The sequence below is a fragment of the Pituophis catenifer genome, unplaced genomic scaffold, assembly GCF_029215685.1.
Source record: "Pituophis catenifer annectens isolate HBS135680 unplaced genomic scaffold, rPitCat1.0.hap2 SCAF_2, whole genome shotgun sequence".
Lineage (NCBI taxonomy): Eukaryota > Metazoa > Chordata > Lepidosauria > Squamata > Colubridae > Pituophis > Pituophis catenifer.
In genome coordinates, this window is record NW_027256882.1 from 231,944,478 (window position 1) to 232,016,566 (window position 72,089).

A 72,089-nucleotide genomic window follows, 5' to 3' on the forward strand; every position below is an offset into this window, starting at 1 on the left:
AATTTAAACAGTTTGTTTCCCTCTAGCCATCAGCTGGGACTCCGGAGGCAGCAATAGATTAGGGGTGGGCGGGGTAAGCAAACGGCGAACGGTGATTCGACAGAGGCAGAGGGTGAGGGTGAGTGAAGGCGTGGGGGGGGTGAGAGAGGGCTTTGGCAACCCCTGTGAAATGGCCGTTCGACCCCCAAAGGGATCGTGACCCCCAGGTTGAGAACCGCTGCCGTACATGAAAGGAATATTTACAGTAAAAGAAAAAATAACCAGGAATATGACTCAATCCATTGTCAGAGGACATTTTGGTTCATACCACTGTTGCCCAGAAGCCTAACTGAATATTAAGCACTGATACAATTAAAAATATCAACAAATGTTGAAGAATTCTTGAGCTGCCAACTGATCCTAAATCCGAAGGTATTGCTAGAGGATGCATAAAAGTCTTGCAATTAAATCAAATCTTTTGAAGGCACTTGCCTTTTATTAGTCTAGCACTTAAGCTTTTCTTTCAGGAATTAATCCCCTTTTTTCCTCCCACCAACTCCCCTCAGTTGCAGAGGAGCCAAATTAATTATTTTACTGCTTATCTTCAATCTACACCTCAAGGTCAATGTGTGTCTGTCAGCGTTCAGCTGGGTAAATGATCCTTTATTCACTAGACGGCAACCCTGCTAAAGTCTTTTCTTAGGATGTCTAGTCTATTAATCCAGTTGCTAATTGACTCTTTAATGATGCAGTGAGAAAACAAAGAAAATTGGAAGTTTTGAAAGAGCACTGAGAAAATCCATGGCAGCTAAGCCAGCCCCCTTTGCACAATGATGAAATGGATTTCTATAAGCAGGAAATCAAAAGGAAAAAGAAAAAAAAGGAAAAAGAAGACATAGAAAGGGAGAAGAAAGTGCCCAAATGGTATTTATCCCTGGCAGGAGAGTTTCCGCATTAAGGTTTTGGAAACAGCTACTGTGGTGACAGGGTTAAGTGCAATATGCTCAAGGGAACCAGGCATTTTGAAATCCAAAATTCCAACCTAGCCTCTGAGTTAACTGAGTGATTTGCAGCTGCACATTATCAGTTCGTTTAAAATACAGATACAGCAATTTATGCAAAGTCAAGAATAGCATCTGTCCGCAAAGCATTCCATGTGATCTAACCCACATCCCACATCTTGGGCACAGAAGCAACAGCTAATAAGATTGCCATTTTTATTTTTTAAAAAAATACTGGAAACCCACATATTTCAATATGAAACCCATAAACACAGTATATGGAAGGCCCTCACAATCCACAGTTCTATTATCTGTGGCTTCTTGTATCCAAGGTTGTTTAAAAAAGACAAAACCCAGTCATTTTGAAACTTTTCTAGCTAAGCTTATCATGTTTGTAAATCCCCTTTTTACTTATTTTCTGCTCTTGTTGTTGTCTTCTTTATTTTCCCTTTGATTGCACTTTTAAAATTAATATAGTACATGGCCAAAAAAGAAAAGACATCAAATTTTTGTGTGCCTTGGTAAAATTTTAGTCTGCTTACAGTTTAAATTTCGTGTTTTGTTATTTTGTGCATCTGCAAAATTGTTGATGTGCTTTTCTTCATGTATAGGTATTTTAAGGCCTCGTGGGTTACAGTTTTGTTAACAGCAATTGTGAGGCACAAATACAGTCTGTGCAGGTAATACAGACCACTGTAAAAGTCATTTTTAAAAAATGCCATTAATATAAATCAATATTAGTGACAATCAAGAAAAAAATGCTGAATTTAAATTATATAGTTACAATCTAATATTTTAAACATGAAAGAGATTTCATATTTTAAAATCTAAAAAAAAAAAACTAGTTTGAATTTGAATACCCAGAAGCAAGGAACTTTAACAATCGCAGTGGTACTGATAGTGAAGATGATAATGCAATGTGAGAATTAGAATATGAAGCATTTTTTTTTAAAAAAATCTTATGTTAATTTTTTTTTCCATGACTGCAACCACAGGTCACACACTCTAGATGCAATGGCAATCTCAAATATTCTATCTGCATTTTAAAAAAAAAAAAAAAAAAAAAAAGCCCTTTCAATGTGACTTACTTAAATCTGGGTGTTACTTCTTATCTGACAAAGACTTTCTTTGTATAGACAACCATTCATTTCCTAAAAGCTACGACACACTATTGGGACTGTGTTCAACACGATGCAGAAGAATCTATGGAAGGATTTTGAAAAAGTTCCTTCCATACCACCCACAGTTTCCACCAGTCATTGTTGCCTAGAAGAAAGAGAAAGAAAACCAACAGAAGCCAATTATGTGCTTCAGGCAGATCAAACTAGCACTTCTTTTGAAATGGTCTCTCTAGCTTCTGCTGCCCACTCGTAGATGCTAGGTCTGGCTCTGTTAAGCGCCAGTCTGTTAAACTCTGGCCACACTTCCCCCGCCTACACCCTCATTGATTGACAATTGCTTCCGTTTTAAAAGCCACACAGTTGCTTCCCTCCTTTTCGCCAGACACAACGAGGCACTTACACGGTTAAACCACTCACAAACACACCACAAATATTTGGCTCTTGGAAAGTAAAATGTGGAGAGAAGGAGCACAGCAGAACTACATTGTGACTCATTAATGGGAGAACTGAAAGTGCCGTGGTTAGAGTCTGGCAAAGACCCCGAATAGTACAAGTGTTTGGGAAGTCATCAGCCGGGCCTTTTTAAGATCAAAAACACATGATATAACCACACATAGCACTTTATGACATTTGAAACTGTAGGATGAAGAGAGGCCTAATTTAATCCATGTGGTTCTGGACGTTTGATGTTAATAGACCTATTCTTGCTGTGCAGGGATGCAATACGGTCTTTAATAAAACATGGCACGGCTTGTAAAATCATTTGCCCTTGGAAATTAATTTTGTTCATATTTATGCTCAATAATGCACATGTGTGGGTAAGAGGTTTTGTGTGTGTGCCCTATATATCCTTTGTGAAGGGATAATGAATTTCAGTCTTCAAACACTTCTCCGCCTTTGAGTAAAATGACAAAGTTGAGTGCACATGTTGTGGGCAGAGGGTAGAAAAGTATTAGGCATGAAAGTATAAAGCCCATAAAGCCACTTTATGTTTCCATCCACATCAACAAGCTTTGTTTCTTTGGTCAGCTAAACTGCCTTGAATAAAGTGTTTCCAAACTACTTTTATTTGAATGAATTATAATCTTTGTTTTTCTCAATGCTTGAAAATTGTATTGTCTATGAGAAATTGGTTACCAGCTTAGTATTTCAGCTTTTTGGAAGATTCCCTTAAATCTTAATTGGAACTATGGAGATTCTCAGTTATTCAGGTCATGGTTGTCCCAAAGGTGCTTTTTCAGGAGGCAACTGAACTTTCTTGTTTTTTTCTTTGAAGATGTTTCACTTCTCATCCAAGAAGCTTCTTCAGTCCTGACTGGATGGTGGGGAATGGACGGATTTATATTCCTTGCAGTCATTTGCGTTCTTTTTAGAGAGTCATTGAAGCCATTTGGAGGTTTAGCTGTGTCCTCAGGGTCACCTGAGTAGTGCAAATGGCTGTGGAGCCTTTTGGAACTGCTAAAAGGACTGTGATAGATGATGGACTGGCGATAGATGATGTTGTATCCCTCCCCCTCTGTTGAGCGAGGGCTGTTCAATTTTGACATAGATGGCCTCTTTAAAACCAGTGGTCTCTCTGTCCAAAATGTGGACTTTGCTGTCTTCAGAAGAGTGGAACTTGACTTTTAAATGCAGATGGACTGCTGAATCTTGTCCTGATGGGTTTGTTCTCCTATGTTCTCCTGTGCCATGTGTTTATGAAGTGGTGGTTTTCATGACTGAAAATCTCCGTAGACATAGTTATACAGTGTAAATAGGCAACTATATAAGGTGCCATGGCCTGAATCTGAAAAGGATGCTCTCACATCTGTAGCCAGGACCAATCAGAGGGAGAAAGGAATGTGGACCCTTCTTGTCTGCAGGATGTTTTCTGTCCCTTCACTGTTGATTTTCTGTCCCCCTTCCTCACACAGGCAAACGTAATACCAAGCACACCTGCCAATATTTTATTAGGTAAACAGATTAGAATTCCTGGCAGACCAAGGTTTTGGCAGCAAACTGCTGAATGCCTGCCAAGACCGTTTTCACTCCCATAAAGCAGAAGAGGACTTATCTTCAGTCCGTTCCAGGAGCAACAAATTATCCATGAGACAAGAGTTTAGTCAATGTTCAGTCCAAAATATATCCAAGCCGAATTTCAGAGATCACGATGTGAGTTTCAGGGTTTAACTTTGTCCGTCACAAAGCCTGAAGAGCAATCCCATCCACTTTTATTCATGGTGGGGCATGGCTCCATGACTCAGCTCAATCTCTGGCCCTCCCACGCCTCTTCCGTTGCTGCACACACTTCTCCCTCCGACGCTGCCTGGGATCAAGCCAGGATTCATCATCCTCACTCCCTATCAATTGGTGCTCTGATATGCCTTCCTTCTGGCACATCCCAGGCTGTTCTTCCTGACCTTCGGATGGAACCTGAGGCATTGCCAGAAAGGAGGGTCCTGGAGAGAGAGGCCTTGTCAGTTCCTCCCCATCACCTTCTGAGTCCTCCTCCTCTGTTAGGACAGGCTCGGGAGTCGGAGTCACAACAGTTGGGGATGAGTCTGTCTTGTCTGCATCTCAAATTGAAGTGCAAATGGTTCCTGAAGTCTGCAATTTTTCTGGAAATCCGTTCATACTCCCACACCATTCAAAGGGTGTTCATCCCAAAATGCATAGATAAAGGTCTATGGAGATTCTCAGTCATCCAGGTCATGGTTGTCCCAAAGATACTTTTTCAGGAGGAAACTGGACTTTCCCGTTTTTTCTTTTTCTTTGTTAATCGGAATCTTTTTAACGGTCCAGTTTAGATAGTTAACTTCTGCACGGTTTCTCTCCTCTGACTTGAATTATACTTTTCTTAAAATAAACCTGGCTTAGAACCCCATATGATTCATCAAGGCAAACTTTGAAGTTTCAACCTTGTATGCTAAGAAGAGATAAGAATGAATCTGTCATAGAATGTTTCTCTCAGCTTTTCTTTTTTTCCAGATACAACTCCTGTAGAAAAGGAAAGAAAACATGCATAAACATACAAAAATCTCTGCAAAATGTATACTTAATTATTGTGGCATGTTTTTCAAGTATATCCATTATGATATGTGTTTTGCTTAATATCTACATTTTTGCATTTTTCTGTAATATAAAGTGTTATTGTGCAGTATGTGACTGTAATTTCCTTGTTGCACGTACTTCCCTAATATACAGATATGTTGTGTGTGAAAACGGCATGCCCAAAATCAAAGAAATACAACTACTGAAAGATAATTATACAGGTACTCCTCGACTTACAACCACAATTGAGCCCAAGATTGTTGTTGCTAAGTGAGACAATTGTTAAGTGAATTTTGCCCCATTTTATGACCTTTCTTGCCATCGTTGTTAAGTGAATCACTGCAGTTGTTAAATTACTAACACGGTTGTTAAGTAAATCTGGCTTTCCCATTGACTTTGCTTGTCAGAAGGTCACAAAAGAGAATCACATGATCCCGGGACACAACAATCGTCATAAATATGAATCAGTTCTCAAACATCTGAATTTTGATCATGTGACTATGGGGATGCTGCAATGGTCATAATTGTGAAAAATGAAGCCACTTTTTTCAGTGATGTAACTTTGAATGAACTGTTGTAAGTCAAGGATTACCTGTATTACTGCCACCATAGTATGAATTTGTTAAGGTTTGTCCCAAATCCCTTAATATTGGGCTGCTGATTATCTCTTATTTTTCTGACGATGATAGCTACACAGTGTTGTCAAAAGAAATAAGAGAAATTTTTTAAAACTGAACAGCAAAATAGAACTTAACAGAACTAATCAACTAACCTCAAAGTGCCGAAATAAATGTTTTTGGCATCCTCTTTCTGGCTTGCATGGCTTCAGCACTGGCGAAGTTTAAATATCTGTTTAATAAAGAGATGTACACCTTTTATATATACCTCATTCGGATTATATGACACACTTTTTTCCCTCCTAAAAGAGGCTGTAAATTTGGGTGCATCTTATACTCCGAATGTAGCTTTTTTGAAGCTTTTTTTCAGCCCTAACGAGGTGCTAGCGAGTGACGCAATCTGCGCTTCCTTGCTTTGCCTGCTCCCTCTGACTCTCAGCTGTGCTTTAGAAGCTTTTTTTCAGCCCTAACGAGGCGCTAGTGAGTGAAGCGATCTCTGCTTCCCTGCTTTGCCTGCTCCCTCCGACTCTCAGCTGTGAAGCTTTTTTTCAGCCCTAACAAGGCACTAGCAAGTGAAGCCATCTCCGCTTCCCTGCTTTGCCTGCTCCCTCCAACCCTCAGTTGTGCTTTAGAAGCTTTTTTTCAGCCCTAACGAGGCGCTAGCGAGTGAAGCCATCTCTGTGGTTTGCCTGCTTTTCTCATTGCTTCTCTCTCCAAAGATCAGTTGTGCTTTACAAGCTGTTTTTTATCCCCAAGCAAGGGATAAAAACCAGCAAACTAATGTGCTGAAGCTGACCAGACTAAGGTTGCTAGCCAGATGAATACCTGGTAGGCAGATTTTTTCCCCCTATTTTCCTCCCCAAAAACTAAGATGCGTCTTATACTCTGGTGCATCTTATACTCCGAAAAATACAGTGCTGGATATGACAGGTTGATGTCTTGGTAAGGATGGAATAAAAGTTTATACTCAAATATATGCTCATATACACTGTAAATAGAAATACATATCTCTTTGCTAATTATTAATGAACCACCATTTATTTTAGGTTACTATATACTTTGGACCAACTGTAAGATATATGGAAATGATTCCATAAGAAATCATTTATGATTAGCAAATCAATCAGTTGTGGGGTGTGACAACTCTGGTTTTAGAATGTTCTAAAACTTTTGCTCTGCCATCTGCAGATCAGGTGGTTGGAAAGGATGAAGAAAAGTTTGGATTCTTCCATTCTTTTTTGGATTCCTTTCCCCCACGTTTGGCAAATTACAAAGACCTGAAATGTCTAAGATCCTTTTTCAAGCTTTCTAAATTTGGGATTTCCTCATTGTGAATCTGCCAACAGTCCTGAAGAATGATGGGGAAACTAGGAGATATGATGTTGAATCATCTCTTCCCAAAGTCAGAGATTTAAATCTGACCTTAAGGATAACAGAGTAGGAGGGAACCTTGGAAGTCTTATCTCTCTCTTATCTGACTTAATTATTGTTTATCTAAAATTTACTTCATTCATCTCTCTTTTGCCCAACATGAGATAATTACCAGTAATGTTAATTTGGTCAATGACCTGCAAAATTTAAAAATGTACAGGAAACTCAAATAGGTGAGGAAAAAATACAACATAATATACGTAATGGAACCTTGCATGTAGAGCTTCAGAAATGGCTGGAATCGTCCAAGGCCTGTGTGTATTTCTATTCCAAAAAAGTGATTCAGCCCTGCCTTTGATGGCTGTTGCACAACCCGAAGAAGAAAAAATACCTTTAAAAAGTTTTGTTCTCATTCTCACATACCTATTGAGAGTGAAGCACTTTAAAAATATATATATTCCAAAATACAGCATTTCCCTAGTATTTTGTATAAAAGACATTTTTTTTAAAAAAAGTACAGCTGCCACAATATCATGTTTTGCAGTCCTGGTGAAATAGATTGCGCTGGATTGGACCCCAGAATCAAAATAGTGTAGATTCCCAGTATCCATTTTGCTGGAGAGTACTGTATTTTTCAGTGTATAAGATGCACTCACCCCCCCCCCAAACATGGGTGGAAATATCTGTGCGTCTTATAGAGCGAATGTTGCCAAAGCCCCGCCCACACACAGGCCGTCACCCGCCGGCCTCTGACTCCCAGAAATTTGCCTCCTTGCAGCAAGCAGCAAACAGCTTGATCAGTTTCAGCACAGACTGATTTAGCATGAGCAGCTGATTGGCGGTTGGATCTTCCTCCCGGAATACCCCCTATCACCTTCCAGGCTGCGGGGATCGCCGCCACCCATTGCCGCCATCACCGTACCACCCATTTTCGGCTTCTGTATATCCCATTTTTGGCATCCACGCACCCCATTTTCGGCCTGTTCCAGGCGGTGGGGGTGATCCCTGTCGCCTGGAACAGGGTGAAAACGGGACACATGGAGGCCGAAAATGGGGCAAGTGGAAGCTGAAAATGGGATGTGCAGAGGCTGAAAATTGGATGCACGGAGGCGGCAATAGGTGGTGGTGTTGATGAGCAGCAACAGCAGCAATGGGCGGTGGTGATTGCCGTAGCCTGGAACAGCTGATAGATGGTATTCTGGGAGACAGAACCAACCCACCAATCAGCAGCTTGTGCTAAATCAGGCTGTGCTGAAGCTGACCAGGTTGTTTGCTGTTTTCTGCAAGGAGGCAAATTGCTGGGAGGCAGGGGCAGATTTTTTTTCTTGTTTTACACCCCAAACCTAGGTCTAGAGTCTAGAAGGTCTTATAGTCCAAAAAATACGGTAATTAAAATCTCTTTAATTAACCACCTTCTTCTACCTCCGGCTATGTGATTTGGCTGAATTCAATACACAAACTTAGCTGGGAGATAAACAATTAATTGTTTATTTCTTCTTTCCAGCAAGCTTTCAAAAAATTCTTGGTGCATTTCAGTGGTTGAAAGGACCTAATTAGTAAGTCTTTGGACTTCTTCAGCAGTCCTCCTAAAATTGAAATCCAATGAACCAGCTGCAGCTGTATTTTTTTCCTTCCTTCCTCCTCCTCCTCCTCCTCCTCCTCCTCCTCCTCTCCGCTCCATCCCCTTCAGTCCCAATTTTAGCTATTTTATCTAACAAAGAGTTAGCAGAATATCCTGAAATATATTTGGCTATTTTGCAAATCTTCACATGCCTATTGCCTTAATAGGGATTTTAGTTTAGTTTTGTTTTTTCCCTTATGAATAACTCAGTTTTTATTTGTGGAGAATGACTTTAGATCAAATTAAAGCTCCTTCAAATCTTCTTTTCTGCATTCCTCTCCAAAATTGCCTATAGGATTTCCATTTGTTAATAGAAATTTATTATAAAGAGACCATTTTTTTCTCTCTCTCTTAGAAATCTTTTCATGAAACTCATAAAAATCTAACAACATTAACATGTTGATAGTAAGGGAGTAGACATCAAATAAAAATATTCTTAGTACTCCCCAAACATGCACATTAAAAAAAAAACCTTTTCATTTGGGCAATGAGCTGCCTACATATTCCAATAAAATACTGTAATATAGTTTCCTGAGTCAAACTCTGCAATTCAAAAATGATTTTGACTTTCAAGAGTTTCCCATTCATCACTTGCATCATTTTATATTGTTATATAATGCTTGCTCACATAAGACAATTTTACTACCATATGTATTTCTCTATTAGTGGAACTACATATGCATTTGTCCATTACATGACTATATTCCTATATAATTGCATTTTTTCATTCTAGTATATATTTTACCGTAGGCTCTCCCAGCATTGCTCCCCAGGAAAGTAACCTATATTGGACTCAAAAGGGAAGTGTTTGAAGATCTATTTCTGTATGCTTCATTTGTTGCGTTCTCTCATCCTATTGATTCAAAGTTTGTAGTCAAAGATTGGGTAGTGAGTCCTCTTTTAGGGTTTCTTTACATTCTCTCTTTGACATTGCTTACCATGCCTCTAATTGATTAGGTTTATGTTCTCTAGGGCTAGGCTATTCAGTTCTTGATTCTTGTTCTTTCAAACTTCCTTCCATTTGGTAATGGAGAAGATACCATGTAGTCCAGCAAACCACATGGCATAAAGGTTTATTATTTTATTTAGACTGCAACTAGAACAGATATTTTGGTTTGTAAATTGCTTTATTCTCTCTCTCTCTCTCTTTCTCTCTTTCTCTCTTTTTCTCTTTTTCTCTCTCCTTATCTTTTATCTTTCTCCTTCTCTCTCTCTCTCTCTCTCTCTCTCTCTCTCTCTCTCTCTCCATATTCTACTGCAAAAGCGCTTCCCGTCATCATCCAACCTATTTACTTAACTATTATAGTTTCAAAGAGCTACACTCTTTATAAATCCCTTAATGAGTATCGGTAATAAGATGCCAAAATGCGTTTAACCAGAATGATGAGAGTCACGATTTCCATACTTCAGTACAAAACCACATTGTAAATAGTCCCTTGTGGTCCTCCACATCCTTTGTTCTTCTGTGCTTGATTTTCAATCATGGGACCAGATCAGAAGGACATTCAGGATCAGCAAATGCAACCAAGCTATACACAACAGTACTCAGAAGAGGAAGTTCAGAATGATTCAATTAATAGCATCAGCATTTTCTGATATTGATCTGGGGAGAAATATATTTAAGTACTAATTTCAAAGTGCAAGCAAAAATGTGTTTTGTGTATATCGTATTACAGATTCAGAAACTTGAATTTGCAGTTTTCAAGTTTTATTAAGCTGGTGGCCATGTTTTAACTTTTAAATGATAATAATTTTTAACATTTACAGAGACAAATGATCAGGCTAGGACAGATCCAGAAACATATCCTTTTTTCCACTAAAATTACATCTGAGTCTGCTTAGTCAAACTGAGTCTGTTTACTAGACCCAGTAAAATTGGCTTCAGGATAAACATGCCTGTAAGTTTTACTGAAAGTAACAGGACACTAGTGTTCATCTGAATGCTATCAGTTAACATTATATGCTGTCAGAGGAATTCTGGGAGTTGAAGTCCACAAGTCTTAAAATTATCAAGTTTAGAGACTCCTGGTTTAGATCCATAGTATGTATTTGAAATACACTGGACTTTTAAGGAGATTGTTCACTGTTTGCCTGTATTTGTGAGGAGGGGGGATGACATTCTCAGTATCCTCTCCCTGCAAAAATTCAAACACATTCAAGATCTTCCATATCTATATGATCTCTGATATCATTTGCATATTGTGTATACAGTATATACATGGTTGTTTCTCTAATGCATGGGTGTCAAACTCAGGGCATCACATTGCTGTCACGTGACGTATCACAATGTTCCCCCCCCTTCACAGAGCTGGGGTGGGTGTGGCCTGCACATGATGCATCTGGCCCATTGGCCGCCACTATTGATCTAATGCAGTAATCAAGTTATTGTTTGTTCGCAATTGGAGCTTTGATATTTTTCTTATTTAATCTTCTGGGGCAGGGATATCTATAAAAGCTGTGATATCTGGAAACCTGATGAAATGAATGATGATAAGCCTGGTCCCTTATGTATTTACATGAAAGCTTGTAACATTAGTAAGAAAGTGGTGGAGTTTGGAGATACCATGACGTGTGGTTTTTGTTGTTTTTTTCATTTGCTTTTCTGCCAACACCAGTGTTCAAGGCCAGGATAGAACTACAGTCAGGTCCATAAATATTGGGACATCGACACAATTCTAACATCTTTGGCTCTATACACCACCACAATGGAGTTGGAATGAAACAAACACAATGTGCGTTAACTGCAGACTGTCAGCTTTAATTTGAGGGTTTGTACATCCAACTCAGGTGAATGGTGTAGGACTTACAGCAGTTTGTATATGTGCCTCCCACTTGTTAAGGGACCAAAAGTAATGGGACAATTGGCTTCTCAGCTGTTCCATGGCCAGGTGTGTGATATTCCCTCATTACCCCAATTACAATGTGCAGATAAAAGGTCCAGAGTTCATTTCAAGTGTGCTATTTGCATTTGGAATCTGTTGCTGTCAACTCTCAAGATGAGCTCCAAAGAGCTGTCACTATCAGTGAAGCAAGCCATCATTAGGCTGAAGAAACAAAACAAACCCATCAGAGAGATAGCAAGAACATTAGGCGTGGCCAAAACAACTGTTTGAAACATTCTCAAAAAGAAGGAATGCACCGGTGAGCTCAGCAACACCAAAAGACCTGGGAGACCACGGAAAACAAGTGTGGTGGATGACTGAAGAATTCTTTCCCTGGTGAAGAAAACACCCTTCACAACAGTTGGCCAGATCAAGAACACTCTCCAGGAGGTAGGTGTATGTGTGTCAAAGTCAACAATCAATAGAAGACTTCACCAGAGTGAATACAGAGGGTTTACCACAAGATGTAAACCATTGGTGAGCCTCAAAAACAGGAAGGCCAGATTAGAGTTTGCCAAACAACATCTAACAAAGCCTTCACAATTCTGGAACAAGATCCTATGGACAGATGAGACCAAGATCAACTTGTACCAGAGTAATGGGAAGAGAAAAGTATGGAGAAGGAAAGGAATTACTCATGATCCTAAGCATACCACCTCATCAGTGAAGCATGGTGGTGGTAGTGTCATGGTGTGGGCATGTATGGCTGCCAATGGAACTGGTTCTCTTGTATTTATTGATGATATGACTGCTGACAAAAGCAGCAGGATGAATTCTGAAGTGTTTCGGGCAATATTATCTGCTCACATTCAGCCAAATGCTGCCGAACTCATTGGACGGTGCTTCACAGTGCAGATGGACAATGACCCAAAGCATACTGCAAAAGCAACCAAAGAGTTTTTGAAGGGACAGAAGTGGAATGTTATGCAATGGCCAAGTCAATCACCTGACCTGAATCCCATTGAGTATGCATTTCACTTGCTGAAGACAAAACTGAAGGGAAAATGCCCCAAGAACAAGCAGGAACTGAAGACAGTTGCAGTAGAGGCCTGGCAGAGCATCACCAGGGATGAAACCCAGTGTCTGGTGATGTCTATGCATTCCAGACTTCAGGCTGTGACTGACTGCAAAGGATTTGCAACCAAGTATTAAGAAGGGAAAGTTTGATTTATGATTATTATTCTGTCCCATTACTTTTGGTCCCTTAACAAGTGGGAGGCACATACGTAAACTGCTGTAAGTCCTACACCGTTCATCTGAGTTGGATGTACATACCTTCAAATTAAAGCTGACAGTCTGCAGTTAACGCACATTGTGTTTGTTTCATTCCAACTCCATTGTGGTGGTGTATAGAGCCAAAGATGTTAGAATTGTGTCGATGTCCCAATATTTCTGGACCTGACTGTAGCTCCTAAAAGGACCATCCACTGGTTGAAGTCTCAGCAACAGGCTTGATTAAGTGGATGCAAAGAAGCTGGGGAGATCCAGCTGGGACTTTCTTTAGGGAGCCACATTCTTGAACCAAGAGTAGCTGCTATAAACAACAACTACACAATGGAAGCTTCTCTAAATGATTAACTTCATAACACACATTAAAACCAGGCCAGAGTACTGCTAATATAATCTATGTTAAGAGAGCCAATTTGGTGTAGTGTTTAAAGGTGCCATGCTAGAAATCAGGAGATCATGAGTTTTAGTCCTGCCTCAAGCATTAAAGCAGCTGGATGACTATAGGTCAATCACTTTTCTCAGCCTTAGGAAAGAGGTAATGACAAGTCACTTTAAATAATGCTGCCAAGAAAACTGCAGGGAATTATCCATGAAGTTGCCAGAAATCAAGATTGACTGGAAGGCACAAATAGTGAAAAGAATATTAAAACTATATCTTTAATTTTTAAATCTATTTAGATGTTCAGATAATATATTCATGATGCCCATATTTTTACAACTCTAGAGATTGCAAAAAAGAATCAGCCAATCAGTGTTCTCTCCCTCTCCCTCCCTCCCTCTCTCCCTCCCTCCCTCCCTCCCTCTCTCTCTCTCTCTCTCTCTCTCTCTCTCTCTCTCAAACACACAAATATATATCTTAAAAACTCTTATAGGAAAAATGATGGTAAACAAAGGCTACCGTTTGCCCCAGTTCCATTGCCATGATGCTGTAACAGTAAACCCCAATGAAAAATGCTTTCCAAAAGACTATAATCATGGTAGTGTGTTTCTAAATTGGAGGAAGGAGAATAAAGGATGAGATTATAAACAAAATGCAAGCATTAGAACATTTGAAGCTGAGTGAAGCTGCTGCACATTCTTATATCAGCCTGAATGAAATAACCAATTATAAGGTACCATTACATTTTTCATTTCTATAACCCAATGAAGCTGAAATTACCATTCATTCACCACATATATACATCATATATCAAGATCAATCATGCAAAGAATCTACCCAAATCCAAGCCAAGAATATTCCATTTAGCACGTGCATAACTCCTGTGTGCAAAGACAAACGGTGTCAATACTCATAACAGTGATCTCTGTATGTTGACATGGTGTGTGGGTATTTTACACATAACTAATCCATCAAGCTCAGTTTGCTAATAAACTTAAGCTTCACCCTGATTTTTTTAAAACTAGACCTTGTTAATGCTGTTTAATCAGATTACTCTGTACAATCAGATTACTCTGATTGTAGTTCACAAACTTTTATGAACTTCAGTGTTCATACCTGTCAAATTAATCAGAACTTTATTGTGTTTTACAGTAATAATGAGCAGTTGCTATAGAAGTATGTGCATCCTATAAGACACCAAATCTACTTCTATAGGTTGAATCTGTTTTAGTTTCCCTCCTAGCAGCTTCCGTTCTCAAATATGACAATAACAAGGTGTCTCTTCTCCTTTATCATAGTTCTTTAATCATTTAAATCGATGACTGTCTGGCACCCTGGGCTGACTTCGTTAGACCCTTGGCAAGATTGGAAGTTGCCTGCAGAAGCCGGCAGTGGGCGAAATTGGCGTGGAGGAGGCCGATGGTGGTGGCAGTTTAAAATTCCAAAATGGCGCCCGAAATAGCAGTTACAGTTGGCGGTTACAGGCAGCAAAAACCAAAGCAATTTAGAGACCAAAGAGGCCTCAGAAAGGAGAATAGGGATCTTTCTTATTTATTTTCAACTGATCTCCTGGGCAATGGAAAGATGCCAATCCTTCCATTGTCGGGCCAGCTCTGGATTACCTCCCAGAGGCCTCCCCCCTCTCTTTCTATAGGGGGGGGGTTAAACCTTCATGCATAAAAGACCTAAAGAAAGCTAAGGAGATTAGAAATGATTGTTATGTCTATCATGGGGGCTTTGCTTCTACAAAGTGACTGCCTTATTCCATCTCCCCTCCTGTATTTTTATCTCCTATCGCCCTTTTATGACCGGATATTCGGCTTTTTGTGAATCATTTGCTATCCAGGTTTGTTGTTTCCTGTATATCAGGATGAGAATTTCCTTACTTTTATTTCATCTGAGTCTCCCTGGATTTTCGCCTACTATATATATTTCCCACAGACTATCCGTATCTCTAATCTCAAGGATTGGCTATTCCATCTATGCCTAGGTACAACATTGAAAGAACAGGACTATAGCTGCTGTTTTTCTCCTTTATATCTGGTTGCCGTGAGAGGGTGATCGATGTTCACATCTGAGTTCAAAATGGCTCTTTCTACCACTGATATGAGAGTTCAGTGGGACTAAAATGACTTGTACCTCTAATTGATACTCTCTCCACAGGACCCTGGATAACTAGGACATGCCTACCAGCTATAGACTATCTAGCTACAAAATGTACTCATTGGGAGAACTCCTCAAACTGCGAGATGCCCCCCTCTCGCAGGTCTGGCCCTCTTCTTTATCGAGGGCCTATCTCGATGACGGACTTTGGAGTCTGGAGAGATGGCATACAGCAAAAAGAGGGTTATGGGGTTTTTTAGGGAAATTTCTTAATAAGATTTTAAGGGATTCTGGGAGGGGGGTAGATTACATGGGTTCGGGGGAAGACCTGCGGGGGAGGGTATCTGGGCCAGCCGTAGGACGTGGCATGGGAGGTGTGAACTCTGGGGTCAAGGAGATGATTAGATCTTACGATACAGGTGCCCATAACATCGATACTGTAGGTGGGAGGGGCAGATATGGCGGGAGCAGGGGGCCACATCATCCTACGGGAGTGCATCCTCGCTGTTTACAAGTGGTGGCACGCTCCGACCCTCAAAGCTCATCTTGTTCCCCAGGTTGTACGGAACCTCGGGCCCCAGGCCTTCGGCTGATGCTGTGCAACGCCAGGTCCGTGGTAAATAAAGCCCCCCTCATTTGTGATCTTATTCAGGAGGGGGGTGCGGACCTGGCGGGTATTATGGAGACCTAGTTGGGCCAGGAAGGGGGAGCCCCCCTTGTTGATATGTGCCCACCAGGTTTCCGTGCTTTCCATCAGCCAAGGTCTCAGGGGAGGGGCGGAGGGGTGGCGGTTGTTATTAATGAAGGTCTTGGACCAAGGGAGGCCACTGTTCCTCAGACGGCTGGATGTGAGTCCCTTCTTGTGAAGTGGGGTCATAGGGTGCAGTTGGGCTTGCTAGTCACATACCTGGCTCCCTGCCATGTGGCAGCAGCCCTGCCTGAGCTGCTTGATTTTATAGCCGCAGTGGCTGTTGACACCCCCAGGCTTATGGTCATGGGGGATTTTAACCTGTCATCAGTTGGCGAGACATCTGAGGTGGCTCGGGAGTTCATGGCTTCCATGACGGCTATGGACCTGACCCAGTTAATTTATGGCTCTACTCACATGGGGGGACACACACTGGACCTTGTTTTTGTCTCTGGACAGTGGTTGAGTGATCTCGAGATAGGGGATATAGTGATTGAACCCTTGTCATGGTCAGATCACTCCCTCCTTCGCCTGGACCTTTGAACCGCCACACCCCGCCGCAGGGAGGCGGAACCGACCAGGTGGTTCCGCCCCAGGCGCCTGATGGATCCTGAGAGATTCCAGATGGAGCTTGGGCCATTTCCTGAGGTTCTAGCACACGACTCGGCTGAGGACTTAGTGGCCGCCTGGGATAGGGCGGCGGCTGATGCTTTAGACCGAGTCGTGCCTTTGCGGCCTCTGACCCGGCGCCGGTCTCACCTGGCTCCTTGGTATACTGAGGAGCTGAGGGAGATGAAGCGCCAGAAAAGACGCCTAGAGAGCAGTTGGAGGGCTAGTCGTTCTGAATCCGACCGAACACTGGTAAGATCTCATATTAAGAATTACCTAGTGGCGATAAGAGTAGAGAAGAGTAACTACTTTTCTACTCTTATTGCGTCATCAGATAATCGCCCAGCCGCCCTGTTTAGGGTGACCCACTCTCTGCTCCATCAAAAGACGCGGGAAGACCCCTTGGAGGGTAGAGCTGAGGATTTTGTACAATATCTGTATGACAAAATTGCTCAGATTCGTGAACAGCTAGACTCTGACTGGATTGATCCAGAGGAGATGACAGGGGCAGGTCCTGAGAATATTATTTGGGAAGAGTTTGATCCTGTGACTCCCGAAAATGTGAACAGGATACTGAACAGACTAAATGCGACCACATGTTCATTGGACCCGTGTCCATCCTGGTTGGTACTGGCCTCCCGGGAGGTGACGCGAGGCTGGCTCCAGGAGATTATAAATGCTTTTTTGAGTGAGGGTGTCTTTCCCACCGTCTTGAAAGAGGCGGTGGTGAGGCCCCTCCTCAAGAAGCCCTCCCTGGATCCAGCTGTATTAGCAAATTATCGTCCTGTCTCCAACCTTCGCTTTGTTGCAAAGGTTGTTGAGAGTGTGGTTGCACGACAACTGCCTCAGTACCTGGATGAATCGAATTATCTAGATCCGTTCCAGTCGGGATTCAGGCCCGGGTACAGCACAGAGACAGCATTGGTCGCATTGGTTGATGATCTCTGGAGGGCTCGGGACAGGGGTTGCTCCTCTGTCCTGGTCCTACTAGACCTCTCAGCGGCTTTTGATACCATCGATCATGATATCATGCTGCACCGGTTGGAAGGGTTGGGGGTGGGGGGCACTGTTCTACAGTGGTTCTCCTCCTTTCTCTCTGACCGGTCGCAGTCTGTGTTGACAGGAGGGCAGAGATCGACCCCGAGGCCCCTTATATGTGGGGTGCCACAAGGATCGGTCCTCTCGCCCCTTCTATTCAACATTTATGTGAAGCCACTGGGTGAGATCATCCGTGGTTTTGGGGTGAAGTACCATCAGTACGCTGATGACACCCAGCTGTACATCTCCACCCCAGACCACCCCAAATGATGCCCTCGAGGTGATGTCCCGGTGCCTGGAGGCCGTACGGATCTGGATGGGGAGGAACAAACTCAGACTCAACCCATCCAAGACCGAGTGGCTGTGGTTTCCGTCGTCCCGATATAGTCAGTTGGCGCCATCTCTGACTATTGGGGGTGAGTCGTTGGCCCCCACAGATGGGTTTCGCAACTTGGGCATCCTCCTGGACTCATGGCTGTCTTTTGAAGAGCATATGACGGCCGTAGCCAGGAGGACTTTTTATCAGGTTCGCCTGATTCGCCAGTTGCATCCCTTTCTGGATCAGGACTCGTTACGCACGGTCACTCACGCCCTTGTCACCTCACGCCTGGATTATTGTAATGCTCTCTACATGGGGCTCCCCTTGAGAAGCACCCGAAGGCTCCAACTGGTCCAGAATGCGGCTGCGCGGGTGGTAATGGGAGCAATGTGGCGCTCTCATGTAACCCCCCTCCTGCGCGAGCTGCACTGGCTCCCAGTGGTCTTCCGGGTGCGCTTCAAGGTTTTGGTTACTATCTTTAGAGCGCTCCATGGCTCAGGACCAGGGTACTTACGAGACCGCCTCCTGCCACCAATAGCCTCTCACCGACCAGTTCGCTCCCATAGAGAGGGACTCCTCAGGGTGCCGTCGGCCAAACAATGTCGACTGACGGCCCCCAGGGGGAGAGCCTTTTCTGTGGGGGCACCTACCATCTGGAACAGGCTTCCCCCGGAGTTACGAAACATCCAAGACTTACGCATATTCCGCCGTGCCCTGAAAACATTTCTATTCCAACAAGCTAGTCTGGCCTAACTCTCCCTTTTTAATTGGCTTTTAAACTGGCTTTTAAATTGGGTTTTAAACCTCTTTAGATAAATTTGGATGTTTTTAATCTTTGAGCCTAAATTACTTAATCTGTTTCTTAATAGTTTTTAACTTCTATATGTATTTGTATTTATTATGGCTGTTCACCACCCTGAGTCCTTCGGGAGTAGGGCGGTATACAAATATGAAAAATAAATAAATAAATAAATAAATTTAGTCTGAATAGGCTTTCAAACAGAGGACTGGGTTTTCTGAAGGAAGACACATGGACACCTTAAAAGCAACAACCACTCTGTCTAGGGCAGAAGAAGAGACAAAATCTTCACAAGACAAGTTGCCCAAGGCCATTTCACAGGAACAAAAACCTGCTAATCTTCTTTTGGTTACTGTATCTTCTCAACCCTCAATCCCACCCAGTATGTCAATGTTTCCAACCTTCAGTTCATAGATAGCATTTTATTTCAAAAGTATATCTGAGAGCTTGTTAAGAGTTCTAGGTTTTCTTCCACTGTGACTCCATTTTGCCATAATGAAGACGGTCCCTTTGCCTCAGATAATCTCATACTACTGTAGTTCAAAAGCTAACTGGCAGATGCAGCTTCTGAGTGGGCAGAACCTTTTCCTCATAGTAGCTCCTTCAAGGGTTCAAAGCAGTGGTGAAATCTGAACCAGTTTACTACAGATTCGCTGGCTGCGCATACGCAGTGCGCACCATGCACCAAATGCGAGATGCGCACGTGCAGTGCGCACCAAAAGGAGGCATGCGGTAAGTAGAACTGCGCGAGGGGGGAGTGATCAGCTGTGGCACGCAATCTTTTTTTTTACTTTTAAAAGCATTGCTTTTTTTAAAAAAAAGGCTCTGATGATCACGCTGGTCAGCTGGGATCATCAGAGGCTTTTTTTTACCTTTTGGAAGCATTTTTTCTACAACCTCTTCGGCCAAAGAGATTGTAGAAAAAATGCTTTTAAAAGGCTCTGATGATCCCAGCTGAGTTGCCTGATCGTCAGAGGTTTTTATTCTTTTAAAAGCACTTTTTCTACAATCTCTTTGGCCGAAGAGGTTGTAGAAAAAATGCTTTTAAAAGTAAAAAAAAAAAAAAAAACCCTCTGATGATCGCGCGGCTCAGCTGGGCATGGGGGGGGGCAGGGATTTTTGCTACTGGTTCTCCGAACCACCCGCCGCCATTGCTACCAGATCGGGCAATCCGATCCGAACCGGGAGCATTTCACCCCTGGTTCAATGACAGCTAGGTACAGTATTTCCTTGGCTTTTCTCAACCACTGCCGAAATATCTTCAGAAGACATTCCTCTGTTTAAAGAACGCTATAATAAAGATCTGATTCAAAATCCATTTCTGAATATCACCATCCTTGCTTTTGTGAGAAAGCAGGAGAAGGAAGGCGCTATTTAAATTTGCATATCATTGCTAAAATTACTTCCAATGTTTTATGAGCAGGCAAGTTATCTGGATTTTGTTCTATATGCTGGCTTTAACAATCACTTCTATATTTGAATATTTCCTTTCCTTTCCTTTTTTTTTTTCTTTTCAATCCAATTTTCATGACTCAAAACCTTGTGTTCAACTAGAATATAGTAATAGAGGCAATTATGTCATTGAGCATGCGGCTCAGCTCTCAGGTTAAGGCTTCACACCTGGGCATCATTATTCTCTTCTATATCAATTCATTATTTAAGGACTTATTATTTGAAAGGTCTCACAGTGCTCTGGCAATTAGAGCCACAGAAATCCTGTCTGCCTCAAATATATTTATTTTGCTTTCCTAGCTTTTTAATGCCAAAATAATTAAAGCCCTTCTAATGTAGCACTCCTTGGTCATTTACAAGTTGTCAGAAATGTCCATTGTCTGTAAAAATGGCCACTTCTTGAAAACTGGAATGTATGAGATTAAATATATATGTGTTTGTTTCTGCATGGGTGCGTGCTTACAACTGAACAAGGATTGAGTCCAGTTGAAATGCTAAACAGGAACATAAGATAAGAAAATCCTGCAAAAGGGTTTTGTTATTGATATACAATCCAGAAATCTAATTATTTTCTCACAATAACAGCACATAGAAAAACAAAAAAAAAGGGAGGGGGGCAGTGGTGGGTTCCTCCCGGTTCTGCCTGGTTCCACCGAGCTGGTAGCGGTGACGATATGATGTCACCAAACCGGTTCTGCCCCCCCCGCCCCCCAACCCCCCTTGTTATTCTTACCTTTTATTTGGCCCCACCCCCAATCTATTGCTGCCTCCTGAGTCCCAGCTGATCAGCTAGAAGGAAAAAAACTGTTTAAACATTTGCCATGGGGCTTCAAAGGGCCGCCCTACAGCTGATCAGTGGTAAAAAGGCAGTTTGATGCCTCCAAAAACAAATGAGTAGACCGATGCCTGCAAAAATAAATGGGTAGACAGTGCCTCCAAAAACAAATGAGTAGACCGGTACAGCTCTGCAAGCAGTTAAAAGCCTGGTAGACCAGTACCTCTGCTAAATCCTAAAGAATTGTCCCATGACCATCAAGCCACGTCCACAAAATAAGCCACGCCCACAGAACCGGTAGTAAAAAAATTTTAGAACCCACCCCTGGAGGGGGCCTTTTGTTATTGCGTGGAATACTGGAATAAATTTTCTTCAGCCTAGATAAGACAGAAGAAATGAACAAAATGATTCAATCAAGATATCTATGATTTCCTATCAAACTACAGATAGGATTTTTTTTTTGAATGTCTTATGTATAAGATGGTTGAGGGTCTTCCCTCATATTGTTTAACCTTAAAGTTCCACCTTTGATCTTCAGAGTTGTTCATCAAGAAACTTCTCTTTCTTCCAGCACTTCCCAGAATAAACCAAGACAATACGTATTATCATAGTCACTAAGTGATTCCAAGAAGCATTCAAGATTATTGTTAATGCTTCTTCTGTTGCTATATATGTGCAAGGCATTTGTAAATCATCCTCTATCTTCAATGCAGATATTTGTACTAGAGGAGTAGGGAACTACCAAGCTACCAGAAAGTCCAGTCTCAGAAATATAGTTCCTCCCTGCAAATGAACATCATGCAACCATGTTGATAGTAGAAGCTCAGATTGTTGGGGATGAGACGCAGGATAGCCACCATACCAGAAGAGTCAGTTTGGGATAATTGATCATGGGATGGAAAAAGCTAGCTATCAATATTATGAAACAGAAATAGTTTATTAGCATTGTCTTGCAACTGCTAAGAAGAAAGAGAATGGCATGTGAGATAGTTTGTCTCTTGTGTCAAAATACCTTGGTCATCTTCAAACTTATACATTTTGACTTAAGGAAGGGAAGACATTTGTTGCTTTGTCACAGAGAGCAAAATATAATGAATCGGGCCTAGAAAGTAGTCACTGGAGAAAGCTAAACAAATTAAATTCCATAGATGTTGAGATTAAATTCTACCTACTTATTGCTACCTTTTAGCACACCACAAACATGAAATTCAATGTTCTTTGTCCTGACTCCAAGCTTGTAGAATTTACCTCTGAGAAAGCTTATGAAAATCTCTCATTGCAAAATTATTGTAGCTGAAGTTTTAAAAGAGCGTAGCCATTTATATTTACATTGGTATTCTCTCAGTATCTCAGTAAGCCACTATAAACGTATACAGGTATCTTAATCAATTGGATAATCCAGCCTTCTGATCTATCATCTCTCATCCCCTGCAATTATTACAAGATCCAAAGTAAAGCCAGAGATTTGTCAAATAATTTTTTGGAATTTATATCCTTTAAACTTTAAGCACTCATCACATATCCTTTCACAGAAATCTTTGTTTGCAATGTTGCTAACTGGTGCAGAGAACAAGGCATAAATTGTTATATGAATATGAATACTTTGTACCATTCTCATCTAGTCCCCAGAAAGAAATGAGATAAAGTATATAAATGATCTGAAATCAACAAGGTTTACTAAAAATTTGGGAAGGGGGATTGTTTGAAAGGGATGAAATTTAAGTTGAATTTGAGCATAATCATTTAAAGTAGGGGTGTCATACACACAGTGTCACGTTGTCATCACATGACATATCGTGACTTTTCCCCCCTTTGCTAAACCAGGGGTGGGCGTGGCCAGCACATGACGCATCTGGCCCACAGGCCACAAGTTTGACACCCTTGATTTAAAGCAATTGAAATTAAATTAACCTAGAATAGATGTTACATCACTGAAGGCCAGCAGTAAAGATGAAATGAAAGAAGAGACAGACTGTTGCGTTCACAAGCCATGACATTGCCTAGCAACATGGAAGCGTCTCCCATTGGCTGAGACGTGACAGCTCAGCCAGCGGGAAAAATAAGCACGTGCCATTGGCTACCCATTTTGACAGCTGCTATATAAATAGCAGCTTGACAGAAAGTTGCCTGTTACCAGTTTCCACTGTTCTAGTTTGTAGAATAGTTAACTATTACCCTAATAAAGGGGATTATTTTGAACCTGTCTCGCCTCAGTTCCTAGCCTCGTTCTCCCGAACAGAACACAGACTTCATGCTCAGGACAGGAAAAGTACATGCTGCAAAATATAATAAAAACATTGGAAAGCATCTATAAATAATTGACCGTTGTCATCTAGCTATTTCTTAGTTATTTGTTAGCTGAGTACTGCTTTTTTGTATTGGTATTTTTTAATCTTGTTACATCAGTTGCCCTTTTCAACTCAAACATTAATATGTCTGTTTCTGACGTGTGATATAGCTTAACTTTTCAGAGGCATCACACACTGTGAATTGCACTAGTCAAGAGCAATCCAATTGTCACTGGCGGACAGAAATATTCTAGCCAGATAGAACAGTATAAATAATGAAACGATGAATCTTCAATACAGCACAAAGAAATCACCATAATTATCGAGATCTTTTCAGTCATACCCAATGTATGTCATTGAATTAGAATAGCAACACATTAAATGGAAAGATTCAATTTATCATGCCAACACCTGCACATTTTTGATTATACATTACACAACTCCAGAGCAGGTGTGTGGATCACAGAGAAGAAATTTGGTATATTACATGTAAGCGTTTTAGGTTTCTGCCTTTAATGCTAGTTTTAAACACCTGTACAGGTGGGTGGCACAGCAATTTAGCTGAGAATATAATACAGTCGTATATAGAAAGACTAAGCACTTCTAATTGCCATATCTTAATGATGTACAGACAATCTCAGGGCACAATTAACCAGCAGGATACATTCATAAAACGGAAAGCCAAAAGAGAGGTGAGGAATTATAAATGCATAAACTTGAAACCTACAATAAAGTTGTGATAAAAAAAAAAGTGATTGTACCTCTACTGACAACAGAAGATAATGCTAAAAAAACCTTAATAGTAGAGAAATTAAAGCTTCAAATGTTGAATATGTGATACTTTCAAAGCACACAAAAGCAAAAGGATTTTAATTCAGGACCTTTTCTTACTAGCTTTTTGGAGGATGACTGTTTTTCTAGATCCAACTTCCAACCTCAAACAGCTAATTGACAGCAAATTTTCTGTATGGTCTACAAACTGGCACGAAATATAAAGGGTACAAATGGAATAGCTTTTTTTAAGAATGGTAACTAATCAAAGAAATGAAGGAAGAAGAATGAGGACTGATATTTGCTTCAGCAGTTCTCATTCTTGCTTTTTAGTTCAATATGGTTTTCACTCCTAAGAAAGTTCAACCATTTTAAAGGATTACTTCAAGGAATTACAATTTCATTTTCAACACTAGGATGGAAAATTCCTTGCCTATATACTCAGTTGCTGAATGTTTCTCTTATGACAATGCTTTAGGGTTTTTTCTCATTTGAATCTTGGCTCAAACATGACCTAGCAACAACTTATTTTCCATTGTTTCCTGTGATATTACTATCACCTCATCCACAGCCCTTTAGCAAGACGCTCTTCAATAGTCCTACCTTAGCTGTGTCAGTATTAAAATAGTGAAAATTTTAACTGAATTTTTTTTCACAGAAATAAAAGGTAAACTTGAAATAATCTAATAAAAGAAAAAATATATGAAAGATAGAAAGATAAAGAAAGTAATTCCAATTTTCTTTAAACAGTTACAAACAATTTTATTCTTATTCCTCCAACATTAAAATTATAGTGGTACCTTGGTTAATTGGGAGGTGCAATGAGTACCAAACATTTTTTTCCTATAAGGAACAATGTAGTGAGTCACAAGGCAGCTGACATCAACAAGTTCTAGCTTGTGCATTGAGTACCAAACAAATGATGAGTACTGGGACAAATTTTTTCACATCAAAATGCATTGAATACCAAATTTGGTGAGTTTCAAAGCAGTTGAGTACTAAGGTACCACTGTACATCTGAATTCTATTCTTCCCATATTCAGCACTTTTCAGTCAGCAAATCCATCAATCATCAGTTCATTTTTCCCCATTTTTCAGCAAAAAGTCGCTAAGAGATTTCCAGTCTCTGCTAAAAGTACTTGTTGTCTTATTCATGATCAATCAGGTTAATTTTGCCATTTCCACCAATTCCATAATCTTTGCAATCTGCTGTTGATTTGTCATGTTTCTTTCTGTCCATGTTTGCCTTTGTTCAGAAAACCTTTTTGTTAACAGAAATTGATGCAACTTATTCTCACTTAACAAACTTCATCCTTCTCTCATTCCATTGCTTCAGGCAAATCTATACAAGTTGTAGGGTTTCTTCTTTTCTTTAGAAGCATTTAAAATACAATTGAGAATCCATGACCACTGAACAGGCTTTCTTTCTCAGTAATCGTTCTCCAGTATATTTAATAGGAAGAGACCTATAATTGGATGCTAAAATTTAATGTATACCTGATAAAGTCTGTTTGGATACACTAGAAAATCTTTTACCAGAAATGTTGTTAGTCCTTGCTATGGACGGGGAGATAAGAGGCCAGCCAACTGGAATGTCTCTCCAATCTAAACTCCTCTTTCTGTATGACCTCTTCTCACCCTATAAATCATTTCAAGGAATTACCTGGGTAAAAATTATGTCCCTTGCTTTGAGGAAAAAAACCCTTCTGATCTGCTATGTCAAATATTTCCTGGGGCAAAAGAGGACATAATACTTTTGCTACCTCAGTAAGGATATATTAAACCAAAAGGTCCATCATAAGGAGAAATATTGTTCTGTCACTAAATTGTGTCCGATTCTTCACAATAATAATAATAATAATAATAATAATAATAATAATAATAATAATAATAATAATAATAATAATAATAATAATTTTATTTCTATACCGCCCTTCTCCCGAAGGACTCAGGGCGGTGTACAGCCTATTTAAAAACACAAAAAACACGACAACAATTAAAATTTAAAATCATTAAATAATTAGGCTCCAATTAAAATCCCAGAAATTTAAAATACCCCAATTTAAAACATTATGTTAATAGCCCTGCCTGGCGGAACAACAGGGTCTTCAGAGCGCAGCGAAACACCCGGAGGTCGGAAATCTTTCGTATTTCGGGGGGCAATTCATTCCACAGGGCTGGAGCTCCCACAGAGAAGGCCCTCCCCCTGGGTGTCGCCAGCCGACATAACTTGGCTGATGGCACCCGGAGGAGACCCTCTCTGTGGGAGCGAACTGGTCGGTGGGAGGCTATTGGTGGCAGAAGTCGGTCTCGAAGGTACCCGGGTCCTATGCCATGGAGCGCTTTAAAGGTGGTAACCAACACCTTGAATCGCACCCGGAAGACCACTGGGAGCCAGTGTAGCTCGCGCAGACCATAGCATACTAGGCTCTCCTCTTTTCCACTGTCTCCTGGAGTTCGCCCAAATTCATGTTCATCGCATGATGACACTATCTAACCATCTCATCCTCTGCTATCCCCTTCTCCTTTTGCCTTCAAACTTTCCCAGCATCAGGGTCCTTTCCAATGAGCCCTCTTTTCTCATTAAGTGGCTAAAGTATAATTTTATTTATTCTATCTCACATTATAGATTTTTATATCAGTATGAATGAACTCAATCAGCAGGTTCAAACCTTATCAATCATACCAACTTCTATGGCCTATTGCATAATTAATAGGCTTCCATCATTGTAATGTAACCAATTAAATAAAAGCATCATCTGCATAAGTCTGTAAAAAGGACTTGTAGCCCCGCCCCTCTTTAGACTTCTACTTTCATGCCTCTGGTCCCGTACCTGTCAATAAACAAATTTATGCTTCAGTATAATTGTATCCTGCTTTCTGGTTCAACATCTCCCCTGGGAAAATTTTCCTTCAATAAGATCCATTTGCAGAACCATTTCACTCTACTTAATGTGAACAGTATATAAATATTTTATCTGTGATTTGTCAGAAACCAAAGAACCCACTAAGATACCCCAGCTAGAAAGAAACAAAGAAAGAGCAGGTACATTCTCCACAAATAAATGCGAGGGACATATGGCTTGGTTAAGCATATATACAACAGCCGTACTTGTACTTTAGCTGCATCAAATGAGGTTTACTGGCATTCCTAAAACAAAATAAGAATTTATGGTAAGAGTGCTGCCATGGAAAATGAGGGATGTTCATAGCCTTTTATTGGTACAGTTTGTTCCTTATTCATAATTCATTATTTTGTCCTATTGTACTTTCTTCAGTATTGGTTGATTCCAGGGGCAGGTTCTAATCCTCGCTGTTGTACAACTCCTACCCATCCACCCCCAATTTTTTTCCCCTACAATCTCATTTAAATTAGCATGTGAAGCATACTGGGATTTTGGCAATCAAAACTGACTAGATTGTGTGTTCCCCCCCCCACTCCCATATGTTAGTTGTTAAGGTAGCTTCCCTTTGCAAAATAGGTAGAGATTTCTTGTTCTGTAGTAACTTCAGGGAACTGCTTTCTCTCAAAATAATTTATTATTGATGTTGATATTGTTATTATTGTTCTTATTTCTTCCTGCATGCAGTCAGCCAGATGTTCAGACTGGATCTACCTATTGAATCCTTCCCCAGAACTTGGGATAGGGAGATGTAGTTGTTTGGTGATATTAAAGGTATCATTGCAGGATGTAAGCTGTCTTTCGCAATTAACTGATGGTGAATTTGTCAATGCCAATGGTTTTAAGTGGTGTTCCAGTTGTTTTGGGATTGTACCCACAGCACCTATTATTATTGGTATCTTTGCTTACTTTTGGAATAGTCAGCCTACTTCTATTTGCAGGTCTTTGTATTTTGTGATTTGCTCCAGTTCTATCTCTTCTTTTCTGCTATCTACAGGTATTGCAATGACCACTATACAGAGGTTGTTGTTGTTGTTTTGTTTTACTAGCTTCAATGCATCTTCTCTACTGCCCTTTGAATACTCTTCCAATGCTCCTTTTTCTCCTTAATTTGTCTGGTGTACTTGCAACATTCTATGCCCATCTATTTTCCTTGGTAAGTAGAGTCTGTCAATATCTCTCCATAGATGAAGAACCTGATTCATTGCCATAATTTTTCTTGTCTTCCTATCCAAGGCTTTTAGTTCTCCTTGAGTCCAGTCCACTATTCCAGCTGTATATCTAATGACTGGAATTGGCCAGGTGTTTATTGACTTGATGGTATTTCCTCCCCTGATGGTATTTCATCTTCTTCACTCTCATGATGTAGTCACTTCTAACCTCCTAGACTTCAGTGAGATTGATGTTGTCAGCTTTAAGGATATGCTGGTTTTTGTAGTGATCACCGTCATACAAATTCTTAATAGTAATTCCACAGTGCATCTTGAATCCTTCACTTTTCATATTTTTTTCTGGTTTTTTTCTGGCAAGGGTGTCACATCTACCCAAGGGTGAAATGCTCCCGGTTTGAACCGGATCGCTCAATCCAGTAGCGATGGAGGCAAGTAGTTTGGAGAACTGGTAGCAAAAATCCCTGCCCCCCCCCATGCCCACCTGAGCCGCGTGATCATCAGAGGCTTTTTTTTTTACTTTTAAAAGCATTTTTTCTACAATCTCTTCGGCCAAAAGAATGCTTTTAAAAGTAAAAAAAAAAAGCTTCTGATGATCATGCGGCTCAGCTGGGATCGTCAGAGGCTTTTAAAAGCATTTTTTCTACAACCTCTGCCTCTGACGATCCCAGTTGAGTTGCCTGATCAGCAGAGGCTTTTTTTCTTTTAAAAGCCTCTGACGATCCCAGCTGAGTTGCCTGATCGGCAGTGGCTTAAAAGCCTCTGCGATCAGGCAACTTAGCTGGGATCGTCAGAGGCTTTTAAAAGCATTTTTTTTACAACCTCTTTGGCCGAGCTGAGTTGCCTAATCGCCAGAGCCTTTTAAAAGCATTTTTAATCATGTGTGATACCACAGGTTTTGGGCTGATTACAATGGCATTATTAGGTCATCAGGATAACATAGCTCCATTATCATGATAATAGTACAGGAAGAAACAACTGTACTAAATGCATATGAGAATATCTTTGTAGATTGATGACATTAAATTGCATTTGCCACTAAGATTTATCGGAGGGAGAAGGGAAAAAGAATCTAGAGATACTTGTAAATGAAAACACTTTACAAGTTTGCATGTCCTTCCCTCCCTTCCTTTTCAGCTCATTGAGTTTTCATTTAGCTTCTTTGGTTTCCATTTAGTTTTGAGTATTAATGTCCCTGATAGGTCTTTCTACTTAAAGTTGCAAAATATCAGAAAGCTAGCAGCATGGATAAGGGTGATGGCTTTCTTGTTTCCACTCACTTAGCATCTTTTCAAGAAACACAAACCTGTATTAAGTAAGAGAGCTAAGACTAGATCTTCATCACTCAATGAGCTCTATAGATTGGTATGGATTGGAAATAAGAAATTCTTCATCTTGGACTGTTTCCTGGAGCTAGTCACCATACTGTGAGTCAAATGTACATTGTTCATAGAGCAGAAAGTTGCACATCAATCTTCATGTTTGAACTAGCAAGTTAGTTATGTAGGGGCTGGATGATATGTTTGTTAGCTAGATTCATACCTGACTTAACAACAGTGTTCCTCAACAGTTCTTTAACAAATAAAATGAGCTATCACATGGGATTTCAAGAGACAGGTACCTTGGTCCATATACCAAACGAATGACCCATTGGGATCCCCATATCAAAACAACTTACTTTATGTGTGGCCAGAACCTGAAAATAATATTTAACACAGCACAGTATTTAAACAAAATGGTTCGGTTGAGATCTGCATACGTGGGACTGATTGGGGTAGATTGTAAGGGTGACACCGAAATATAATTTTATGTCATTTTACTCTATTTTATATATTTATGTATCAAATTATATTGTATCTTATCCTATAACTATTGTATTTTACCCTACTTTTATTTTAAATTGTTTGTATAAGATTTTATTGGTGATATGTATTTGCACCTTGTGCTTTGATATGGCCTATAGCAGTGATGGCTAAGCTTTTGTGCAATCGCGTGCCAGGAGAGGGGTGGACAGGGGAGGGTCGCACGTGTGCCCACACCAATAATTCTATGCGCCCTGCCCTGCGCATGTGTGCGCAACCCCCCCTCTCTCCCCCCCTGCTCCTGGCACCCGATGGCCTGGTAGGCCTGTTTTTCTATCTTACCTGGTTCCAGATCCTCTCTATTTATCTGGGAAAGGCGTAAACAGCCTTTCTCACTCCCTCACTCCCTACAAAGGCCTGAAACGGCCCATTTCCCAACTCCCAGTGGGACTGGAAGTGACATTTTTTGCTGTCCCCAGCCTCTCTAGGAGTCTCTGGAAGCTGGGGACAGCAAAAAACGTCACTTCCTGTCCCACTGGGAGTTGGGAAATGGACCGTTTTAGGCCTTTGGAGGGCCTCCGAGGGAGTGGGGAAGGCTGTTTTTGCCCTCCGCAGATGCATAGAGAGGATCTGGAGCCAGGTAAGAAAGAAAAACGAGCCTTCCCCACCTACCCCAGCCCTTCCGGAGGCAGGAAACAGCCTGTTTCCCTACTTCTGGTGGGCCCAGAAGGCCTGAAAATCAGCAGGCGGCCGCGCGCATGCATGCCAGAGCTCAGCTGGCATGCCCACTGATATGGCTATGCGTGCCACCTTTGGCACACGTGCAATAGGTTCACGGGCCTATAGGTTAATCAATAAAACTAACTGAAACTGAAACATGGGATGTCACTAAACTTGGTCTTCATATCTCTTGGATAAAGAAATGGAAAGAATATCTTCAAGAACACAGAATATTTGTCCTAAATTACAGAAGAAATATTCAGCTGAAAGCCATGAAAGATTTCTGAATAATAACACTAGTTTGATCATGAAATTAATGACCAGAGTAAAAGGTTACTTCCACTTTGCTGCATGTATTCAAGCACAAACTGGACAGCCTACCATTGAGGATGGTTCCACTGGAATTTCTCTATTGAACAAGAAGTTTCAAGGCTGAAATAACCATTATCAATGTTATAATGTGTCTGAAGACTTATATATACCGTGTTTCCCCAAAAATAAGACATGTCCCGATAATAAGCCCAATTGGACTTTTGAGCACATGTGCTATAATAAGCCCCCCCAAAAAAATAAGCCCCCCAAAAAACTTATACGTATGCGCAACTTCTGTGCAAACAGCATGAGGTGAGGAGGTGAGGCAGGGGGGGCGAACAGTGGGGGAACATGCCCCACGTGCACCTGCCATCCACCCAGAACTGCCTCGTGGAGGCTGCTCCCGCAAACCGTAGCTTGCGCGCCCCTTCTCTTGGTGGTGGCCACAAAAAGTGGCCACAAACAAACTCTTGCCAGCCCTAGCCCTGTTGACCTGGGAGGAGGGGGTACTGGCACCAGAGCTCCAAGCAGTGGCCGGTACGGGCTGACTGCACAGCCATGAAGCAGGATTGGCATGGCCTGTTCTTGCCCACAGCATTGTCAGCGAGGATCAGGTCAGAGTCACTGCCTCTGCCACCCAAGATCAGGAGGCCAGATTCAGTGAGCTGGATGTACCGCTGCCACTCAGGAGAAGAGAGGGAGGAGGCACTGCGAGAGAGCCCATTTCTGATGTTCTTCTCCTCCTGAGCGGCAGCAGCATATTCAGCTCCCTGAATCAGGCTTGCCAATCTCAGCCCGTGAGGGGGAGTGGCAGGTGGGGAGGGGTGGGGAGGCAGAGAACCGAGAATTCTGCCACTCACCCAAACCCCGATCTCCTGTTTGCCCTGCAGGCTCTTCAAGAGGAAGGCGATTGAACCAGTCCATAGCTTTTGCAATCCAAGCCAGCACTTCTTCTCTTCCTCCCCTTTCCTTCCCCCGCAGCGGTGTGTAACTTGAGAACCAGCACCTTGGATTCTCTCTTTTAAACTCTTCACAGCCATCCTTTTGTACTCTGCTTTGGCTCCAGCGGGGAGGAAAAGGGAGCAGGAGAAGAAGCACTGGCTTGGATTGCAAAAGCCATGGACTGGCTCGATCACCTTCCTCTTTCTGTTCTGAAAGCTTATTTTCAGAAGGTGACAGGATTGAAAATATTAGATTAATGGAAAATTTCCTCCTCTAATAGTAGCTCCCCTCACACAATTTCATGGTTTTCAGGAGGGATTCTTGGCTTTTCAGAAAAAGATAATTACAGAAAGGCATCCTTCACACAATCCTGTAGATGCTTGCCTATGAGGAAGTCTGACCTACCTACAATAAATCAAAATGGAATAAATTCCACATTTACACATTTTAAAATTACACAACTTCCTCTGTGACATGCCAGACTATTTCATAATATATCATTTCCAAATCTATTTCCAATTCTTCATAAAACAGTCATTTAGTTTAGTTTAGTTTAGTTTAGTTTAGTTTAGTTTATTATATTTATATACCGCCTTCTCCCGAAGGACTCAGGGCGGTGAACAGCCATGGTAAAAACAATATACAACAAAAATTTAAAAACTTAATTAAAATAATTCAATCATTGGAATTTAAAACATCCAACTAAAATCATTTTAAAACCCCTATCAAAACCCAATTTAAAAACCTTTATCCCATCAGACCAGCTTGCTGGAATAATAGGGTCTTCAAAGCACGATGGAAGGCACGGAGGTCGGGGATCCTTCGTATGTCCGGGGGCAGTTTGTTCCATAGGACCAGGGCCTGCACAGAGAAGGCTCTCCCCCTGAGGGTTGCCAGCCTACATTGTTTGGCCGACGGCACCCTGAGGAGGCCCTCTCTGTGGGAGCGTATTGGTCGGTGGGAGGCAATCGGTGGCAGAATGCGGTCCTGTAGATAACCAGGTCCTAAGCCATGGAGCGCTTTAAAGTTGGTAACCAACACCTTGAAGCGCACCTGGAAGACCACCGGGAGCCAGTGCAGCTCGCACAAGAAGGGTGTTTTACATGGGAGCGATAAGACGCCCCCATTATTACTCGAGCGGCCGCATTCTGGACCAGCTGGAGCCTCCGGGTGCTCCTCAAGGGGAGCCCCATGTAGAGAGCATTACAATAGTCCAGCCGGGAAATGACGAGGGCGTGAGTGACTGTGAGCAGGGTGTCCCGATCCAGAAAGGGCCGCAACTGGGAGATCAGGCGAACCTGATAGAAAGCCCCCCTGGCCACGGCTGTCATATGATCTTCCAAAGACAGCCATGAGTCCAGGAGGACGCCCAAGTTGTGAGCCCTCTCTGAGGGGGGGTAAGATCTCATCCCCAATAGCCAGTGATGGTGTTAGCTGGCTATATTGGGCCGTCAGGAGCCACAGCCACTCAGTCTTGGAGGGGTTGAGTCTGAGCCTGTTCCTCCCCATCCAGATCCGCATGGCCTCCAGGCAGCGGGACATCACGTCAAGGGCATCATTGGGGTGGCCTGGGGTTGAAATGTACAACTGCGTGTCATCGGCATACAGTTGACACTTCACCCCAAAGCCACGGATGATCTCACCCAGCGTCTTCACATAAATGTTAAACAGAAGGGGCAAGAGGACTGACCCTTGCGGCACCCCACAAGTGAGGAACCTCGAGGTCGACCTCTGCCCCCCCCATCAACACAGACTGCGTACAGTCAGAGAGGAAGGAGCTGAACCACCATAGCATGGTGCCCCCCACTCCCATCCCCTCCAGCCAACGCAGCATGATACCATGATCAATGGTATCAAAAGCCGCTGAGAGATCTAGGAGGACCAGGACAGAGGAGCAACTCCTGTCCCGGGCCCTCCAGAGATCATTAACAATGCGATCAATGCCGGGTCCATGCTGTAACCCGCCCTGAAGCCCGACTGGCACGGATCTAGATAGACAGCTTCATCCAGGAATCGAGGAAATTGTCCCGCAACCACACTCTCAACAACCTTCGCCGCGAAGCGAAGGTTGGAGACAGGACGATAGTTAGCTAATACAGCCGGGTCCAGGGAAGGCTTCTTGAGGAGGAGCCTCACCACCGCCTCTTTCAGGGTGGCTGGGAAGACACCCTCACTCAATGAGGTGTTGGTAATCTCCTGAAACCAGCCTCGTGTAACCTCCTGGGAGGCCAGCACCAACCAGGAGGGACACTGGTCCAGTAAACATGTGGTAGCATTAAGCCTCCCCAAAATCCTATCCACGTCCTCAGGAGTCACATGGTCAAACTCTTCCCAGGTAACACTCTCAAGACTCACCTCCGTCATCCCGTCCGAGGCTATCCAATCAGAGTCTAGGCCGGCCCGAATCTGAGCGATTTTCTCATGCAGGAATTGTCCAAAATCTCAGCTCTACCCTGCAAGGGATCCTCTCTCACTCCCACCTGTAGAAGAGAGCTGGTCACCCTAAACAGGGCGGCTGGGCGGTTCTCTGCAGATACAATAAGAGTGGAAAAATAGTTGGATTTCATCACTCTTATTGCCACTAGGTAGGTCTTGATATAAGACCTCACCAGTGTCCGGTCAGATTCGGTATGGCTGGACCTCCAATCGCTCTCTAGGCGTCTACCGTTTACCGATTAATTTGTTTATTAATCGGTAAATCTAATTTCAGCATTAGTCTGACTAAAGATAAGAAATGGTAAATTTTCTTGCCATACTGTATTTATTTTCATTTGATATAAAAGGCAGCAGAATTCTTAATGAATAAATAGTATTTGGTAAAATCTAGTGGGCGGTGCATTTTTAATGCTATTAAATCTCCTTTAGAAAGATATTACACTATGGTCACCAGCCAGGATATTTATTTATTTATTCATACCCTTAAGCATAAAATGTGTAATATTTTGTGCCCACCCTGCCTCTCATGGTTTATGCAAAATAGTTTTTAACACAATTTTACAAATAATCTGTAGCAGCCATAAAATTGACACTCTGTGCAATCTCAACATAGGCCTTTCCGCTTCATTTCCCAGAACTGATTTTTTCCCTCCTCTCATTCTGTAAATATATCTTCATAAAAGTTATGCAGAGCAGTTATACATTTCATCATGTAAGGATGGTCTACTGTTTTGAAAAATCCATTCTTATATATTATGGCCAGTCAGAGTCAGCTTACCCATTTGATGGATGGAATGTTTGCACTAATATTGTTGAGATTATCCCAGAAGCCTGCTGCTGGCATTTCAGCAATGGCACCCGGAGCCATTTTGTCAGGCCTAAGGAAGTTCATGGAGAACTAGCAAAGAACTTGAGTCTTTGGTGCAGTCTTCAAAATGCCTACAATGTATACCATGGACTCTTTAAAATATTAAAATATTTAAAATATTTAAAATATTCACCAATAAAAGAAATTCACGTATTATAAAATAATGTACATTATATGACTGAAGGGCCACATGTGTGCAGAACATTTATTTATTTATTATTAGATTTATTTGCTGCCATCTCAATGTATAAAGTGGTGATTTCATTTCATTTATTTATTTTAACTTTAATTATAGCGATAGCACTTAAACTTGTGCACTGCTTCACAGTGCTTTACAGCCCTCTCCAAGTGGTTTACAGAGTCAGCATATTACCCCCAACAATCTGGGTCCTCATTTTACCAACCTCAGAAGGATGGAAGGCTGAGTCAACCCTGAGCCAGTCAGAATCAAACTCCTGGCAGTGAGCAGTGAGTTAGCCTGCAGTATTGCATTCTAACCACTGTGCCATCGCAATTGACATTTAATTACATCAATTTCATTCTTGTCCTGGCCTTGATTGTTTTCTGAAATGTAGTCCCTAATTTTCTAAAGTCAAGAAAGACACCTGGTATAAAGAGGATTGTATAGTTGTGGCATAAAGTAATTTTACAAGAAAGAATAACGATCTATAAATCCCAAAGTTATTCCATGTTTACTTTCTTGCTTTTATTTCAATCGTAGACCAGCATAAAACAAATAGCATAATTATAATTGCAAAACAGGAATAAAATACCACATTCGTAAAATAAAATAAAATTTTAAAAGTATTAGTAGAAAATTACAAAATATAAAATATAAAACCAGAAAAACTATAAAATTACAATTTGGAGGCTAGCTACTATAAGATCTAGCTAGATACTTGATAACTGAACATAAATAGATGAGGAATGCTATAACAATTTAAACTATCAGAATTTGAAATTACTGCAATCCAACCAATTAGAAGTGAGATAACAATAAACCAAAGCATCAGGTAATATATATGCATTTGTCAGGTGCAAAAAATCAGGAAACAAGGGCAGTTCAAATGAATACAGGTTTATTCCTTGCCAACACTCCCTACAAGATCTGAACTACTAACAGTCAAAGCAAATTGATGGTAGATAAGAGTCAACAGAATTAAAGGTGAGCTGGACTTATTTGCCAAAGCACAAGAAGCAATGGGTAGAAACTCATCAAGGAGAGAAGCAACCTGGAAATAAAGAGAAATTTCCTGACAGTTAGAACAATTAATCAGTGGAACAACTTGCCTCCAGAAGTTGTGAATGCTCCAACACTGGAAGTTTTTAAGAAGAAATTGGACAACCATTTTTCTGAAATGACATAGGGCTTCCTGCCTGAGCAGGAGTTTTGATTAGAAGATCTCCAAGGTCCTTTCCAACTCTGTTATTCTCTTCTATTCTGACGTACAGTAACCTAGATGAGGCTCGATATCACTTCATTTAGAAGAATCATTTATGTTCAATCACAGCTTAGATAAAGAAGCAAGCTACTCTGTTGTCTGAAGTCCTTGCCTCTTAGTCAGCTAATAAGTTGATCAGCTTCTCTCCTGTCTGGCCATAGTGACCTGGTGAGAAAATACACATATGTTGGAAATTTCTATTTTAAAAAAAACAGTGTAAACGACCCATATCCAAAGTTTCAATTTTCGTCTCACCCCAAGAAAAAAATCACCGTTCTTAAGAATATTACAGACTCTTCCCTCCAGAAGGGCATAAGAAAGGACATTGGAAAAGGCAAATATAAAAGCTCTTCTAATGTGTTGAGGAGCAATGTTGTGCAACACTTTTGCTTGAGTTCATTGGAATAATGAATCATCGCACCTTGTTTTCAAGAGTCATAACTCTGGCACACGGTACTATGCTTTGGCCTGATCAAATTCCATTGACATCAACACAACAGAAGAAAGTTAGCAATACTTTAGGGGAGCAGGGCTTTGGGCTTTGATTTCATGGTCATTTGGATCTATCTGACACCACCATTCCTATCTTTACACTTCGCACTTGTAAAGGATTGACACAGTTGAGAATATTTCCATATAAATTCTTTATTCTGTACAACTGAAGTCTATATACCTTAGCAATATACACAAGCCCAACCAATATTTATTCACTGAAATGGATTTCAAGGAGAATGCATGTTTTTATAATGCATATTTTGTAAAGTTCATGGCTTCCAAATGTACTAGACTCCAATTTCCATATCTCCAATTTCCAAAACAAGTAGTAGTTTAATAAATAAGGAAGTTAAGCCTGCCATTCTTGAGGCACCAAGTCATGGAGATACTAGAAAAGCTAATCTAAACAATCACTCTTCTGTTTCTTTTTATATCACATGGAAAATTAGCATGGGTGAATTGCAAATGTAGTGTCCAGTTCAATGGCTGTGTTTTTAGGGGCACCAGGTTCTGTCTTTTAAAAATCAGTCCCACTTACTGAAATCACTAAGGAAACTCTCTGGGTTGGGGACCAAATCAATACCTTGCCTTGTGTCAGATGATTCACAAGATTTTAATGTGAAGTTTCTTGACGCTTTTATTCTTATACACTAGAACATTACAGCTTTTTTTTTAAGGAAAAAACTATTTAGAGAAAAAGAACAGCTTGCTCAAAAGCTGCACTGATGACATGCAAATAATATTTTGGGATGCTGGATCTGACAGCCCAATTTGGAAAAATAAGGCTTGTCACAGCCTCTACATATTCAACAAGAGGGCATAAATGCATCATCCTTAGAGCTCTTTCTTGAAGATTTGATTATACCACATTACCAATTATCACAGTCATTACCATGGTGAGCACTGCTTCTCACATGGCTTTTGAAAGAGATAATGGCTTAAAACATATAATTCTATCTTGGAGAAAAGAAGCACTATTTTCAAAACCACAGTTTTGATTTCAGCTGACATCTCTGGGAACACATGTGGTCACAATTCAGCAAACATGCGGATCAACAGATATACACAAAGAAACTTCTTTGTTTTTGAAACCAACTTCTTCCCTTGTACAAAATCCACTTCTACTGTCACAATGATGCTGGTCTGAATGTTAAAAATAATTGCCCTGGCTCAATAGAAAAAGACCAAGAATGCACTTAAGATCAGCCATAACATTTGTCCAAGATGGTATAGCAGTGATGGCTAACCTTTTTGCTGTCACGTGCCAAAAGCGTGGTGAGTATGGGGTGGTCGCGCACCCATGTTCCCATACCCATAATTCAATGCCTCCCTGCCCCCCCCGCGCTCCTCCCCCTTTTGGCAAGCGACAGCAAAAAGGTTTCCAGTGGGCCCAGTAAGCTCATTTTTCACCCTCCCCAGGCTCCAGAGGCTTTCTTGGAGCCTGGGGAGGGCGAAAATGGCCTTCTCCACTCCCCGAGGCACTCAGGAGGCCGGAAACAGCCCGTTTCCCGACTTCCGGTGGGTCTGGAAGTCCCAAAAATCAGCTGGCCGGCGCACGCATCCATGCTGGAGCTGAGCTAGGGCAACGCTCGCATGCCCACAGATATGGCTCTGCGTGCCACCTGTGGCAAGTGTGCCATAGGTTCACCATCACGGTGGTATAGGGTCTGCTGCTGGAGCAGGGGGTTGGATTAGAAGACCTCCAAGGTCCCTTCCAACCTTGTTATTCTGTATTCTGAAATTAAATGGAAGCAGCTATCCAGCTAAACTATCATAATTAGAAACTACAGAAAATCTGTAGGCAGAACATGTGTGTTATTACTAAGCTGCAGCCTCTCTGATGTAGCACATACCAGTGGTGGAAAAACATCAGGGAGTACATCAAGAAGTTATGAACGCAATACTTACAACAGACAGAATTGTCCATAGAACTATCCAGCAATTCTATTACTTAGAAAAGGCAAACATCCTGTTAAGGGGAACTCCAGCCACATTAACACACAGGTGGCCACAATCTAGGACAACCTTAGTTGCAAATTCAGATTATTTGTCTGCCCTAGTCAGCCTTTATCAATATCTCCATAGTTCCCTGTTTCCACATTATGGGCTTCCAGCTACAGGAGATATATTACAAAAACATCCCGGTAAATAACAATATAACAATTTCAACACTTTAATATTAAGATAACAGCACCAAAGGATCTGAGGCAGACAAAGCAAGACCTATATATTCTCTATTTTGCTATAATGAGATCCAGTCACATCAGTGGGTCCTCGGCAGCGGTGAAATCCTCTGTGGTTTGCAACCAGTTTGCTGCCCACGCATGCACAGTGTGCTCCAAATGCACACCATGCACGTGCATGTGCAGTCCACACCAAATGCACGCTGCATGTGCATGCGCAATGCACACCAAATGCACGCTGCATGCATGCATGCATAGTGCGCACCAAACACACACTGCACACACGCATGCACATGCACAGTGCACACCAAACTCGCGCTTCACGCAGAAAAAAAAGGCTTAAGAAGGTAAGTAGAACAGAAAAGTTGGGGAACAGCTGTGCTGCGTGATTTAGATTCACTAGAAAGCAGGATTTCCTGCTTTCTAGAAAATATAAATTGCGCAGCACAATTTATCGTCGGAAATACTGGTTCAGACAAACTGGTAGCTTTTTTTTACTAAAGGTTCGCCCAAACCGGTGCGAACCGGTAGCATTTTACCCCTGGTCCTGGGAAATGTAACAATTTAAAAAAAAACTCATCAGAGTTATATGAAAGTCTTATACTAAACATAACAGGATCTCTTCAAAGTCTTAAAATAATTAATTGGCGAGGTGAATTTCACTGGAACTCCTTGTGGTATGGAATTTCTTTTAAATTTGTTTTAGTAAGTCATTAGGAATTGACAGTGATTCATGGAATAGCCTTGTATTATGCTAAAATCACTCTCTATACCTTGTAAACTTTTTGCTGGCAAAGTTGTACACAGCTTACTATATGTTATCTGTTTTGTGGCACTACTCAGTTAGCTGATCTACAGGCTGAGAACCTTTAAAGAAAATCAGCCAACTATCTTTTATGCCAAATCTTGTTGTTGGTTTCTTCTAATTTCCTAAGGCATATAAAATCAATACAACATAAGAAATTGATTAAATTCTTGTTAGCTACAAAGACTTTCATGACTGCAAAATACTGGAAAATTATAATAGATCTTTTACTGGATCAGGGCTAATTAAAATTCTTTTGACTGAAACATTGAGGCAACAAGAAAGAGCTTTGCAAGGTCCTATAATGAAGAATAATTTATACATATCTGGTCACTATTTATTAGCTACATTAACAATGTTTTCCTGATAGGTTGCCTTCATCTATTTGAATTGCCTGTTCAACCTAGGACCTTAATTAAAGTGCCATGTAGGGCAAGGAATAGGGTAGTGGTGTTTGCAACTTGGTTAATCAAGCAGGTTGACTTAGTAGGTATATGGAAATGCTCTTAAACTGGATCCATGCCTTGTGGCAGGGAAGGCTTGAAATCCATCCTTCATAAATGGCTAGGTAAGAACTAAAGAACTCTTTAAATGGCTAGGTAAGAACGTGTGTATTATTTCTAAATTACTGGATTTTTGGTTTTCCAAGACTTTTAAAGCTACCCAGTAATCCAGCAGTTTTATGCAATTTGTGGAAAAGCACGGAATCTCCTTAACATTTTCTTTAAAATAATATCTTCAGTCTTAACAGCAAAGGGCACAGCATTTTAGAATTAAATGGGAGAGATGATTGCTTCTCATTTTTTGTCCCTTTATGTTGCCTCTCCCCTGCCTTGACCCGCTCTCTTTTCTTATAAAGATCACAGCTCTTGTTGCCTTTTATTGCTTGTGAAACCAATTCTTCCCAATCACCCTACAAAAACCCAAGAGGACAAACAGAGTTTGATCCCAAAGCAGGTTCCAAGGCTGGGTTTCCTGCATCACAGTTAGCATGGTTTTTCAGTTCCAGAAATAGAGAATACTTTCCCCTTTGATAACCTTGCTTTTGACTTCTGAGAACAAAGGGAAGACAATGGAAAGGTTTCCTTTGCCCATAATTCTGTCAGAGTTCAATAAGTAAATTCCTTCTGTGAAGGAGGAGGAGGAAGAAGAAGAAAAAAATCTCCTGAGACAAGGTAGTAGTGGGTGAAGTTTTTTTCAAATAACTGATATATATTTTTGTGCTGGCTTAAGAAAATAAATTTTCTCTAAAGGAATGGCAAGTTTTAAAATGCAGGTTAATGGGTGAAATCAGCTTGTCACCCAGAACCTCATTAAATGTCATCTTTGCCATTGAAAAAACATCCAAACTCAGCTGAGAGAGGGAAACAGGGAAGATGGCTCCAGCACGAGTAGGCAGACACAGCAACCTACTTTATGTGTTGACTTTCTGTTTGTGAGATATATAGTCAGCATTTCTAATGAATCTGCTGGAAGCGGCTGGAATATTATGATTTATAGCACCTTCCTACTCTCTATCATAGCATTTTATTAGATGGATGGGAAGCTGGTAGTAATGAGGTTAGGAATGAGAAAACATCCATCAAGCTCAGCTAGGACTCCTCTGGAAAGGCAACACGCTATCTCGTATGTCACAGGCAGTGATCTGGGTCACGATGATATAAAATGCATGATTAAAACCAAGCATTTGACACCAGATAATAGGCATCCCCTTAAAAAATAGCTCCAGTGTTCCTAACTTTAATTAAGTCCCACTCGTAAATATGCACCACGGTAAATATACAGCAGAATGGGGCTTGTTTATATTCCCCAACATAACAATTACCTCTAGAACAGACCCTTTATTTCACTACATGATGTTATTAGGCAGGAGAGGGTCGAAAATACGAACCTTAAGTCAGTGATATCAAGCAGTCAGGCCAAATAATACTTCACTCCCCCCCCCCTTCTCCTATGCTCTTTGCAGTTATCAATCAGGAATAAAACATTCTTAATCATCCTCAACAATTCTTCAGGACAGTTCTGATTGCATCTGCAATAACAAGGCCAGCCATAGGCCTCTTAAAGATATATCAGGAGAGCACTCTGTATGTTGTGTGTGTGGTATTTTATTTTGTTTTGTTTTCCTTTTCACACGGGACTGTGACTTTTAAGAAGCATTCATGTTTAAATGCATGGTGAAAAAGAGGGAGAACTTTATTTACAACAGAACTCTCTTGGTTTCAATAGGAGACTTTTAAAGACTGTAATTAAACCCTCCTGTGGCTTTCAACTGGTTGCAGATTGGTGGTTAAGAGTATCAGCTGGAAATTGGACAATCTCACAACTCCAATCTCGCCAGTATACATTTTATGGGCAGCCTTAGGCAAGCTATTCTTATGCAGCATTCTTTCCCCTTTTTTCCTTCAATTACATTTGATTTTTAATGGCTTTGATAGGGTAGCCCAGAAGGCAGAAGAAGAGAAGAGAAGATGCAAGCTGTATAAAATTTCCATATCCTAAAGACAAGTTTAGATACGATTAGTATAATTTTAAAAGAAATATGCTTTACCTCAAGTGGAAAGGAGACAGTATAAAACCATCCAGAAAGTCATATAGGACAACATCCAAGATATGTAGACCTCCCTTCTCTTCAGTAGAATCAGTTTTCATGACTCCATCATCATGACTCCAGCACTAGGTAAAATTGGGATTCATGGAAAGTTATTGAAGATGAACCTGTTGCTCACTGAACTGATGCTAATCTCAAGTTTATTAAAAAAAAAAAAAAAAAAAAAGCTTTTGCATGACTCCCAGATCCCTGGAGGGAATATATTTCAAACATGTGAATGTTGTTATACCTAGTAAAAGCCAAACACTTCATTCTACAATAAATACTTTATGCAAACCTGTCAGGCCTGAAGGAGATAGTGTCATTGGGGATGTTTGCTGCCCTAAGATCAGGATAACTTGCTTCATTGACAGAAGCATAAAGTCTGCTTTATATAAAGCAATTCTACAAAAGAATAACCATTCATCTATTCCTCAGCTGAAGTACAAATGGATAATATAGCAATGATCCCAAACTTACAAGCATAGAGAATATGTCTAGTTTAGGATTGACATCTTGTATTATTAAAATATCCAAAGAACTAACTGACACACCTAGTAGATGACTACAAACATTCCATCCACTCACCTATACAACAACTTGAGAAAAAAAATGCCTTAAATAAAAAATAAGAAAAGATGAAATTATGATGTATTTTGATGTCCCTGTAGTGTTCACATTGATTCATGTGAAACAATAAAACCAGTTAAGGGACAATCGCAATGCTACTCCACAACTCAATCAAACTCAATACGCAAACAACAAAATACTCAAATGTGTAGAATCATTGAGTACAGCTCAACCCATACTTTTAATTTGTTGGTGAAATCAACAAACAGATCAAAGGGATATCAATGAAATATCCTACTTCTGGATTCATAATAAAAATAATAATCCAACAACTGGAAATTATAGTTCTTCTATACAAAATATACAAAATATAGAGATGGTATGTCGACAACACTTTTGTCACAATAAGAAAAGAATAATTAAAAATGAACATATGGAAAGCATACTAATCAACCATGTATTTGATGGAATTAAGTTCCCAAAAGAAGAAAATAACAAACTTGATATCCTCATTAGAAAAGAAAACAATGCCATATTACAAACCCAAGTTTACAGGAAAGCAAACCATGCAATACAACTCTTCAGCTACAACAGCAAGTATGTGGCAGTGTACCTCTCCAAAAGTGTGCAAAAATCCTATTTAGACAAGACATAAAGCATTGCAGCACATTGTAACTACAAATAGCAGGAGTGAACTATTCACAAGACCCTGAAAAGCCTTGGTGGCGCAGCAGACTAAAGTGCTATTAAGTAGCACCAGCTGCCTGAAATTACTGCAAGTTCAAATCTCACCAGGCTCAAGGTTGACTCAGCCTTCCATCTTTTCGAGGTAAGTAAAATGAGGACCCGGATTGTGGGGGCAATAAGCTGACTTTGTATAAAAAAGAACACCGCTTGGGGGGGGCGAAAGCCCTACTAAGCAGGTATATACAAAAGTATGAAGGCTATTGCTTAACGCATTGTAAGCCGCCCTGAGTCTCCGGAGAAGGGTGGCATATAAATCGAACAAATAAACAAATAAACAAATAAACAAATAAACAAATAAACAAATAAACAAACAAACAAACAAACAAACAAATAAATAAATAAATAAATAAATAAATGACATCCATCAACATAGTTGATACTCATGCAACTTCCTCAAAGCATGCATGCCAACTAAGCTGAATGTAACACAAATATTACAACCTATTGAAAAGATAATTGTCCCTGATATTAAAGGTTTTTCCACCTTTAACCAGTTCATGATGGTTAAAACCTCAAATATTATTGAATTGAAATATTCTGCCATGGAGAAATTGGCCAAAAGTTTTATACAACAATGTGAACAATTGATCACCAATTACAGGAAGCACCGAGTTCCATTTATTACTGCTAAGGGTTTAGAGGGCAACATTCCTTTTTGTCATATCAGAACATGGTGTGTGGGATGCTTTTACTCATGAAACCAGTAGGACCCATCTGAATCTCTAGTATCATTCAGTGCTAATCTTTCCATCCCAAAGAAGACGGATATCTTTTCACACAGCTGTATACAAAAAATAAATTTACCAGCAAGCACAAACTTGTACTGGTAGCATTACTAGGTGCCAGTTGCAAGTCCTCTAGTGCAAGAATTTTAAGGATGTAGATGTAGATGTAGATGTAGATGATGTAGATGATATGTATATGATGTATATGTATACACATATGTAAATGAGGACCCAGATTGCTGATGGCAATATGCTCTATAAACCATTTAGAGTGGGCTGTAAAGAATTGTGAAGTGGTATATAAGTCTAAGTGGTTTATGTGTATGCGTATGCGTATTAGATCAGCAGCCCTCAACCTTTTAGCACCAGGGACTGGTTTCTCCGTGGACCGGAGGGTGTTTCACATGCTGCCTGCATCCCGTGGATAGGGCTTCACTTGCTTGCATGGCCCAGTTTCTGGCATGCCACGGATCAGTGCCGGTCCACAAACCAGGAGTTGGCAACCCCTGTATTAGATTACAGAAATTACTGCCACTGAGAATTGAAAAGTGAACAAGTTACAACAGTCTGCCGATATGCTTTCCATTGCTTAGGCAGAAAGCAAAACCAGCCAATGGTCTGATGAATATGTTACAACGGGTGAGAGCTTGACCTGGCCTCATTTGTCATTTCCAAGGTAAACTAGGCTCTCTTTATCATGTCTGACTCACGGGGGTCATTGTCACTCCCAACAGCCATGCCAAAGGAAATGCTGTTGTCTGGGAAGCCAGACAGAGAAATCAAAAGGAAAATGTCATGTTAGCCATGTACTTGGTTTCCTAAAATAAGATTTATTTTCACTGGATTTTCAAAAGACAAACATTGGAGAGGCCATAGGGAGTTTTCACAAATAACAAGATACTGTTTGATTTTATTTTTAGGCTCTGTGTCCTAAACAGAGGCAACACAATGAATTTGCTAGCCAATGCTTTATTTTACTTTAGATTGCACATTGTATAAAATAAGGAAAGAAAAATACCTGGTTAGCAAGTAAAATAGTTTTTAACATTAACGCGGGTTACGCATGATAAAAGCCTTCCATTGAGACAAGAGTATTTTGCTATTTTATGCAAAAGCTTTTTCAGGAATGCATGTTTTTCAGCAAAGATTTATAGTCCACGGTCTGTACGATCCTCGTATAAAATAGTGCCTAGTGGCACAGGCTTTATTCTTCTTGTTGTATTCGAATAATAAAACATACAGGATCTTTTACTCAGTCTTTATATTAAAATACTATTATATTCCCAAAACGGTAACTTATGATCTTCCGAGACACCTTAGTGGAAGTGATTTACTGTCTGAACCCAAGACTGGGATTTACATACCAATAACTTCAGAACCTTTTTCAAAACACGCATACTGCTCGGAGACCTTCTCTGCATGTTCCAGCTAGCCAACCTTACATAATTTTGCTTCCAAGAAATACACTAGGGCATATCCTAATCATGCCTACTAAGCCATTCATCACATTGAGTTCAATGGAACTTGAGTTCAGTGGCAATTCCCTGAGCAAATAGGTTCAGCTGAGTTGAGGAAAGAGGGAGAAGAGGGAAGAGATTGGGAGAAGAAATGGAGTATGCTGGCTAATGGTTGCTCCTACTAGTTGTTTCCTGATTATTGCTGATTGTCCATTGTGTATGATTAGACTATGCATGTTCTGCTTCTAGTGGAATATTGCTCGTGGCTGACCAAATAGAGGCAATTTCAGGGATTAGTAACTACTCCAGTTCACCAGAGAATGAACTTATTGAGCAAGCAAATATGGAGAGCAAACAGGAATTCATTCGGAGGCAGAAAGATTAATACTAAAATTTTTAGAATGTAATGAATAAAGAAATCTTGTAGTATAAGCATTGTGGAAAGCCACTCCCCACCCCAAAGAATGAAATATTTTGAGGAATATTTAAAAAGGCAGAATATTATATTTCCCAAAGGGAGAAATGGAGAAACATGTTTTTTTAGAGGCAGGAAGCAGACTCACTCTTTCTTAATAGCCCCTTCCCCAACAGATATTTTGTGCCCATTAAGAAAGATTGGTCCAGCCTATCTACAAAACAAAAGACCTTCAGTTCAGGCTGATGGGATTAATAACAGACATGATCCTTCAGGACATAATAGGATTAACCCACTACCATTTAGCAGAAGACACAGAGCTCACTACATTACAGTCTCCTAAGAGTATTTCAGACATTGCACTACCCCCAGAGCAGCCCAAACTTCAACCAAACTTGGGAGCTCAGACAAACACCTAGGAATTGCATTTTCTCGTTTGCATATAGTTGCAGCTATGACCGTTACATAACCCCTATTTGAACCCATAGGAATCTGGCAACAGCCAATAGAATACCTGTTCTTCAAAGGAACAAGAAGCTCAAATACAAAGCCCAAAAGAAGGTACAAAAGCCACCCACTCTCAACCCCATTTTGTCAGCTGCACCAGAATCATAAACCCTGGTGTTTCTGTTCATCATTAAACCATCTTTCCAATCAGCCTCCATATTTCTAGTGTCTTTCTCCCAGCTTGGAACTGAACCAGGTGGATATTTCTTCCAACAGCATTAACAGCTCTTTTCTCTTCACCGCGTTCCCTCTAGTTTTTACCCCCCTGAATTATATCCTAAGTTACTTTATTACCCACAAAGTCATTCTTCGGAACAAAATTTGTGCCTGGGAAAAGCCAACCAAAAGTCCAAGATATTTTCCATCCTGAAAGCAGAATGAGAACAGGCAAATGTAATTGGGAGTTATTATCTGTGTAGAACCAGAAAATAGGTTATGTATTTTGCATGGTGAGGATTTAATTTTAGGCAGCAAGCCTTGTGAGCCGAGACTTGTTAACGGCTGGATATTAAATTATGGTTCTTTTCATCATGCAAAATATATTGAATGCCATGGAGAATTCTTTCACACTTTAATGGGTTCACCTTCGATTGCCTAAAGTTTCTAGTTTTCAGAACTGGGTAAGCTATAAGGGTTTATTATTATTATTATTATTCATGCCTTTTTAACATAACAGGTGAACAGTTTTTTGCAGAAGGTGACTTGTTAGCCTTGTGTTTCTTAATACAGAGTCAACATGACAGGATATCCAGGCAGCTGGTTTGGTGTAATGGTAAAGGTACTGGCCTACAAAGCAGAATGTGATATTTAGGCATCCCTAAGCCATGAAAGTTGCCTGAATAATTTGGGCCCATCACTCTCTCTCAGACTTCACAGAGTCGCTGTTGCAGGGAAAATGGGATGCAGGAGTATTAAATATGTTCACCACCTTGAGTGGACTAAATTTTTAAAAAGGGCAGGATAAAAATCTAATCATAGCAATTATGCCAAATTTTACCTCAAGAAAAATGTTTTCTATTCTCATATATAACTCTACTTGTATGTGAACAAACCACTTTACAAAACAAGGTTCACCATTTGCAAGAGATGGAGGATCATGGCTAAACTACAACTCCCAGCATTCTTCAACACATTGGTTGGAAATCCTGTGAACAGGTTTCAGCTGCCTCTGAAGATTTGCAAATTCCACACCCATCTCCATTCTAAGTAGTTCAAGATTTTTTTTTTCATAACCATAGTAAATATGATTAAAGATTTTGTTTATTTATATTTTAGTGGAAACTGATAAGAATGACACATCTCTGGCTAATATGTAATTAAGAACTCAATTACTTTTCTGATTTTATACCAACCAATTTTAGTTTAAAAATGTATATTTGGTGAGGAAATAGTGCATTTTTAAACTACTTAAATGGAATTTTGGTTAAATTAAAAAATTAACATACATTGATGACAAAAGACAATGTCTATTCTGTGAGGAAATAGTGCATTTTTAAAATATTTAAATGAAATTTTGAGCAGATTAAAAAATTACCACGCATTTGTGCCGAAACACAATATAAGGATTTATGAATGAATATATTTAATTTTAATTAGCGAATTTTGAAGTATCATATATATCATTTTAAAACAGATCCCATGTTCTAGTTTTGATTACATCAGAAAGATCAGAATCACAAGAAAAAAAAATACCATTCATATATTTAGCTAAGACATTTATTCACACTGCAAGGATCAAGACAAAAGAACAGAACAGTTTCTCAAGGAAACAAAACTTTTTTCTAACCGTTGAGCAACAAGCTAATAACCAGATCAATAAAGCCAATAAATCAGAGGAATGACAGAAGGCATGCCAGGATTTATTCATTAAATTCATAGATATTATTTTATGTTCTCAGTGAGAGCATTGCCCAAGTACATTTCAACTGCAAAAGCCTAAGAATTTATTAAAACTTCTAAATTCACAAGGTCACAAATACATCTGAAACTGAGTGTTAATGTGACATGGAGTCAATTCTTTAAGCACTGGTGGGCCCTCAAATACAAGATTCATTTGCAGAGGCTGTTTCCTTGCCTAACCCTTTTCAGATCAATTTTATTCATGCTGAATCAGGGACATATCAGTGATCACTGGTTTCAAACTGAGAGTGTGACTTTGAGGATCAAAGCCCCACCTCTTTTTAATGTGCATCATACCCCATACATGCACATCATCTAGATGCATCTAATCATTAAGCCGGTGAGACTCACTGTAAACACTCCTCCGAGTTCAAAACAAATGCAAACAGAACAGAATAACAGAGTTGGAAGGGATCTTGTAGGTCATCTAGTCCAACCCTCTGCCCAATCAGGAGACCCTACACTATTACTGACTAGTCTTTTCTTAAAAGCTTCCAGTGATGAAGCTCCCCCAACTTCTGAAGGCAAGCTGTTCCATTGGTTGATTATTCTCACTGTCAGAAAATTTCTCCTTATTTCTAGGTGGAATCTCTCCTTGATCAGTTTCCATCCATCATTCTTTGTCTGGCCTTCAGGTGCTTTGGAAAATAGGCTCACCCCCTCCTCTCTGTAACAGCCCCTCAAATATTGGAACACTGCTATCATGTCTCCTGTGATCCTTCTCTTCACTAGACTAACCATGTCTAGTTCCTGTAACCATTCTTCATATGTAGCCTCCAGTCCCCTAATCATCTTCTCTGCACTCTTTCTAGAATCTCAGCATCTTTTTTATACTGTGGTGACCAACACTGGATGTAGTATTCTAGGTGTGGTCTTCCTAAGGCTTTATAGTGTGGTATTAGTATCTCACATGATCTTGACTGAATCCCTCTATTAATGCAATTTAGGATTGCATTGACTTTTTTGGCTCCTGCTCTACACTTTTGACTCATATTGATTGTCCACTAAGATTCCAAGATCCCTCTCACAGTTAGTGCTATTAAGCCTGGTTTCTCCCAATATATGTATTTTTGGTTTTTCTTACCTAAGTATAGGACTTTACTTTTCTCTACATTGAATTTAATTTTGTTAGTTAGGGCCCAGTGTTCAAGTCTGTCAAGATCCAGGTGGATACATTAGGGTTAGGGTTAGGGATAGGATACAATGGAACATTAGGATACAATGGAAGAAAAATATGAATAATATTTTCTTCCAGGTACAGGGAGTCCTCAACTTACAACCATTCATTTAGTGATAGTTTGAAGTTACAACCACACTGAAAAAAGTGACTTGTGACCATTTTTCACACGTATACCATTGCAACATCTCTATCATCATGTGATCAAAATTTGACTGCTTGGAGCCTGGCTCATATTTAAGATAATTGCAGCATCCAAAGATCATGTGATCCCCTTTGCAATCTTCTAATGAGCAAAAACAATGGTGAAGCCAGATTCACTTACCAACCGTGTTACTAACTTAACAACTGCAGTGATTCACTTAACAATGGTGGCAAGAAAGGTCATAAAATGCAGGAAAACTCACTTAACAACTGTCTTGCTTAGCAACATAAATTTTGGGCTCAATTGTGATCATAAGCCTTCTCAATATATGTATTATGGCATATATTGAGAATTAAGACAGACTGGTTATTAAGTCCGAGGAAAGTTTAAATACCAGGCTTTGCCTCCTTCTATGGAAAAGTCTGGATTTAACTCTTTCAGTCTTTGCTTCCCAACAAAATTGGTTTCTTTAGGGTGAAAGACTTAGCATAAGATGACATCTACCTATCGTCACCTTGAAATGAATGATTATTCTGATGGAATCTACTCTATGATACATCCATTTGCAGAGAAATGAATTACAGGCTTTAGTTGCTATCTGAATTATTGTAACATGGCTACAGCCACACCTACTTTCTTGAGTATATTTTCTACAATGCTATCAGGCAAGATGGGAGGATTACAACACAGATACTTTAATGCCCTCAATAAGGTTGACCCTACCACCAACCATGGACTCTTTGGTCTATTGATTTAGTCCTAATGTGGAACTCACTTTCTGTTGGGTGACATAAATATGAAGGCTTTGAATGAGAACAAGTGCTAGCAGAAGAGATTCATATCAGTTTTCAGATGCTATCTAAAATAGCTATCAAGCATGTCCGTGACCTTGTTTCACCAGCCTGATTTGTTTGCCAGGCTTTTCAGGGTGCGAGTCTAATCGACTTATATTTGGATGGCAAAAACTGAAAATAAAACTGACTGGCATCTGGGTGGTGTTAATACTTTGGCATTTAAGTATGGGTAATTTATATCCAACCGTTCTGTCACTCTATGCGGTCTATATTCAGCAAGCAGTTTGCTTTGCTATGATTTTTTTTTTTTTTTTTTTTTGCAGCCTAGTAAGAAAGTTACTTAAAAATAACATTTAAAACAAAATGGAGGTGGGAATGTAGCCTAATTAAAAAATGTTAAAAGTCAGCCAGTTTGGTGTAGCGGTTAAGGCATCAAGCTAGAAACCAGGAGACCTCGAGTTCTAGTCCCAAACTGGGCACAAAGCCAGCTGAGTGACCTTGGGCCAATCATTTTCTCTCAGCCCTAAGACTGAGGCAATGGCAAATCACTTCTGAAAAACCTTGCCAAGAAAACTGCAGGGTCTTGTCCAGGCAGTCTCTGAGAATTGAACGCAATTGAATGGAAGAAAAAAAAAAAACAATTGTTAAGAAAGGTTTAAGAAGAGCAAAGTTCAAATTCCCATTTCCCCATGGAGCTCACTAAGCAAGTTTGGAGAGTCACCTTTTTTTTAAACCAAAACTACCTCAGAGTGTTATTTTTGTGGAGATAAAATATCTTACATTATTTTGAATTCCCAGAAGATACCTTTAGTTTTCAGAGTATAAGACACACGTTTCCCCCTCCCCCCAAAAGAGGGTGAAATTTTGGGTGCATTTTATACACCAAATGTAGCCAAAAACGCAAGGCACGGAGATGGCAATGGTCTGTGGCAATCTCTGCAGCCTGGAACAGCTGATTGGGGGTATTCTGGGAGGCCTATCTACCTGCCAATCAGCTGCTCATGCTGAATCAGGCTGCAATAATGTGCTGAAGCTGACCTGGCTGTTCTCTATTTGCTGCAAGGATGTTTTAGAGTTTGCAGCAGCAATCATATCCAGAAAGCACATACAAGTAACTGATTCAGCAGGATTCAATAACTTCTCTTTATATATAATATAATACATGAAGTAAATATACAATACCAAAAGCAGGTTTTCCAATGTGGTAGTAAATACAAGCAAAACACAAGCAGAGGAGAGGAGTTTCAGTTTTAGTTTCAGAACAGCATGCAGCTTTAATTCAGAACAGTTGAGCTAAGCCATGCATAGGTTCCTTGCTGCCTCCTTCCTTGTTGCTCACACAGCAAATACTGTTTCAGTTCCAAACAGCTGTCAACTCTCTCACATACTGACAAGACACTGAATACCGATGGATTCAGCCAGATGAATACCAATGGATGCTGGTAGGCAGAGGCAAATTTTTTTTTTTATTTTCCTCCCCAAAAACTAAGGTGCGTCTTATACTCCAGAGCATCTTATATTCCGATAAATACAGTATGCAAGTTATAAATGAAATAATAAATAAAAAAAATAATGGAAGATAACTTCCATTAACTTTTTAATTTATTATTGACTCGATTTATTTATTTTTTTTCTAATTTAAGGCTACTATGTCAAATGAAGTTAAATTAAATGGCAAATCATATGTTTCAAGAAAGATATGAAGTATCCTATAAAGTATACTGTTCAGAAACATGAAGTTAAATTAAATGGCAAATCATATGAAATTGTTTCAAGAAAGATATAAAGTATACTATAAAGTATACTGTTCAGAAACATCTATTTAGTACATTTTCTGAAGTGGGTTCTGAGTACTTTTCAAAAATGGTGTTGTGGAGAGTGCATTTTATTCATTTACTCAGTTGTGGTATCAATTACTGATTTTAAAAGTGCTAACCAAATAATATTGCTATAATTTGTGAAAGTTAGTTTTCACATGGTTAAATAAACATAGCTTGATTCTAAATCAAACTGTTTTCACAACAACAACAACAACAAAAATAATAATAGATAGAAATTCCCAACTAAAACAGATTCATTTGCAGCCTTTTAAGTAGAGCATACAGGAGAAAGAGAAATAAGAAATCCAACTGCTTTAAATAAAACTTGCATTTTCCATAAACACAGTCACTGAAATACATTCATGACAGTTTCTTGGCATTTCTACAATAAATTTTATTGATCAGAAGTTCTTGGATTCCTATGTATCTGCTAAATTGGTTCCAGTCTAGTATGCTAGGGGGGGAACTGTCCAATTTAAAGATTTCCAGGGCAATATATAAAAATATTTGCATTTGATAGATCAGTAGTTGTTCTTATATTTTTTCTAATTTTTTCATCAAATTTATAATGCCGATGCAATTGTTGAAATGAGCAATTAAAAAAAACTAAGGAAACAAATTTTATTATTTATTTGTTACCACATTTATGTACTGTCAGTTCCATATGGATTCCTGACTCTTTGTGCAAAATACATCTTCCAAAGAGTACCCAAGGTCAAGCCGATTCTGTAGTTGTAACCTATGTCTAGGAGACATAATGGATATTATTAAATCAATGAAATTAAGCAAAACTCCAGTTCCAGATGGCTTTCCTATAGATGAGTATAAGATATTGACTTTCTCACTCCCATGCTGTTTGAGTTTATAATTATGCTTTCTTTACAGAAAGTTTTCTCTTCTTTTTTGGAGGATGTTTTTACAACTATAAAATGAAAGACAGATATCCTGCAAAATATACTGTTTTGCCTGTTTTTGTTTTTAAAAAGTGCATGGCAAAATATTAACAGCAACTTTCTGTCAAAAGATTCTAAATCAGTGGCCCCCAACCTTTTGGGTGCCAGAAACCGGTTCTGTGAAGAGAGGTTTTTTTCACGGACTGGAATGATTTTGTAGGCTGCCTGCATCCCATGGATGGGGCTTAACTTGTTTGCATTCTGGCATGCCATGGCCCAGTGCTGGTCCATGGACCGGGGATTGGGGAGCCCTGCTCTAAATCATATCACCATGTATGGTGTAAATCACACCATACGTCTAAAATTGTATCACTATGTTCAGCCTTGATAATGTAGATCAGGGGTGTCAAACTCACATTGTCACGGCGTCGTCACATCGGGACTTTTTCCCCCTTTGTTAAACTGGGTATGGGTGTGGCTAGGGAGTTTGGCAGCCCTGATGTAGACAATGTACTCTTGTAAAAGATGTCAGCTGATAGTTAACATTAGACTATTAATGGCTATATTCCCCAGCAGATACTGTAAATTGGCTAGAATGCTGGTTATATCTGATGGTGGTGAAGGCCTTCCATTAGGTACACTTATATTTTTAGAGCACACCTAAGATAAATGCAGTTTTCCTTCCAAGGTTATTGATTATATTTTCTTTTTCTTTTTTTTATGAAATTTAAGTGATTCATCTCAAACCGATATGAGCACAAATATTAATTGATTCCTTTGATATCATGCCAGTGATTTAATTTTTGCTTCAGTTTGTCTCAGGGCAAGTGGCTTTCAGAGGGAGCTTGGAATTTTCCCTGACAGTTCAACCAAGGTTTAGGTTGCAGCCTGGAACAGGCAGATAAAAGAGGCCTTGGACCAGTGTTGGGTTGCTACTGGTTCTCTACGGTTCTTGCGAACTGGTAGTGGAAATTTTGAGTAGTTCGGGGAATCGGTAAATACCACCTCTGCCTGGCCCCACCCCCAATCTATTCGCTACCTCCCGAGTCCCAGCTGATCGACTAGAAGGAAAAAAACTGTTTAAACTCTTGCCGCGATGCTTCAAAGGGCCGCCCTATAGCTGATCAGCAGTAAAAGGCAGTGTGGTGGTAGACCAGTGCGCTCCAAAAACAAATACGGTACGGCTCTGCAAGCAGTTAAAAGCCTGGTAGACCAGTACCTCTGCTAAATCCTAAAGAATTGTCACATGACCATCAAACCACACCCACAAAATAAGCCACGCCCACAGCACCAGTAGTAAAAAAAATTAGAACCCACCCCTGCCTTGGACCATATTGTTCCCATGTGGCCTCTCCCTCTGGGCCAATTCTGGGATAGGCCTTGGTTTCCCAAGGAACTCTGGGATCCAAAATGCCAGAAGCACCATCTAGAATCCCATTGGAGGAAGACAAAGAAGAATCTGAATTGAACATGGATAAATAATAATATGGTATAAGAGGAAAAAAAACATTACTATTTCTCTTCCTTTATTACGTCTACCAGTGGCTGTCCAGTGGCTCTGTTTAGGATGACCCCTTCTCTATCTAGGAAGGATGAGCTAAAAAAAATGTTTACTCCAATGGAAAGACCCTGCAGCCTCCAGTTTGAAACTCTACATTGAAGTCATGTTAATTTTCTCTTGCATTTTGTTACTGTTTCTCTTCATTTTATTCACCCTCCGCCCAAAACAATTGATGCACCAAATTTAGTAAAAAGCATTTGTGTTCATTTCTGTTTGTTCAAGGAGTAGGCAATATGCAATTATGGGTAAAGAAATAAAGACTGTCACCTCGTTTTTCAGGTAGAATGCCAGATCCAGAAGCATCTTCAAGCTTGCATACTTTATCTGTCTGAAAAAATATTACCTTGAGTTAGGCTGCTAACTTCAGTTAGGATTTAACTTCAGTTTCATTCCCTACTTAATTTCTTCTGTATAATCAGACACTGCTTTTAAAAAAGAGTGAATCACCTGTCAGGTGAAATGATCACTTTGCCATCTCCTCATTTACCACCAAAATTAGCAATGATGCTGAATTTTGAAAGTGGTAATAATGCAGTATGCTGTTGAGTTTGAACTGGATTTATTTTCTGCTGAATTCTAGTAGTCCTGCCGTAATAAGGAAAAAAAGATTAAGAATGTCCAAATGTATATTGTGTTTTTTTTACCTTAAGGCAAAATCAAGCAGGTTTTGATCTAGCGTTGGCATCATCACTATGCCCCCTTCCCCTCACAGTCTGCTATTCTCCCTGAAAATCTGCTCTGAAAGATTGGCAAATTTCTCTAGAACAACACAAGAAATAATAGTGTGACCAGCAAAAGGGAAAAAAAAACCCCTGAAAATTATTTCTCTCCTACAAATGTGATGAGTAGAAATGTATTCAGGGCCTCTTCCATGTAGCAGGATCAAGCCTCAGATCTAATTTTAAACAGTAACATTTGTTGTGGGCAGATTTGGTTGGATTTTTTTTCCTTTTTTTTTTTTTTTTTTTGTGGAAATATAAATGAAAACATGAATTGTTTTTATTTCAGGATTCATAGGCATAGTGTAGTGAGGGAACAATCCATTGATCAAGTAGTCCATTGTAGCTTTCCAGGTGTATTATTCTCACTAGAGCCTACGCAAAAGATCCTTGTCATCCTGTACAGGTAAATTAATTTCAAGCAAATGGCATTCACAAATATTTAAAGAAGAAAATACAGAGCCTTTTCTGTAATTCTTGTGGAATGGAGAAAAAAAATCACATATTTACATTTGTTTTCCTGTGCTTTTTCTTCACTCACAAGTTCATATGGCTGGGGAGAAGCAAAGGATGGGAAAACTGGGAGACAAGATTTTTCAGAAAATAGCTTGGAAAGAACCAAGTCTTTTTCCTGGGATTTTTGTAAGAAAACCCACTGGGAATAATAGACTACAAGGTGAACAAGTCAATACGAATAACACTGATTACCCTTGGAACATATATAATGTAACATTGCCATACGCTAAATAAATAAATCCTTCACAGTTGATTCTTGTAGACATAAGGTTTTGGCAGTTGCGTATAACTTTCATGACAAAGATCCAACTTCCCAACCTACTTTTAATTCTTTGAAAGAAGGATTCCCTTACATGTTGCTGTCACTGATGCAAAATAGCTTCCTGAAAGCTAAAGTATACACTTTTAAACTCTTTGGTGTCATCATAATGTAACCTCTTTTTGTGCTATTTAGCAAGGCTGTGGTTAAATGTCATTGTCCTGACAAAACTTCTCTCACTGCCACCATGTTTGCTTCCTTTAACTCAGGGAAGTTAAACAGTGGAGTATGTTAGCGCATAAGCTTTTCACTCACCGAGATATTGAATTCTGATCTTTAATAAACCAATAATGATTTTCTGCACTGCTTCTGTTTGCTTATTTAAGCTCCATTGCCATAAGAAAAGGTTGACATAATTTAATCAGATTGCATTTTTCATTTTATTTTTTATTAATGCTGCCAGTGGGCACCAAGCATAGTGATGTTTTTGCAGTTCTCAGAAGCAGAACATTCTTTCCTTATTAGGCTTGGAACTGTGAGTGGCTGGGGAACAGTGGTTAAACACACAAAGGGTAATACATCAATGGATGGAGCCACTGCTTGCTTCATGCTGATATGAAAACATCTTCATTGGGACAAAAACTTTACAGTAAGTAACTGGATCACATGGACATCATCTGGATAAAATTTATTGGGCAATATTTCTACTTAAATAAAGGAGGAACACAGTGGCTAAGTGGCTACGATGCTGAGCTTGTCAATCAAAAGGTCAGCAGTTCAGCAGTTCAAATCCCTAGTGCCGCGTAATGGGGTAAGCTCCCGTTACTTCTGCCAACCTAGCAGTTCGAAAGCACGTAAAAAATTCAAGAAGAAAAATAGGGACCACTTTGGTGGGAAGGTAACAGTGTTCTGTGCACCTGTGGTGTTTAATCATGCCGGCCATATGACCACTGAGACGTCTTCGGACAGCGCTGGCTCTTGGGCTTTGAAATGGAGATGAGCACTGCCCCCTAGAGTCGGGAATGACTAGCACATAAGTGTGAGGGGAACCTTTACCTTTTTAAAGGAGGATTAAGGAAGTAATTATGAAACAAAGCATCTGAAAAATCTAAGATTTTAGGAAAGATCTGCAAAGAATTTCCCAGTGGTAAAATATCTTAGGCCTTAATTCAACAATGCTTGGTCATTTCTGATCAAATCTATTCAAGCTTGGGTATGCTGATGCCGATCTCTCTTCCAATACATGCACTTTTTGCATTCAGTTTTTCATTAGGGAATTCCACTGCAAAATTTGGACAAGAAAGAAAGAAAGAATGTATTTTGGTAAATGTTTTCATCTGGGAAGGGCAAGTTAGGTAAAGCAGAATGAATATGTGAACTCAATAGTTTTCTCTCTTATTGCTAATGAGGAATTGAGTTAGAAAAATATGAAGTAATATACTAAGTTAAAACGTCCATTTTTTTCTCTAATCAAAGTTGCATTTGGAAACGTTATTTGTTCCATGGGAGAGCACAGTAAAGTATAATGTGGCAACAAATCAATTTTAAAAATCACTAAATATGCACTTGGTTCCTTGCCTGCTAAATATTGAGAATAGATGTGGACAGAAATAATTCCGTCAGAAATCTTTGGCATATCTTAGAATCACAGTAGAGAAAGGTGTGTTGAAATTCTGAGTTGGGAAGGCATTGTGTGAAGGAGGTGGAAAGGGAAAGTAATGGGTCACAGATAGCTTATTTCTCTTCTTAGCCAGTTTGGTCTAGTGGTTAAGGTGCCAGGCTAGAAACCAGGAGACTGTGAGTTCAAGTCCCACCTTAGCTATGAAAGTTAACTGAGTGACTTTGGACCAGTCACTCTCAATCAACTCAACCCACCTCACAGAGTTGTTTTTATGGGGAAAATAGAGGAGGAAGGTGTGTTGGATATATTCCCCATATTGAGGGATTTATACAAGTAATAAAGGTGGGGTATAAATAAAAGAAATTTGAAAAATTGTTTGGAAATTATAAGAGTGGAAGTGGTGGTTATGCCTAGCTAAAAGTGGAACAAGATATTGGGAACCCCATTTCCTGGGAGAACATTTATTCCTTTAAAATAAATATTATGGAAAAGGGACAATACTGACAGTATATTATATGGAGGGAAGCAAGCAAGGGAACAAATTCCCATTGGGAATAGTAGAAAAAACACGGAGAGGTGAGTTGGCCCCAGCAGAACAAAGATGCTCCCCCAATTTACTGGCATCCCAAAAGCTATATTCCAATTCTCTTTTATCATGTTTCATTCTGTTGTTGGCTTGGTTTAACCCAGCCCTCCATCATTGGACAGCTCCCTCGTGAAAATCACTAATGATATTTTACAGAGTTGCTGTAAATAATTCAGTGCCAGTGTTAATAATGTATAGCAGAGGAAGAAAGGAATTAAAAGGGATAGCCAAAAGGGAGAAGGTAAGTGTTTGGCAACAATATGAAATAAAGTCGAAAGAGTGAAGGAAGGCTACTTGTATAAAAAAGAAATTAAGTCTTGACAGAGTAGAGAGAAACAATTGCTATTTGCATGTAAAATCAATAGAACCTTCCATCAAAATGAAGCATTTGGAAATCTTATTCTGCTTTAAAGTAAACAACAAGCTACATGGGAAGGAAAGAAAGCTTTGCTCAAGAGGTGATTGTAGAAGGGAAGTCAAAACATTCCTGCATATATCCACTATGGGAGGAAATGAAAATGAAAATCCACAGGACTTCCTGTAACTTTTAGGAGAGGAATGAGTTAAATAGGTATGCTATGCTCATAACCTAGTCATCAGTGGTGAAACCCAATTTTTTTTACTACCAGTTCTGTAGGAGTGGCTTGGTGGGCGTGGTGTGGCTTGGTGGGTGTGGCAGGGGAAGGATACTGCAAAATCTCTGTTCCCACCCCACTCCAGGGGAAGGATACTGCAAAATCCCCATTCCCTCCCCACTCTGGGGCCAGCCAGAGGTGGTATTTGCCAGTTCTCCGAATTACTCAAAATTTCCATTACCAGTTCTCCAGAACCTGTCAGAACCTGCTGGATTTCACCCCTGCTAGTCATAGCTTCTTTGCAGCTGTGAAAAGGTGTACACAAAGCAGCATGTTTAACCTCATCTTGAATGCATGTCTGTTTGAGTCCACACCAATGAGTATACATTTAAAATCCAGGGTGGGGAAATTGGAAGATTGCACAGATTCAAATCAAATCCATTGTGTCAAAATGCCATGCTTTCACTTGTTATTTCAAACTATTTATAGTATTACAAAGATGTCTTGTAAATTAGGAAGAGGGGTAGATTGTACAGAGAAAATCATTTGTAGCAGGTGTTTTATCCTGCCTATCAGCAGACATTTTAATGTATTTAACTATCTTTGCCTGAAATTACTTGCAATGAATGATTTTGCAGAAGTAGATCCCATAGTCTTTAATTGGGCACCTTGCCCAATACAGCAAATGCACAGGATCTCAGCTTCAAATAAGGACAATTCTTTTACAGTAATTTCATGAATCCTAAAAAAAAGCCAGTGCATTTGTGTGAGCAGGTTGATTTTATTGGCCAAAAGAAAACACCTTTCAAGGATATCCTGAAAAGATGAGCTCAGAATAATCATTAGCAATTAGCATACATTATTGGGTCAAATATATGATCCCTTTAGTTAAGAAATTATCTTTCTCACACATATGCACAGAGAGAGAGAGAGAGAGAGAGCATTGGGTGTTTTTTTAAAATGCATTCTATATAAAACAATCACAGCTGGGACTTTTTAAATGTTAGATCTTAAACATTAGGATCTCCTTATGATGAAATTATGATAATATATTTCATGTGAATTGGGGGCACATCACCTGATGTAACAATTCCTTGGTATCTCATCTGACAGGTTGGGAAAGTTATTTCTGTCACCTAAATGGATTTGTTTGTAAGCAAGGAATAATGAAGATCTTGGTGACACATGATGTTTAACACAAAGGTAGCCATATGTTAGGTATTGACACTTCTGAAACTCTTAGGAGATAGAGAAGGCTGGAGGGAATTCTAGGAAGAAAGAGGAAAATCAGATTCACTGATTCACTGATCTCTCTTTATTTTATAACCTTTTCTGGATTCTGCCTGGCTTAATGGTTCAAGGACAGTTAATTGCTAAAAGGTAAAGCAGACATGTGGAACTCTGCCCTGTAAATAAGCAGCCTAGATTTATTAAGCATTTTATAGTCACCAATCTGACATTTTTTTATACCTCATAGTATTCATTTGCTATTGGCCTTTCTCCGTATTTTGGTTTTATTCCTTAGAATGTTGGATTAGTTTTCCAGAGTTTTAGGTTCAAGTTTTTTCTCTAACACAAGGCGCACTATCTGATGGGGTTATTTTTCAGCCTGCCTTTCTCACAGAGGTGGTATAGGAGAGAACAATTTGTAATTGCCTGAGCTCCTTTAGGAAAGATGGGTATGAGAAGAACAGAACAGAACAGTTCTCATAGCCTGCATTTCAGCATCATACACCCAGGCTTATGTCCTAATAAAGGATTTTTCTCTCTCCTCCTTCACCTACAGTCTCTTCCTATGCAAAACCCCAGGTTGATACGAAGTATCCCGCAAACCTTGAGAAAGAGGAGACAGATGCATGCAGAGGGATCACCCACTTCCAATCCTATTGAAAGAAGATGTTCAACGATGGTTCTCAGAACATAATAATCCATCCTTGGCTTTCATCTACTAATGAATTTAACATCAGTTTTGATCATAAAGGCACTTGTTGATAGGCAATGGAAAATGCAGTTGTCTTTCTATTTGATAGAAATGCAGATTTCCTTCTTGAAAATGCAAAAAAAAAAAAAAAGAGAGCTAGAAATGAAACAAACTTCCAAAACTGAAGTGGTGGTCCTTATTGTCCTAGGACCATGATGGTGAACCTATGACATGAGTTCCACAGGTAGCACGCAGAGCCCTCTCTGTGGGCACACCAAATGTCACCCCAGCCCAGCTCCACAGGGCATGTGTGTGCGCCTCCCGCCAGCCAGCTGGTCTTTGGGTCACTTCTGCGCATGTGCGGGGATGCACACACATGTGCGTAGGGGTGCATGTACTAAGGGTGCAAGAGGCTTTCCAGGCCCAAAACGGGGTATGGAGGGCCTTGCAGTGCACCCCCGTGCCCTGTTTTGGTTCCAGGTTGGTACAGGAGGCTTGAGCCTGGAAAGCCTCCTGCACCAACTTGAAAGTCAAAACGGGGCGCAGAGGACTCCGGAGCGCATGCATAGGGACGTATGTGTATGCGTGGGAGTGGGACACATGCACAGGGTGGCACTCACATTGTATTTTGGGGGTTTGGGCATGTGTGCGTGCATTCGCACACATGTACTTTGGGCCCTCAGCACCAAAAAAAGGTTAACCATCACTGTCCTAGGACAATATTCCAAGACAGAGCAAATATAGTCAGCTCCATCTTTTGAGGTTAGAGGGCTTTTGAAGAGGGAATTCTGACATAGGATTTCCTTTTCTGTCTCTTTCTTCTCAAAGATAAAGCCTTCCAAGAAAGTATAACATAGAGAGCAGGACAGGGATGATTCAGGTGCCCAAGTCCCTTTCTAAATGCCCTTCTGCCATATTCACAAACTTGAGTAAATGTCGGGCAGTGCAAGCTCTCTTTTTCTTATTTGATGTGCTTGTTTCTTCTTTGCAAAAGAGGTATGGAAGGACACAGGCAAAAATCACTTCTGCTATCACTAACTTACTTACATGTTTTCTTCCATATATATGATCAGGGAGGGGATGTTTCCAGTAATCACACTCCAGTCTCAAGTAATTTCAGAACAAGGCCTCAGCATCCGGTAGGGAAGATTAAATATCTTTAAAATGCAAACAAGATGAATCTTTTAAAAGCTTCCAAAGAGTTTTGGAGCCATAAAGTCCTCTCAACCATCCAATGCCAGTTCCCTTTACAAAAGATGCTCTTAAGTTAGCCGAGCTTCTCATTTGTCAGTTCAGAGAATTTTTCCTGTCTCCTCTGCTGGCTGTATAATTTAAGATGACTCATTGTACAGAAAAGTTCACCTTCCATTATAATGTTTTCTTTAGTAAGCACTCTTCTACGAGTGCTGTAGTGTAAACAGGAATAGCTACGCATACGAACATTTATTAAATACTGATGAATATTTCAATACCTAAGGGAGAGCAATTCACAGCTCAATCATTCAGGCCGTTTTAAGTGCAGCACAAGACAATTCCTCTACATCTTCCATTAATATTTTATTGCCCATTTTATTCTGTTTACCTTTTTGGTTAATATATAATTTAATAAGGGGAGGGGAGGGGAGGGGAAGGGAAGGGAAGGGAAGGGAGGAGAGGAGAAGAGAGGGGAGGGAAGGGGAGGGGAGGGGGGAAAGGAAAGGAAAGGAAAGGAAAGGAAAGGAAAGGAAAGGAAAGGAAAGGAAAGGAAAGGAAAGGAAAGGAAAGGAAGAGGAGGAGGAGGAAGAGAAGGAAACTTTGCTTTTTAACAAATCTCTAGTGAATATTGCTCTCTATTTACAGTTCACCACAGAGAATTGTATTTAATGCAACCCTCTGATATTTGAAACAAACTCAGAAAATTATCAACCACAGCCCACACTGTCCCTTGGTTTTCAAAAATACCAATCTGTGAATGACAGCAGGATCTATAAAGGTATATTGCATCCTGACCTGGTAAATATGACACTACAGCCTGCTGTGGGACATTGTGTCTTGCCCTAAAGAGAGAAAGTCCTTCTAACATGACCCTATGACCACACGCACACAAACAAACAGTAGGAAATTGATCATCCAACAGAGCATGATTATCCCAGAGTTTTAACTTTAGTGTACAAAACACATAACACTTCAAAGAATGAAGATCAGTTTAAGCAGGGATGTTGCTTGTCCTCTGCAATAGAAATATGTCATATTAAAACAAACAACACAGAGATACAGAATGCACACTGCACAATAAAATATATGGCCCAAAGACTCTGATCTTTTGACCCTCTTGGTCAAGTAAACTTAAAAATCAGACTTCAGCCTGTCATATAAGCATGTTTGAATATTTTCTGGAGGAGAGGAAGAAAGATACCACAAGGCAGGCAATAATCGAAACAAAAAACATCCTCCTTTTTTTTCTCAAAGATATGTCATGAGCCCGGTGATTATACAGGTAGTCCTCAACTTACAACCACAACGGAGCCCAAAATTTATGTCACTAAGTGAGACATTGGTTAAGTGAGTTTTGCCCCATTTTATCACCTTTCTTGCCACAGCTGTTAGGTGACTCACCGCAGTCGTTAGATTAGTAACATGGTTGTTAAGTGATTCTGGGACCCATGTTGATTTTGCTTGCAATCACCTTTTGCAATCTCCTGATTTTGCTTGTCAAAAGGTCACAAAAGGTGATTGCATGACCCCGAGACACAGAAATGTGTGGTTGCCAAGTGTCAAGTGTCTGTATTTTGAACACATGACTATGGGGATGCTGCAACAGTCGTAAGTGTGAAAAATGGTCATAAGTCACTTTTTTCAATGCCATTGTAACTTTGAATGATCACTAAATGAACTGTTGGAAGCTGAGGACTACCTGTATTCTTCTGAGCCCACCTAGGTAACTGTCTAATTCATACTATTTAGCATAAGATAGGGAAGAAAGAAATTTAAAAGGCATCTTGGGGTGACAATCAAAAAGGAATTTTAAGAGACAGTTTTGCCTTATACCTATTCCAAACTCAGTTGGGCAGATCTAAAAAATGATTTTTAAAATCCACATTCAACTTGACTTTATTGTACCACGACTAACCATATCAGTCTTTCCTGTTTTGTATTTATGCTGGCTTGACTCTAAACTGGCTTAAGAAAATCCTGTCCCAATTAAGACGTTTTGACAACAGCTTGCAAGATATTTAGTCCAAAATACCAGACCACTATTAAAAGGCTCTCACATTAGACAATGCCCTTGCAGCTGTATCTTTCCCCCAAATGCTCATATTGTAGATGTAGACACAAAAAGGAGTACTTAAAAATAATCTTTCTTTTGCCCTGTTTCTTTCTAATGTCTATCAGAGCTCATAATATGAATATGAATCTCATAAAATTGCAATGGCTATAACTCTTTATCTTGTGAGTAGAAGGTCGCTAGTTGAAAATGAGATATAAATACAGGAGATTTTTTTTTTTAAGTTGCTAGTTTTCTTTGCCCACACTTCCTACTTTTTCTTGTGAGTTTTTTTGTAGGTTTAGTAGTGCAATGGTCCCAATCCCTGTGGGCCGTGGCCTGTTTGGAACTGGCAGCAGGCAAATGCAGGTGCGAAGTTCCTCTCATGTGAGTGGTGGTTGCAGATGCCCACCACTCACACAAATGGAGTTGTGTGCCCATCTGCTACTCATAGGGAGTTATCCCTTCTCCTGCCCCCAACTTTGGCTGCCAAGCCAAAAACTTGGGGGCCACTGTAGTAGTGCATGTCATTATTTTCCAGTCACCTAGACTAAAATGACCCCCTCCTCACTTCCAGCTAAGAGTAAATTTTCTTCAGATCAATTTCTGGCTAACTCATTATTTAGCTATTGAATCGTTCAATTTATAAGCCATTTCAATTATCCAAGAAACTCTAGACACGTATAACATATTAAAACAATGAAACAAGCAGAAAACAGTAATAAAGAATAGAAGATCAATATATATTTCTGTATCAGGGAAAGAAACATCAAGGACTAAGGAGTAAGAACCCAGTATTAGTGTGGGATTAAACCACTGTATAATAGTACTCTGTGTGTGTGTGTGTGTGTGTGTGTGTGTGTGTGTGTGTGTATTCTTAGCTTAGCAAAGTTAGGAGGGAAGGATAACTGATAAGCTAGAGGGACAGGATGAAACTGGCCACTGAAATTTTCCTGGAATAACTACATATGATCACTGGGGACAGACAAGTGGAGAGTATTTGTTCATATAATTTCTAGAGATCAGGCCTAGTTAATTAGAAAAGGGTGGGGGGGGAAGAAGTATATAGGCAGATGATTAAAGGGCTAGTATCTAATTTAACAATCTCAACTACAGATGACAATAATGAAAGGTTAATGCTTTGATAACAAATTTATATATGCTCAAGCAAACAAGCAAGCAAATAATTTACAGGTGGAAACATTTTTCTACTTCTTATAAACCTATATATAAACCTTTTATTTCTGTTTTACTATCCCTTGAAAGGAAGATCTGTACCATTTGTCACAGTGGTAGTGGAAGACTATCAATCAGAGGTGGGATTCAGCCAGTTCTGTCCAGATCGGGCGAACCGGTAGTGGCGAATACGGGAGGCTCTGCCCACCCACCCTGACGTAATGCATGAGTCCTGTGCATGCGCAGAAGGTTGTGCGCATGCCAGAGGGGCACACGTGCTCACATTTGCGAACCGGTAGGGAAGGTAAGTGAATCCCACCTCTGCTATCAATCATTATTTATTCAATTAATACTCAGAAACAATTATTTAATTTTCATAAACCACCAACAGACTATTATAACCACATGGCATTACCATAGCATACAAATCAATATCCTCCAAAGTTTTTAAGAAGAGATTGAACAACCATTTGTCTGAAATGGTATAGAGTTTCCTGCCTCAGCAGGGGGTTGGCCAAGAAGACTTCCAAGGTCTCTTCCAACTCCGTTATTCTGTTATCTTAAGTAAATCAAAAGACCCATCAGCCACAAAAGAAAAAACTAGAGTCATCTACGATATACAGTGTAAGGACTGTAACAGCCATTATGTAGGACAAACATGTAGAAGACGTATGTAGAAGACTAGCAGAGCAGATCCATCAACACCAATTAGCAGTCAGAAGACATGATGAAAACTCCTTAATTGCACAACACATGGATTGACTTTGCCATAGTTTCAAGTGGAAAACTGCAGGAATCCTAGATTAATTAACTGCAGGAATTCTATATTAAGCTAAATCCAAAAACATTAAAGAATTCCTGGAAGTTGGCATTCACAGCCTTCAACAAGCAGATGGACATAAACAATACCTATATACCAGTCGTGGTATTCAGCTGGTTGTATCCGGTTCGGGTAAACCGGTAGGGGCGACTGCACGATGCCCCGCCCACCTGCGTGGATGTCATGATGTCCCATTTTTCCATGTTTTCGAGGTGCTGCGCATGCATAGAAGGCCTTGCGCATGCGCAGAGGATGGCACGTGCGAGCGGATCACGCACATTTGCGAACCGGTAGGGGAGGGAATACCACTCCTGCTATATACCATTCATAAGACATAATCAGCAAGCCAAAAAGAAAACAAAAAGGTCAGAACACCTCCTCACCAGCAATGAACACCCAGATGACCAGAGATTAAAACCAAGGTTAACATTACACCAATAATCAAGCAGTAAACAATATCCCAAACAAGGAACTACCAACTCAGACAACAATCAAATAGTAAACAACAACCTAATCAAGAAACTACCAAAAACACTCCCAACACTGGCAGGACAAGCCACTATCAAAGAGCACCAAGGACAACACAGTCCAACCCTGAGCTACAAATATTCTCTTCTATTAGTCAATTAATACTATTTACAGCTCAATTTTCTACAGTGGAACATAGATTTATTGGGCCATTTCTCTTCCATATCATGCTGGCCAAATGTGACCTGTTTGTTTCAGTAATGTTGCAGCTTACTATGTCCTCAGATTATAGTCTTTCCACAATGCTACATTCTTGTGTAATCTGATTAATCATAAAATTTTCATGAAAAAAAGAAATTAGTAGTCCCACAAACCAAAAGACAGCAGCCTAAAGGCTTTAAAGAATCCAGACTCTACAATAGATGAATTTTTCCCTTATTGTCTGCTTTACCTGTTTTTACCTGTAAATCTTTTTTTATTTTACCATGTTTCCCCAAAAATAAGACCCTGTTTTATATTTTTTTGAACCCTGAAATAAGCGCTTGGTCTTATTGCCATGCGCTCGAAAGCCCGATTGGGCTTATTATCAGGGGATGTCTTATTTTGGGGGAAACAGGGTAGTTTTAATGTAGTGTTTTATTTAGAACGCAGTGTTATCTGTTATTAAAGTTGGTAACATTTAAGGCATATCCCTGTTCTATACAGAAGAGATATTTTAGTGTTAAAAAAAATCACAAACAATTTAATTTGGATTGTCTCTTTCTTTCTGAGGAGACTTGTTTCTATACTATATACATGATGTAACAACCCTTTTGTTTCTTCTTACTACATTATAATTGGTAGCAAAGATTAGCTACAAATTATTTCTGGGAAAATATTTTCTTGCTCCTTGAAAAATATATATTCCTTGCTGCTTTTTAAGACATATTTGTATATTAATAATGTAAAAATCTGGCATTTTAGTACTGGGTTTTTTTTTTTAAAGTTTTTCCTTTGATTATCTTTTTGCACCAGAAAATGTTGTCTTTCTCAGTCCAAGGATACAGATTCAATACTGACAGGGCAAACCAATAAAATGTCAAATGAGAGCAAATCCCACTCCTAGTAGCACTGTTGATCTTACCTAGTTTGGTTAAGGAAACATCTGCAGGAAAACAACCAAAGAGAGCACGAAAGATCCCTCATTTTAACCCTGAGCTAAACATATTCTCCTCCATCATTGCATACCCAGATTGGATTTTAAATTATTTATTTATATGTATTTGATGTCACCCTAGTCCTAAAGCAGTTAGTAACAATAGCGGGTAATAGTTAGTAACAGTGTAAACATAAACAATTAATCCTATCTAAAATAACAATGAATCACCTAAAGCGCTCAAGAATGACAGAGAATAAATAGCAACACCCCAATTATTCCCCAACACACTTTCCAGAAAAGTTCACAGGGGTTGCTAACTTAACTCCTAGAAGCAGCCTATTCTACAAATTGGAGACCAGAAACTCCTCTCTCAAAAATAGGAAACCACTAACAGTTTCTCACAGGTTACATGCACTGGATGGATTGGATCTGGTTGAAGGAGGTTATCCTGGAGGTACTTAAGAGTCAAGCCATGTAAGGTTTATAGTTCAAGACTTTGGAATTGTACCCAGAAATCTGTTGGAAATCATTCCAGGATTCACAACATTAATGTTACTTGACTATAGCAACTTGCAAGGACATAGTCTTCTTACTGATCTTCAGCATTCAGCTTTCAGCATTCACCCTACCTGATATATCTTCCTCAGAACCTTTGATCAAACTACTTGTAGATGTTGCCAGAAACATGTGGTTGGTTCTCTCAGACTGTAAAAGCATTTCAGATAATTCCATGCAGAGTTGGAAGTAGGAACCATTTTTGCCTAACCTTGAAGAGAGATTTCTCATTTCCTATTGACTGATTCCTTTTCAACCTCAGGGTTTCTTTGTGCTTCCAATCATCCAGCTGCTTTAAAGCTTTTCCTACTTCTCCTTCACCACGGTACAAATATGCCCATGGAAAAATGCACACTGACTTGCAAAGCATGGTTGAAGATGGACTTAAACAGTCTTGGTCCAATGCCTTAATCTTTACATCACATTGTGCTTTGCTTTTATCAGCTAAACAGTAGGGGGGAGGGGAAATCATCCATAGAATGGTGGTCATTTTCCTGGACCGTACTTCATGCAGCATCCTTCACAGCCAATTTGGAAAGTTTCACAAGGCTAGGAGGCCAAGAGGAAGTTTCATTGTGTGAGTGGAAATCTGTTCATGTAATACTGCATGGATGTTGGCCAGACATGATATCATCTATTCTTATTTTAACACTAGAGCTGTGTATGAAGAAAACATTAGAAACATCATGTGACTACAAGAGCAATAAAATTATATAAACACAAGACAACAGATATATAATAAGATAACTGATTCCAGTGTTATGGATTGAAGATACTCAATTTAGTAAGTGTGTGTGGTTTCATCATGGTGTATGCATATGTGTTATGCAGAAATGTAACATATGCCCAATGTGTAAAATATGCACAATAGATAACAGCAAACATACTCTACCCAGTTTTAGCTATGGATATTACTTGGAGGAGATATTTGCAGACATTGGCATATCTTTTTAAGTATAGACATTTTTTTCTCTTTTTTAGTATTTTGCAGGAAAAGAATATGACCTTTAAAGGCATTCACAAATAGTAGCCAAATAGGTTTCTCTGTAAGTGGAACAATGCTTTGTTTATATTGCAACCAAGCTGGCTCAATTTATATTCCAAACCACATAATTACAAATTTCTGTAATACTATTATATAAAACACAAGAAGTGTTGGAGAACAGATTAGTCTTGTTTGCAAACTAAACAATTTTGTCTCTTTTAATTTATGCATTTACCAAAATGCAAATTAGCTGATACAATATATAGCCAGACTGGTTGTTTTAATAAATTTAAGGCTGTTGTTTTCCATCATAAAAAGATAAGTTGTGAATGGCCAGCTAATCATATGCTAGTTTGGTCTAGTGCAGTGTTTCTCAACCTTGGCCGCTGGACGATGTGTGGACTTCAACTCCCAGAATTCCACAGCCAGCAGAGCTGGCTGGGAAATTCTGGAAGTTGAAGTCCACACATCGTCCAGCGGCCAAGGTTGAGAAACACTGATCTAGTGGTTAAGGGAGAAGGCTAGAAACCAGGAGACGGTAAGTTCTAGTCCCACCCTAGGCATGACAACCAGCTGGGTGATCTTGGGCCAGAGCAACCCACATCATAGGGTTGTTGTGGGAAAAATAGGAAGAGAAAGGAGTATTAGGTATGTTCACTGCCTTGAGTTGTTTATAAAAATAAGGAAGGAAGAAAGAGGAGCAAGACAAATTTGCTACCCTTATGGTACTTTGTGCTCGGATCAATATAGAAGGCAGTGTGGGTAGCTGCCTTATAGTCCACAAGTAAAGGGAGCCTCTGCTAAGCTACTCTTTGATGTCCACTGTGGCATCAAACAAATATGGCCATCCAGGATAATTTTGCCATCTCTGAGCTGCAAAAAGCCAGAGGGTAACAAATATTAAAATGTCATCTACCTCTATGCTACTATTTAGTGGTCATCCAGAGCTATACAGCCCGTTATTTTTTAAAGCATAGAAAAGGGAATGATAGAAAAGTATTAAAAAAAATTAAGACCAACATACAAACACATACATTTGCAGACTTCAAAAGCTCAATTTTCAAACATAGCATGGAGTCTTATACTGATAAAGAGCTGTTCATAATCACAGAGAGAGCTTATATCAGGGCTGTCAAACTCCCAGCCTGCGGGCCATATGCGTCACGTGCTGGTCACGCCCATGCCTTGTTTAGTGAAAGGGGGAAAAGTCCCAATACGTCACATGATGCCGCCATAACGACATGAGTGTGACACCCCTGTCTTATATCATCAGTTCAAGGTTTTAAATTTTGGAGAGCATTTTCCTTCCGCCATTTTGTTGTTAGAAAATCCACACTTTTTTATATGGTGTACATTTTGGCATATATAGTTCAAAATAACATTTGATTTTTTAAAAAAACCAAAAAACCCCCCATAATACTCTTTCCAAAACAACATCAAGTTTTCTTTATTTCCAACATAATTAAGTTGACAGCCAGCACTTTTTAAATATTCTCAGTGCTGAAAAAAACCCATGTTTTGTTGAATTAATATCATTTGAAGATCATATGAAACTTTAAAAAAAACATTCAAGTTTTTTATGAAACAGTGATTTTTCTTGTAAGGCCCTTAAACATCAGGCTCCAGCAATAAACTGGTGGGTCAGTTCCTGTTGCAACGAATGGATAAACATTTGGTTAATCCAAAAACAGTGGAGCCTGTACTTACAAGTCTGTAGAGATTCTCAGTCATCCAGGTCATGATTGTCTCAACAGTGCTTTTTCAGGAGGCAACTGGACTTTTGGAACAATCATGTTCATGACCTGTATCAGTGGTGGGTTTCAAAAAATTTTACTACCGGTTCTGTGGGTGGGGCTTGGTGGATGTGGCATGGCTTGGTGGGCGTGGCTTGGTGGGCATGGCAGGGGAAGGATACTGTAAAATCTCCATTCCCACCCCACTCCAGGAGAAAGTTACTGCAAAATCCCCATTTCCTCCCAATCACTTGAGAATTGGGAGGCAGAGAATAGATGGGGGTGGGACCAGTGAGAATTTTTACTACCGGTTCTCTGAACTA